Below are 72,089 nucleotides of genomic sequence, written 5' to 3'. Positions count from 1 at the left end.
GAAAGGAGATGAGGAAAAGTGTAGGGCAGAGAAACCCAAGGCAAAGAACAAAAAGGGCCACTGTACAGCAAAATTCTAAAAGGACAAAGGGTGTTAATAAAACAAGCCTGAAGGCTTTGTGTCTTAATGCAAGGAGTATCCGCAATAAGGTGGATGAATTAATTGTGCAAATAGATGTTAACAAATATGATGTGATTGGGATTACGGAGACGTGGCTCCAGGATGATCAGGGCTGGGAACTCAACATTCAGGGGTATTCAACATTCAGGAAGGATAGAATAAAAGGAAAAGGAGGTGGGGTAGCATTGCTGGTTAAAGAGGAGATTAATGCAATAGTTAGGAAAGACATTAGCTTGGATGATGTGGAATCTATATGGGTAGAGCTGCAGAACACCAAAGGGCAAAAAACGTTAGTAGGAGTTGTGTACAGACCTCCAAACAGTAATAGGGATGTTGGGGAGGGCATCAAACAGGAAATTAGGGGTGCATGCAATAAAGGTGTAGCAGTTATAATGGGTGACTTTAATATGCACATAGATTGGGCTAGCCAAACTGGAAGCAATACGGTGGAGGAGGATTTCCTGGAGTGCATAAGGGATGGTTTTCTAGACCAATATGTTGAGGAACCAACTAGGGGGGAGGCCATCTTGGACTGGGTGTTGTGTAATGAGAGAGGATTAATTAGCAATCTCATTGTGCGAGGCCCCTTGGGGAAGAGTGACCATAATATGGTGGAATTCTGCATTAGGATGGAGAATGAAACAGTAAATTCAGAGACCATGGTCCAGAACTTAAAGAAGGGTAACTTTGAAGGTATGAGGCGAGAATTGGCTAGGATAGATTGGCGAATGATACTTAGGGGGTTGACTGTGGATGGGCAATGGCAGACATTTAGAGACCGCATGGATGAAGTACAACAATTGTACATTCCTGTCTGGCGTAAAAATAAAAAGGGGAAGGTGGCTCAACCGTGGCTATCTAGGGAAATCAGGGATAGTATTAAAGCCAAGGAAGTGGCATACAAATTGGCCAGAAATAGCAGCGAACCTGGGGACTGGGAGAAATTTAGAACTCAGCAGAGGAGGACAAAGGGTTTGATTAGGACAGGGAAAATGGAGTACGAGAAGAAGCTTGCAGGGAACATTAAGGCGGATTGCAAAAGTTTCTATAGGTATGTAAAGAGAAAAAGGTTGGTGAAGACAAACGTAGGTCCCCTGCAGTCAGAATCAGGGGAAGTCATAACGGGGAACAAAGAAATGGCGGATCAATTGAACAAGTACTTTGGTTCGGTATTCACTAAGGAGGATACAAACAACCTTCCGGATATAAAAGGGGTCAGAGGGTCTAGTAAGGAAGAGGAACTGAGGGAAATCTTTATTAGTCGGGAAATTGTGTTGGGGAAATTGATGGGATTGAAGGCAGATAAATCCCCAGGGCCTGATGGCCTGCATCCTAGAGTACTTAAGGAGGTGGCCTTGGAAATAGCGGATGCATTGACAGTCATTTTCCAACATTCCATTGACTCTGGATCAGTTCCTATGGAGTGGAGGGTAGCCAATGTAACCCCACTTTTTAAAAAAGGAGGGAGAGAGAAAACAGGGAATTATAGACCGGTCAGCCTGACCTCAGTAGTGGGTAAAATGATGGAATCAATTATTAAGGATGTCATAGCAGTGCATCTGGAAAATGGTGACATGATAGGTCCAAGTCAGCATGGATTTGTGAAAGGGAAATCATGCTTGACAAATCTTCTGGAATTTTTTGAGGATGTTTCCAGTAAAGTGGACAAAGGAGAACCAGTTGATGTGGTATATTTGGACTTTCAGAAGGCTTTCGACAAGGTCCCACACAAGAGATTAATGTGCAAAGTTAAAGCACATGGGATTGGGGGTAGTGTGCTGACGTGGATTGAGAACTGGTTGTCAGACAGGAAGCAAAGAGTAGGAGTAAACGGGTACTTTTCAGAATGGCAGGCAGTGACTAGTGGAGTGCCGCAAGGTTCTGTGCTGGGGCCCCAGCTGTTTACATTGTACATTAATGATTTAGACGAGGGGATTAAATGCAGTATCTCCAAATTTGCGGATGATACTAAGTTGGGTGGCAGTGTGAGCTGCGAGGAGGATGCTATTAGGCTGCAGAGTGACTTGGATAGGTTAGGTGAGTGGGCAAATGCATGGCAGATGAAGTATAATGTGGATAAATGTGAGGTTATCCACTTTGGTGGTAAAAACAGAGAGACAGACTATTATCTGAATGGTGACAGATTAGGAAAAGGGAAGGTGCAACGAGACCTGGGTGTCATGGTACATCAGTCATTGAAGGTTGGCATGCAGGTACAGCAGGCGGTTAAGAAAGCAAATGGCATGTTGGCCTTCATAGCGAGGGGATTTGAATACAGGGGCAGGGAGGTGTTGCTACAGTTGTACAGGGCCTTGGTGAGGCCACACCTGGAGTATTGTGTACAGTTTTGGTCTCCTAACTTGAGGAAGGACATTCTTGCTATTGAGGGAGTGCAGCGAAGGTTCACCAGACTGATTCCCGGGATGGCGGGACTGACCTATCAAGAAAGATTGGATCAATTGGGCTTGTATTCACTGGAGTTCAGAAGAATGAGAGGGGACCTCATAGAAACGTTTAAAATTCTGACGGGTTTAGACAGGTTAGATGCAGAAAGAATGTTCCCAATGTTGGGGAAGTCCAGAACCAGGGGTCACAGTCTGAGGATAAGGGGTAAGCCATTTAGGACCGAGATGAGGAGAAACTTCTTCACCCAGAGAGTGGTGAACCTGTGGAATTCTCTACCACAGAAAGTAGTTGAGGCCAATTCACTAAATATATTCAAAAGGGAGTTAGATGAAGTCCTTACTACTCGGGGGATCAAGGGTTATGGCGAGAAAGCAGGAAGGGGGTACTGAAGTTTCATGTTCAGCCATGAACTCATTGAATGGCGGTGCAGGCTAGAAGGGCTGAATGGCCTGCTCCTGCACCTATTTTCTATGTTTCTATGTTTCTATGTTTCTATAAGACCATCAAGAAAGTAACGAATGACCAGGGTTTGCAACTGAAGAGAAGGATTACATAAGAAATATAAACATAAGAAATAAGAGCAGGAATAGGCCATTTGGCCCCTCGAGCCGCTTCTGCCATTTAATAAGATCGTGGCTGATCAGATCATGGACTCAGCACCACTTCCCCGCCCACTCTCCATAACTCTTTATTCCCTTATCGCTCAAAAATCTGTCGATCACCGCCTTGAATTTATTCAATGACCCAGCCTCCACAGCTCTCTGGAGCAGAGAATTCCATAGATTTACAACCATTTGAGAGAACAAATTCCTCCTCATTTCAGTTTTAAATGTGCAGCCCCTTATTTTGAGACTATCCTCTAGTTTTAGTTTCCTCTATGAGTGGAAATATCCTCCCTGCATCCACCTTGTCGAGCCCCCACTTTATGTTATCTGTTTCGATAAGATCACCTCTCATTCTTCTGAACTCCAATGTGTATAGGCTGACCTACTCAACCTATCTTCATAAGTGAACCCCCTCATCACTGGAACCTTCTCTGAACAGCCTCCAAAGCAAGTATATCCTTCCTTAAATATGGAGGGTTCTAGGTGTGACCTCACCAATACCCTGTACAGTTGTAGCAGGACTTCTCTGCTTTTATACTCTATCCCCCTTGCAATAAAGGCCAACATTCCATTTGCCTTCCCGATTACTTGCTGTACCTGAATACTAACTTTTTGTGTTTCATGCACAAGGACTCCCAGGTCCCTCTGAATTGCAGCACTTTGCAATTTTTCTCCATTTAAATTATAATTTCCTTTTTTATTTTTTCTGCCAAAGTGGATAACCTCACATTTTCCCACATTATACTCCATCTGCCAAATTTTTGCCCACTCACTTAGCCTGTCTATGTCCCTTTGCAGATTTTTTGTGTCCTCCTCACAATTTGCTTTCCCACCCATCTTTGTATTATTAGCAAACTTGGCTACATTACACTCGGTCCTTTCATCCAAGTCATTAATATAGATTGTGAATAATTGAGGACCCAGCACCGATCCCTGCAGCACCTCACTAGTTACTGTTTGCCTACCAGGAAATGACCCATTTATCCCAACTCTCTGATTTCTGTTAGTTAGCCAATCCTCTATCCATGTTAATATATTACCCCCAACCTCGTGAACGTTTATCTTGTGCAGTAACCTTTTATGTGGCACCTTATCAAATGCCTTCTGGAAATCCAAATACACCACATCCACTGGTTCCCCCTTATCCACCTTGCTCGGTACATCCTCAAAGAACCTTTCTGCTTCTGAGGCTCCCATGTGCTATAAAAATCCCACCCACTCCCTATAAGACAACATAAGTCTTTTTTCTGTATAAAAATTAATTTTACAATTAAACATATATATTTATTATTTTTATTTTAATTACTTCATGGGAAACTTGTCAATGACAGGTCTAATAGCTTTGATGGGACAGAGGGTGGCAGTATAATTTCAATATTGTCACTGAAGGGGTCTGTTGCCCCCAGGTGTTCGTTCTGTTTGGCCGTACTGGCCCCGAGCGAGCAAGGGAAGAGGGTGAAATGGCGATTTCAGTGCTGAGCCGAGTGAGAGGGCTTGCTGAGATTGGGAGGGCAGTACCCAGCCTGTGAGGCTACACCTTTGCCAGGACGCAGGGACAGCAGTAAAGCACGAGATTGCTTTCAGACTGATAAATCTGCAGGCCCGTCACCCACCCACCCACTGTCACTCGGGTGCGTCATCTGTGCTCGCCTGGGCGAAGGTGTGCCCAGAGATAACGGAAACTGCCTGGTCGGTCACCGGGAAGCCGGGTGGCGGACCCAGAGACCTAGCAAGGCGGACCTGCTCAAATCACAAGCACCAAAGCTGCCATCCGCAGGTGCACCAGTCACCTTGCCTTGGTGATTGATATTCAGTTCATCTGTCAGCATTTCTGGGCCACTGCAGTTGGGTGCTTTTGCTCTTGAGTTCCGAATCCGATTTGTCCCGCCACGTTCAGAACCCCTGCAGTAGGGCCTGGCTTTGTTACAGAGAATAATGACACAGCCCCCAAAACTGTAACCCCCTTGAATATAGACCTGTGACAGATAGTTACACTGAGTGTGCAGTAGGGCCTGGCTTGGTTATAGTCAAAGCTGCAGGTGCACCCAGCATTCCAACACTTGTGTAGCTGAAGATTTTGGCAAATATTGCGGTGATTTCCCCTCATGCGAATGGGCTCATTATTGTGAATCATGAATTGCTGTTCTCTTGCTCAAGCTGATTCTTCAATTGTATTGGAAGGGAAAATCAAAATCATCTTTTTCAGTACCTGCTAAAAGACTAAGGGGGTGAATTATTGAAACGTATAAGATTCTGAGGTGCCTTGACAGGGTAGATGCAGAGATGATGTTTCCCCTCGTGGGCCAATCTAGAACTTAGGGGAATATTTACAGAATAAGGGTTTGCCCATTTAAAACGGAATTGAGGAGGGATTTCTTCTCTCAGAGCGTGGTGAACTTTGGAATTTTCTACCCCAGAGAGTGGTGGATGCTGGATCATTGTATTCATTTAAGGTGGAGATAGACAGATTTTTGAATGTTAAGGGAGTCAAGAATTATGGGAAGCAGGTAGGGAAGTGGAGTTGAGGCCAAGATCAGATTAGCCATGATCTTATTGAATGGTGGAGCAGGCTCGAGGGGCCAAATGGCTTACTCCTGCTCCTATTTCTTATGTTCCTATCACTAGAAGATATTGGACAGGTACAAAATAATTAAAAAGACATGAAATGTTAGCCTTTAACTTATAAAGGGGTGGGAATTATGTTACAGCTCTGGTTAGACCCCATCTGGACACTGCATTCAGTTCTGGGCACTGCACTTCAAGAAGGATATCTTGGCTTGGAGGGGGTTACGCACACGTTTACTGAATTATATCGCGGTTAAATGGTTAAATTATGAGGACAGGCTGTATGGACTAGACGTATTCCCTTGAATATAGAAGGTTTAAGGTGATCTAATTGAAGTGTTTAAAATGATTAAAGGATTTGATAGGGTAGATAGAGAGAAACTATTTCCTCTGGTGGGAGAGTCCACAAGGGGGCATTGCCTTAAAATTAGAGCGAGGCTGTTCAGGGGTGAAGTCAGAAAGCACTTCTTCACTCAAAGGGTACTCGAAACCTGGAACTCTCTTCCCCCACAAAGCTGTTGAGACTCGGTCAATTGAAAACTTCACAAGTGAGATTGATAGATTTTTGTTAGGCAAGGGTATTAAGGGTTCCGGAACCAAGGTGGTTAGATGGAATTCAGATACAGATTTAACTGAATGGTGGAAGAGGCTCGAGGGGCAGAATCGCCTACTCCTGTTCCCATGTTAGATTTTATATTCTGATGAAATTAACCTGTCTTTGGGCTAGAATTTCCACACCATTTCAACCGGGATTTTCGGTGGTAATGCTCGTTTTCGCCGAGAAACCACCCGGCGAGAATTTCCACAAAGAGTTCCGCCGGCGGTCTCGAAATACTGTTGGGGAGCGGACCGCTAGCGTGCACCGCCGAAAAAAACCCCACCATTCACGTTTGGTCTCAGCGGTGACCCGTAGGTGAGTAGGAAAAAAATGCCCACGAGAAACCAGCCAGGGCAGTTGGTATGAAACCCGGCAAAAAAAGTTAAGTTAAAGTGTTTTTTAAATTGTTTTAAAATTCATTTTACAGCGATTAAGTGGAAAAGGGTCCTGGGAGTGTTTTCTGATTTTTGTTTTTTTGGAAAAAATATTTTTTGTGTTTTCCCCCCTCCCTAGGCCCAAACCGCAGCCTCGGACTATATTTGAGTAAGTAACGACCAATTTGATAAAGAAACGCCCAATTTGCCCAGGATTGTGTTTTCCACCCAGAATCTGCATGTAAGTCCCATTTTTCCCGCCAGGCAGAAATTTTTCCTCTTTTGTGCAATTTTTCATCAGCATTAATTTAATAATCGTAGCGTTTTTTTGGACGGCAATCCGGCGGTGGTGGATTTTATGGAAATTCTAGCCCAGAATATGTGTTTAGGTGCTGATTAATTAACTGCCCAGAGTTTTTAAATCTGTAGCACCATATCTATGCCTAAAATTGGTAAATCTAGACTATTATTTATTGCCAGGATTTTCTATTTTTTTTTTAAAAGCAAAATTCTTTTGGAATTGAAAACCCAAAAGCAGGGATTTTGGTCTACATTGCAAATAGAGCTTTATACAAAATAAGGAAAAAAGATTTCAATCTTTTAAATCAGAAAGCGATCAATCTATCTTTACAGATTCCAAAACAATAAATCACTGAACCACATTTTGTATTCATTTAATCGATATTTTTATTTGAATTTCTTTTGGGGGGTGGGGTTACAGAAGATTTAACAAGTAAAATGCGTTCATCTAACATACCTTTAATCACCATTCTTTTGCATTTAATGATCCAGTATTTTCTATTTTTTATTCCAATAAAAGTTCTTTTGAAACTTAAAACTCAAAAGCAAGGATCTTGGTCAACATTTCAAACAGAGCAGGTCATCTAAACACAAAAATAAATATGTTTTTAATCCTTTATTTCCAACCCTTCACCCCACCTTTGCTGCTTTGTTTTCGGACAGAGAACTGGCAAAATTGGATTGGCTAAAAAATTGCACTCTGTAAAACTCAGCATTTAAGTTCTATTGTAATTGTCATTGCAGAAAAATACCCCACAAGAAGCTATACCCGCTGATAAGCTACTCATACCCCTCGGGACATCGTCTGTGCAGGGGAGGCGGGAGCTCGGTGGCCATTGTGCGAGTCCATTAAGTGACAGCTGGAAAAAACACATAAATACTCACACCTTGCCTAAGCGGAAGGCTCTGGCTGACACCATTTTGTTCAGAGATTTCACTTTCAGGAGTTCACAGGTCATTTCTGCAACCTAGGAAGCTACTCTCACCACATTGCTAGTCACTCTCAGTACACTGGAGGATTGTGCCTCTGATCTCCACGTTACCTGGCATCTATTAGATCAGCATGGGTGCCACTATGCTGTCTCACCTTGATCCTCAGAATTGGACCACGGTGAGTCTCAGCACCAGCAACACCAGCCACACCAGCAGCTGCAGCAACTACACCAGCAGTCTCTCCTCACCGACCTGAGGCTCAGGCTATTACGTCAGTTCAACGCAGATATTTGTAGTTTGCTGGAACAAGACCTGTTGCCCAGAGAACCTAGTGGACATGCCTTACCAGTGACTGTCAAATTCACCATGGGCCTCAACTTCTTCACCTCATGCTCCTTCCAGGGATCTGCAGCAGACATTTGCAGCATCTCGCAGTCAGCCGTCCACAGATGCATCACTCAGGTGACCAATGCCATGCTTCAAAGGTCAGCCAGCGAGCAGCTTACACATGGCCAGACACAGGTTCTACAACTACAGATGCTGTGTGGGCCAGAGCATACCCGACTTTGTGGCGGAACTTCAGAGGTTGGCTAGTTTATGTGAGTTCTCCGATGAAACTGAGGAGAGAAATGCTGAGAGACTTTTTCATTGAAGGAATAGGCCACGCAGGCATATTCCGAAAGCTCATAGAGACCAAGAACCTGACCTTAGAGGCAGCAGCACTGGTTGCACAGACATTCTTGGCAGGGGAAGAAGAAACGAGGTTGATTTACAATGCAGGTACGACAACTAACGAAATATCGGAAAAAGGAGTTCACAGCATGAAACAAGCTATTACCCCCACACACAGACAAAAGTGGGAGAGCATGCCCTCGACAGCAGGCAATGGTGCCAGAAGCCATCAAGGGCCACAGGGACGGCCGTTCACACTTCATCAACCCACAATGCGAGCAATCAACTACAAACTGAGAGAAGCTCAAGAGAGATCAGCCAGACGCAGCTCATTCTTTGGAAACAATGGAAGCGGTCTGTGCTGGAGGTGTGGGGGTGGGCACTTGTCAAGGGGATGTCAATTTCAGCAGGCTGTTTGCAGGAACTGTGAATATACAGGGCATTTGGCCCGCATGTGCAAAAAAACGACAGCTCGGCTGGTATACGAATCGGATGGGTCGGAAAGCGGACCAGAAGACGGTGGGGACAGTACCCGGGACACCGATGTACAGCGGGTCAACACGATCAATGGCCGCTGCTCCTACAACAGGACACCTCCTATAATGATGAGGGTCCTATTCAACGGGATACCTGTCAACATGGAGCTGGATACGGGATCGAGTCAATCTCTCATGGGCGCTCAACAATTTGAACAATTGTGGCCGCATAAAAGAGACATACCAAAACTCACAAGGGTCGACACCAAGCTAAGGACCTATACCAAAGAAATCGTATCAGTCCTCGGCAGCGCCATGCTCTCCATCAAACACAAAGGGACAGTGAACCGACTTCCCCTGTGGATTGTCCCCGGAGACCCCCCAGCACTGCTGGGGAGAAGCTGGCTGGCAAAACTAAACTGGAAATGGGATGATGTCCATGCCATGTCGTTAGAGGAACGGACCTCCTGCTCAACAGTTATGAAGTGATTTGAACATCTCTTTCAGCCAGGTATGGGCACTTTCAAAGGGGCCAAAGTCAAAATCTACATCACACAGGATGCTAGACCGGTCCATCACAAGGCCAGAGCTGTACCCTATGTGATGAGGGAAAAGATTGAACACGAACTAGACAGGCTTCTGCGGGAAGGCATTATATCACCTGTGGAATTTAGCGACTGGGCAAGTCCCATCGTCCCAGTCATGAAGCCTGATGGATCCGTACCAATCTGTGGGGACTACAAATCTACCATAAACAGAGTCTCCCTACAGGACCAGTACCCGCTGCCCAGAGCGGAGGACTTATTTGCCACATTGGCTGGAGGTAAACTTTTCTCAAAATTAGACCTCACATCTGCGTATATGACGCAAGAATTGACCGAGGAATCCAAGCTACTCACCACCATCAACACACATCGAGGCCTTTTCATGTACAATCGATGCCCATTCAGCATCAGGTCGGCAGCTGCCATATTCCAGCGCAACATGGAGAGTCTGCTCAAGTCCATCCCGGGGACGGTTGTATTTCAAGATGACATACTTATCACGGGCAGGGACACCGACTCCCATCTCCGTACTTTGGAGGAAGTACTAAAGCGGTTGGATTGGGTAGGCCTACGAGTTAAGAAATACAAGTGCCTGTTTCTCGCACCCGAGGTTGAATTTTTGGGCAGAAGGATTGCCGCTGATGGAATCCGCCCAACAGAGTCCAAAACAGAAGCAATTCGCCTGGCACCCAGGCCCCGGAATGTCTCAGAAATGCGCGCCTTTTTCGAGCTACTCAATTACTTTGGGAACTTTATGCAGAACTTAAGCACGCTGCTGGAGCCTCTCCATGTGCTACTCAGGAAGGGGTGCGATTGGTTTTGGGGGGACGCCCAGGAACGCGCCTTCAATAAGGCATGCAACCTTCTGTGTTCCAACAGTGTTTTGACTTTCTTTGATCCAGGTAAAAAGCTAGGTCTCACATGCGATGTGTCAGCGTATGGGGTCGGGTGTGTTTTACAACATGTCAATAGTGCGGGCAAATTATAACCCATAGCTTATGCCTCCAGGTCACTTCGTGGGCGGAGTGCGGGTATGGAATGGTAGAGAAGGAGGCGCTTGCGTGCGTGTACGGTGTCAAAAAGATGCACCAATACCTTTTCAGGGCCAAGTTCGCGTTAGAAACCGACCATAAGCCCCTCACGTCCCTCCTATCCGAGAGCAAGGCAATAAGCGCCAACGCCTCGGCGCGAATTCAACGGTGGGCACTCATGCTGGCGTCCTACGACTATACCATAAGGCACAGACGAGGCACAGACAAATGTGCCGACGCGCTCAGCAGGCTACCCCTGGCGACCACGGAAGGGTCTGACGAACAGGCCTGTGAGATAGTCATGGCAATCAATGCCTTTGAGTCCACAGGTTCGCCCATGACGGCTCGCCAAATCAGAGCCTGGACGGCCAGCGACCCCACGTTATCATTAGTAAAAAGATGTGTCCTGACCGGTGACTGGGCAGAGGCTAGCGATGCCTGCCCCGAGGAATTCAAACCTTTTCACAGGCGCATGCATGAGCTATTACTACAAGCGGACTGCCTGATGTGGGGCAGCCGAGTAGTCATGCCTCTGGGAGGCAGAGAGGCATTTGTCCGGGAGCTCCACCGCGAGCACCCGGGGATCGTTCTCATGAAGGCCATAGCCAGATCCCACGTCTGGTGACCTGGTATTGACGCGGACTTGGAGCTCTGCGTCCGATGGTGCACCATTTGTGCCTAACTCAGCAATGCCCCAGGAAGGCTCCCCTGAGCTCTTGGCCTACCAAACCATGGTCGTGGGTGCACATAGTCTATGCAGGCCCATTCATGGGCAAAATGTTCCCCGTAGTTGTAGATGCATTTTCAAAATGGATGAATGCACCATTTTAAACTCGAGCACAATCTCCACCACTGAGAATAGCCTCGCAACCATGTTTGCAACGCACGGAATCCCTGACATATTGGTCAGTGACAATGGTCCGTGCTTCACCAGCGCAGAATTCCAAGATTTTATAATTGATCACGGCATAAATTACGTCAAGATGGCACCGTTCAAGCCGGCCTCCAACGGCCAGGCGTAGAGAGCAGTGCAAATCATTAAACAAGGCATGATTAAAATCCAAGGTCCCACACTGCAGGGTCGCCTGTCGCGACTGCTGCTGGCATACAGATCTCGTCCGCACTCATTGACTGGGATTCCCCCCACGCAACTGTTGATGAAAAGGACTTTAAAAACAAGGCTCTCATTAATCCACCCAGACATGCACAAAATCGTTGAGGCAAAGCGCCGTAAGCTGACTGAGTACCATGACAGAAATTCGAGGAGGAGATGGAATGAGATAGGGGACAAAGTGTTTGTACTAAACTATGGCAGGGGTCCCAAATGGCTTGCAGGGACAGTAACGGGCAAGGAAGGAAGCAGGCTACTGGTAGTACAAATGGACAATGGCCAAAACTGCCGGAGGCATGTTGACCAAGTCAAAAGCAGATTTACCAACAACACTGTAGAACCAGAGGCAGACTACAATGTGGAACTCACACCACACCTGGTGGACAGACAGAGGGAACAACCTGAGGAAAGGGCAATCCCAACAGACAGCCCAGGCGAGTCAACAACAATCACACCAATTGATACAGACAGCCCAGGCAAGATACCAGCAACCACACCCAAAGAAAAACAGACACCAAGGCAAACAACTGAACCACACCTCAGACGCTCCACGCGAGAGCGTCGACCATCTGAAAGACTGAACCTATAAAGACAATAAGACCTTGGGGGAGGGTGATGTCATGTATCTTACATTATTATATATAACTGTATCCTAACATGCTATACATGACTGTAATAAGATAAGACCTGTAACCACCAGCATACCTTACCACCAGGGGTGCACTTGCAAGAGACAGGTATATAAGGACAGGTCTCAGGCAAGTGCAGCATTCCAGAGCTGTGAAATAAACCTTGGCTTCACTACATGACTCGTGTGAATCTGTACTGAGGGGACAGGACTTTACAACAAGCAAGGCACAGAGAGAAGCTGTAGGCTTATCTAAGATGCAGTCAAGCCTGTGATAGTGAAGGAAGGTGGAGGTGAGCTGTTGGATTGAAGTAGGGAATTGGGAGGGCTGAGATCGGGAAAGATCAGCATGGATTTGGGAGATGGTGGCACAATCAAGGATTTTGGAGAGCAAAGGAGTTTGGAGATGGGTCTATGGTTTGCAAGGACAGAGGAGTTGGGAATGATTTTTTCGAGGAGAGATGTGATGACAGCAGATTTGAAGGGATGGGGGACAGTACCTAAGGAGATTTAACGATATCAGCTAATATGGGGGCCAGGAAGAAAGTTGTGTGGTCATCAACTCGGTGAAAATAGGGCTCGAGTGAGTAGGATTTGGGTCTCAAGGACAAGGTGAGCTTGGTGGGGGCATGAAGAGACATTGGAGTCAATAGAGAGAAAGTTGCATATTCAGGGTTAGGTCAGTGGGAACCCATAGGTGAAGTTTGTCCTGGTGAGCTAGGTGAAGGGACGGAAGCGGCAGACGCGGCTGAATGGATCGTCTCAATTTTCATGACCGAGAAGTCCATGATGTCCTCGCACTTGGTACTGGAGATGAGGGTGGAAGAGGCAGGGAGAGGGATTTAAGAAGACTATTTGTCATTGAAAATAGAAGCCATGGGTTATCATTGCAATCCAGGATGATCCTGGAAAAGTGAGCATTTTTGGCAGAGAAGAGAAGGGTGCGATAATGTTTTATGCATTGCAGTCAGATCTGACAATGAATAGCAAAACCATTTGTCCTCCATAAAAGTTCAAGTCTGCGTCCCTTGGACTTAATGGAGCAATGGTTAGGACCATACCAGGAAGAATAACCAGGGTGAAAGACAGTAATGCAGTAATGGTTTAAATGTGGACAAGAACATCAAAGGTGGAGGTGAGGGTGTGATTGAGCAGATAAGTAGTGTGGTGTATGTAGCACACAAATCACTGACTCCACACGGTCTGGTGTTGATCTAACTGCTGTGACCTTCGTCCTTTATTGTTCAGCTCCAGAGTGCCTCTCAGGTGTGGTGGTCAGCCTTTTATATTGCCTGTTGCAGGTACTTCCAGGTTTCCCACCACAGCGTCCTCTGTGGTGTACCATTGTGCTTACATTACATTTAAGGTACCAGGACAATACACACATCAATACATAACATCACACTTCCCCCCCACCAGGACGCAGGATGACGATACACACATCAATACATAACATCACATTTGTCCAACGGAAGGCAGGTAGGCATAGACAGTGCGTTAGTATGGTACATGTTATCTGGTACATAAACTAGTTATTGACTGGTAACGGATCCCTGATTTCCTTGTTAGCTCTTATCATTAATTGTGCTTCATATTCATTATTTTACACAAATACAGTGGCCATTCAGCATTAAAATATTAATTCTTATTATAAATCCGCCATCTCACATTAACATAACTCATTTTAGACTCGCTCTGCCTTACAGAAGTCCTTTGTGGTGACCACCACATGGTAAGGCCCCTTTAAGACTCCCGGGTGCATTTCCTTTTTAAGGCGCCATCTTTGATGCAGGAGGATTCCACGAGGCTTCGCCTTGGGCGCTGACATCTTTGATGCTCTGCTGCTCTGGACACGAGGCCACCGCCATCTTGCTTTCCGCCGCTCCAGAATTCCTCCGCCGCCGCAGCCTCCACCATCCCTCCGCTGCCACCTGACTTGCCGCCTCTCCTGCGGCTGTCGTGGTCGCTTCTCCGGCGGCCACCGTAGCCGCCTCCCCTGCGGCTGTCGTGGCCTCTTCAGCGGCCGCACTTGCGGCTGTCGTGGCCTCTTCAGCGGCCGCACTTGCCGCCTCCCCCCGTGACCTCCGTAGCGGCCTCCCCTGCGGCCGCCGACCTCCAGCTGCTGCCGCCGTCCGACTCTCCCTCTGCATTGGCCCCTCCGATCCGCCATCCTGGATCCCTCGCACCCCACCCGCAGCGCCCTGCCAGCTCACCCACCCACCCCCCACTAGGCCCCTCTCTGCAGCGCTGCTTGCCTGTGGGGGCTGAGGCTGCAGGATCTCTGTGTGAGGTCCGGGGCTGGGACTTGCCTGTGGGTCGATTGAGGCTGCAGCTCCAGCTCGGTTGGCGCTGCTCTCTGGGGGCCCGGGGCACGGCATCACCCCGGGGAGCAGCAGCCTGTGGAGTGGTGAAGTCTTCACAGCTCCCACGGACCGTCCCCATCCACCTCCGGCCGAGGAGTGTCGGCCCATCGCCTGCAACGACCCACAAAGGTAAACCGTGCGTCTCGTCCCCGTGGGATACCTGCACCATCGCTCTGCCAAGAACAGGTATTAGTTCCCTGGTGTAGGTACGCAGCTTCACCGTGACCGGGACCAGCTTGGGTCGTGCAGCTGGGTTAATCCACAGTTTATCAAAAGTTCTCCGACTCATCAACGATGAACCCGAGCCCGTGTCCACTTCCATACTCACAGGGACTCCGTTGATTTTTACTTCCCTTATCACTGGGGGCGAATCGTCGGTACACGTGTACAGTCCCAACACCTCATCATCTTCTGCCTGCTCTTCGCTGGATGGTGGATCATCCCCCATCTCCTCAGCTACACGGTGAGTCCGATTTCTTTTACACATACGCTGAAGGTGGCCTTTCGTGTGACAGGTATTGCACGTGTACTCCGCAAACCTGCACTGGTGAGCCCCATGGCTTCCTCCACAACGCCAGCATGGTGCTGCTTGATTTACCCGCCTCGGCAGACACTGAGTTCCAGGACCCTATGGTCCGTGCTCTCTACCCCGGGCAGAGCCACGTTCTGCAGTTTTGTCCGTGGTGGGCACTATCCTGTGGACAGTGCCTGCCGGGTTCGAGACTGTGTTGATTATTTGCTTCGTGCTGCAAGTCGAGGTCATATGTGCCCGGCTGATGGTGATGGCCTTTGTCAGAGTGACTGTGGGTTCCGTGGCTAACAGCTTGTGAAGGAGGCACTCGTGGCCAATCCCCATAACGAAAACGTCCCGTAACGCCTCGTCAAGTTGTGCCCCAAAATCACACGGCGCCGCGAGTCTCCTGAGGTCCGCAGCATATTTGGTGACATCCTGGCCCTCAGGTCTGCAGTGATGGTAAAATTTGTATCTGGCTGTGAGGATGCTCTCCTTCGGTTTCAACTGGTCACGAATGAGTTCAGTCAGCTCCTCGTATGACTTGTCCCTGGCGCTCCCGGGTGCCAGCAAATCCCTGACGAGACAGTAAACCTCATCTCCACAACTGGAGAGCAATATCGCCTTACGCTTATCTCTCATTGCGTCCGTGTCCTCCGTCAGGTCGTTTGCTGTGAAGTAGTACTCGAGCCTTTCCGTAAAGGCCTCCCAATCATTGCCCACGGTAAAAATCCTTTAGCGAGCCCAGAGTAGCCATGGTTGCGTGGAGTTCGTTCGCTTCCTTGTTCGCCAATGTGGTGTATGTAGCACACAAATCACTGACTCCACACAGTCTGGTGTAAGTCTAACTGCTGTGACCTTCGTCCTTTATTGTTCAGCTCCAGAGTGCCGCTCAGGTGTGGTGGTCAGCCTTTTATATTGCCTGTTGCAGGTACTTTCAGGTTTCCCACCACAGTGCCCTCTGTGGTATACCATTGTGCTTACATTACATTTAAGATACCAGGACGATACACACATCAATACATAACACGTAGCTGTAGAAATGTTGTGATGAATGGAGGGACAGCTGAGAATTTGAGGGGAGTTTGGAGGGGAAAGGGGGAAGTGGGTGATGTGCAATACAAGGATGTGATCAGAGATGGCCTGATCTGTGATTGAAACGGTGGGAGCAGCGAGAACAGCTGAGGTGCCGCAAGATCGAGGGGGTGGCCGTGAGTATGGGTAAGGGAGTTTATATGGAGGGAGAGATTAAGGGAGGATAGGAGTGGAGTGAACTCAGAGCTGGGCGAGAATGCTGAGTTGAGATGTACTTGAAATCACTGTAGATGAGAAATCACTCAATGCAGTGGTTAAGGGAGGAGGGCAGTGAAGATATCGCGGTGGGAAAGTTGGCTTGGTATTTGGCTGGACGTGGAGAACAAGGATTTTAAATGGGATACGAAAGAGGTCGAACAGGGTGAGATGTTCAAAGGAGGAGAAGGTGCCAGAGGAGTACGGAGACGAACCACGGTGTGATTTGGTGATAAATGCCACACCGCGTCAGCAATTGTTTGGGTGAGGCCAGTGATAAAAGGTATAGCCAGGCAGGGAAGATTCATTTAGGGGGAAGGCGCCTTCAATCATCAGCCTGGTTTCCGTCAAGGCCATGATGTCGCAGCAATCATCCACAGGGTTAGCATTGGGCGGGGTGAGTGGGACGGGATGGAAATTGGAAAGGTTAGTGCCCAGCTCTCGCACTGAGCAGTAAGGCTGGCGAAAGAATAGGATGAGATAGTTTGAGTTGCTGCACATAAGGAGAGGATATTGAGTGTCTTGTTGGGCTCTTCAGAGAATGCCAAGCAAGGCACAGAGGGAAGCTATAGTCTTATCTAAGATCAAGCTTCTGATGGTGGCATGAGTGTAGGAAGGTGGAGGTGAGCTGTCGGATTGGAGTAGGGAATTGGGAGGGCCGAGTACCCGAGAGGGGAGAAATGATAGGAGACACGTCGACAGCAAGTAATTAGGAAGGCAAATGGAATGTTGGCGTTTATTGCAAGGCGGATGGAGAATAAAAGTAGGGAGATCTTGCTACAACTGTACAGGGCGTTGGTGGGACCACACCTGGAGTGCTGCATACAGTTTTAAAGAGGGATGTACTTGCATTGGAGGCAGTTCAGAGAAGATTTACTAGGTTGATTCCTGAGATGAAGCGGTTGTCTTATAAAGAAAGGTTGAGCAGGTTGGGTCCATACTCATTGGTGTTTATAAAAATGGAGGTGATTATATTAAAATGTGTAAGATTATAAGGGGGCTTAATAGGGTAGATGCAGAGAGGATGTTTCCCCTCATGGGGGAATCTAGAACTAGGAGGCAAAGTTTCAGAATAAGGGCTCGCCATTTAAAACAGAGATGAGGAGGAATTTTTTCTCAGAGGGTCGTGAATCTGTGGAATTTTGTATCCCAGAGAGCTGTGGAGGCTGGGTCACTGAATATATTTAAGATAGAGAGAGACAGATTTTTGAATGATAAGGGAGTCAAGGATTATGGGCAGCGGACAGGGAAGTGGAGTTGAGGCCAAGATCAGATCAGCCATGATCTTATTGAATGGCAGAGCAGGCTCTAGAGGCCAAATTGTCTACTCCTGCTCCTATTTCTTGAGTTCTTATGTTATGCTCTTATAACAAAAGAAAGGGGTGGGTCTAGAAACATAGAAAATAGGTGCAGGAGTTGGCCATTCGGCCCTTCGAGCCTGCACCACCATTCAATATGATCATGGCTGATCATGCAACTTTAGTACCCCATTCCTGCTTTCTCTCCATACTCCTTGATCTCATTAGCTGTAAGGGCCACATCTAATTCCCTTTTGAATATAGGAGGTATAAATAGCAAAGAAAAAATTGTGGTAGTAAAAAGGGCAAGTAGATGTGATGGGTTCAGATCCGGAGCGGCAGACAAAATGCTCACGCGAATGGACACAGGGGAACTCAAGTACCATAGGCCTGGTTACATAGCAAATACCCCACTCCATTTTAACTGCCTGCCTGCTGGTTTCCGCCAAGTATGGGGAGTTAAAATCGGGACCACAAAGTCAGTTACAAAGGGGTAACAGAGCTGGCAACTGAATTGCTGCAAATGCTGTTTTATTTCTGGAAAAGCAATCCATGTTCAATAATCTAAATGCAAATTTAAATACAGAAGGAATTACAATGATCTAAATCTCATAATAGTGTTTGTATAAAAAAATCGACAAATTCCTTCATCAACTTTACCTCCAGTGGAGAGTTGACCGAGCACAGTACGCGGTGTGTTGTCATTTCCTGATTATTGGTTTCTTGAATGTGAAAGTAGAAACTGAACCTGGTAAACAAAATTAACTGTTACTGTTTTATAATCTGCCTTCTCACCATATGAGAATTTTAAAATTGAGGCGTTGCCAGGCTGGGAGCCAATGTATGTCAGTGAGCAAAGGGGTGATGTGTGAATGTGACTTGGTGTGAGTTAGGATACGGGCAGCAGTTTTGGATGAATTCAAGTTTATGGAGGGTGGCAGATGGGCAGCCGGCCAGCAGAGCGCTGGAATAGTCAAGGCCAGAGCTAACAAAGGCATGGATGAGAGTTTCAGCAGCAGCTGAGCTGAGGCAGGAGTGCAGTTGTGTGACGTTACCGAGGTGGACAATGTGAACAATTAGAAACTGTGAAGGGGTTGAGGGAGGTGGTAGTGAGGTAGAGCTGGCTGTTGTCAGCATAGATATGGAACCTGAATATGTGTTGTGGGATGATGTCGCCGAGGGACAACATGACGAAGAGAAAAGAAGGGGGCCAGGGATAGATCCATGGGGGTCTCCAGAGGTAATGCTGCGGGAAGAGAATCCATTGCAGGTGATTGTCTGACTATGACTGGATAGATAAGAATGGAACCAGGCGAGTGCAGTCCCTCCCAGCTGGAGGAGGGAGGAGAGGCGTTGCAAGTGGTGTTGTGGTCAACCGTGTCAAAGGCTGCAGATAGGTCGAGAACTATGAAGAGGGATAGTTTACCACAGTCACAGTCACACAGGATGTCATTTGTGACTTTGATAAGGGCTGTTTCAGTACTGTAGCAGCGGAGGAAAACTGATATCAGGGTTTCAAAAATGGAACTGCGGGAAAGATCGGCATGGATTTGGGAGGCAATGGCACATTCAAGGACTTTGGAGTGAAAAGGAGTTTGGAGATTGGTCTGTGATTTTCAGGGAAAGAGGTGTAAGGGATGATTGTTTTGAGGAGAGAGGTGATGACAGCAGATGTGAAAGGGAGGGGGACAGTACCTGAGAAGATTTAACAATATCAGCTAATATGGGGGCCAGGAAAGGAAGTTGGGTGGTTGTCAATTTGGTGAAAATAGAGTTCGAGTGAGCAGGAGGTGGATCCATTGAACAAGGTGAGCATGGAGCAGGCATGAGGCGTGATTGGAGAGAAACTAGAGAAAGCTGCAAGTTCAAGGCTTTGGCAAAAGGAAACCAGAGGTGAAGTTTGTCCTGGTGGGCTAGATCAAAGGACGTAAGTAGCAGACGCAGCTGAACAGATGGTCTCAATGTTCGTGACCAAGTAGTCCATGACTTCCTCGCAGTTGTTATTGGAGATGAGGGTGGAAGAGACAGGGAGAGGGATTGAAGGAGATTGTCAAGGAGAATAGAAGCCAGGGTTTATCATTGGGTTCCAGGATGATTTTGGAAAATTGAACATTTTTTGACCAAGGAGAGAGTGTCTGATAATGCTTGATATGGTCCAGTCAGATCTGGCGATGAATAGTGAAACGATTTGTCTGCCATAAAATGTCAAAAGTCTGTGTCCCTTGGACTTAAAGGACCAGCGATGAATGCTATATCAGGGAGAATAACAAGGGAGAAATAGAGAATTGTTTATATTGGGGACAAGAGCATCAAATATAAAGCTAAGGGTGTGATTTAGCAGATCAGTAGCTGTACAACTGTCGTGGTGAATGGAGGACCAAAGGCTAGACAACTGAGAATTTGAAATTGCAAGTGACTTGGGGAGAGTTTTTTTCCAGGGGTGGACACAGAAGTATGTGGAGTCGGGAGGGGAAAGGTGGAAGTGCGTGATGAGCAATACATGGAAGTGATCAGAGATGGCCTTATCTGCGACTGACATGGTGGGAGCAGTGAGGCCAAGTGAGCTGGCAAGGTTGGGACAGGGGCTGTGAATATGGGTAGGGGAGTTTATATGGAGGGAGAGATTAAGGGAGGATAGGAGGGCAGTGAACTCATGGGTGAGGGAGAAAGCTGAGTTGAGACTATAGTGGAGTATTTGAAATAAGCACTCAACTCCAGGTGTGGGATCGAAGATTCAAGCAGTCTTTATTCGCACCGGTGGGGAGGTGACCTGCTATAGGTCTAGCCAGGTCACCGTCCAACGATATGTAGTTTCAGACAACCTTTTATACACTTAATCATAAATATTCAGCCTCGTGCACAATCCTTTGGCACAGTTTGATTAGCCTAAAGCCCGCGTGCACAGTGCCTGATTGGTTACTTGCCTTCCACGTCACATAATCACTCGCCTATGTTTTATGCCTAGCTCGCGTAACATAAGGTATACCTCCATTACCGAAGAAGTATAAGACTGATGTGACCACAATATGCTACTATGACCTTTGCTCAGGCCAGATAGTATCCTGTTAACATTTTACTTCTGCCCCATTGTTCTGTTGTCTTGCCCTCCTCGGCCCCTGTGGTTCAGTCTCCAAGTCACACAGCTTACATCCGTTGGTCATTGCAAAGTCAACATGTTATTCCTAATGTTATCTCAACTGCCCATTAAGCTACCTAACAAGTTGACCATTGCAAAAGCCTATTAGCTTATTTAAGTCCCGAGACCCATTCTTAACCCTTTCATTATAACAGAGCGCAAAAGCCCCACTTCAGTTCCCCTTTTTGGTACTTGGCTACCCAGCCGAAGATTACCAACTACTTTGTCCTGCATCCCCTGCTCCATTCTGTAGTGATCAGCCATGTGGTTTGTCATCCCCAGCCAGTTCAGTAAGCTGCTGCAGACAGAATGCACGTCCCCTTTCAGAAATATAGACTGCCTTTAAGTAGCTTTATGTGGTACTAGCTTCGCACGAGCTTGGGTCCCCTGCTGAGCATTCAGCCACTCAGCAGCTCATTCGGCACTGGGCTGAATGCCATAATCATGGAAATGAGCAGGCAGTATGAAGTTCTTTTCTGCCTGCATTCCCCTCAACTGGCGTGGGTTGATCGCATATCGCGATTTCTGTACCTGTTATCGGGGGCTAACAAATTTCTAGACCTTTATATTTTGTTTTTCCGCAAATTAATAACATTTCTCGCAGTGATCTCCCGATTGGTAGAATTAGAAATGGTGACTATAGAATTAACAATGAAATGGCAGTCAACTCACACATCCACCACTGAGTGAGCAACAAGGGTCTGGATTTACTTCTGCTATACCATCCAAAATCGGGTTGGGAGGAAAATCGGGTAGGGAAGGCGAACTTCAGAACCTCACTCCTCAGAGCGCCACCAGAAAGGTCCCCCCCCCCATCCCTTCATTTGATATGTAGGTGAGCTGAGGTGCTTTTTCCATTACATGCCTTTGATCTGCACGTACAGCCTACTCCGGTGTTGCCGCCAGTTGAACAAGACACGTGGATAACCTCCTAGGACCTGCCGAAGGGACCCCGCACCGGCCTGTTTCTATCCTGTGCCGAAAGGACCCCTGCATCGGTCCGCTTCTACCCCAGGCCGGAGGGACCCCTGCACCGGTCCGCTTCTATCCCAGGCCGGAGGGACCCCTGCACCGGTCCGCTTCTATCCCAGGCCGGAGCGACCCCTGCACCGGCCTGTGGCTCCTGCTCGGGGCTTGCAGCCTTCACGGGACATCCTCCAAGACTTTTTAAAACCTGCCGAAGGGACTCTGGAGTCGGCGTCGAACCGATCGAAGAGAGTCCGGTACCTGCGTTGCACCGGCCGAAGTGACCAAGCTGTCGTAATTTCTTCGGGGGCCAGAATTCCTACTACTGACTGACATCTTAAATTTTTAATCAACTTTTAATCAATTTTTAAACTTTTAATCAACTTTTAAACTTATAAACAATTTGGGAAAACTTTTATAATCTACTACTGAGTTACATTTTAGACTTTTTAATCAACTTTTAATCAACTCTTAATCTATTTTTTAAACTTTTAATCAACCGGAGTAACTTTTTAAACAATTTGGAAATACTTTAAAACTTTTCAACTTTTAATCAACTTGGAAACCTTTGGAGAAACTTTTAAATAACTTTGGAAAACTTGGAAGAAACTTTTTAAAACATCCCTCGGAACCCCAGCGGACAGTTGACCTTCCTAAGGCCTGCCCCCCCAAACAAGCCTCGGGTCACCTACCATCAATGACGCTACTCAGCGCCAAGCTTGCGGCCAACACCTCACCGTAGGCAATTAGGCTCATACAGCAGTTCCTGGTCTCCAGTTGTCTTGGACCCCCTTGCCACTGGACCAAGACCTTGCTCAGCTAAGCCTGTATGGTTGCCGGTGTGCAGCTGCCACACCACATTAAAACAACTCACGCACAGGCATCTTCCACTTCGTTAATATGAAGTTCGGGACCTGGAATGTCAGGATCCTCATGGACAACTCCAACAGCAACAGGCTGGAATGCCGCACCGCCATTAGTTGCCCGGGAACTTAGAAGTTTTAACTTCGACATCGCCGCCCTAAGCGAGACCCGCGGGCAGGGGAAGGCCAGCTCAAGGAACATGGTGGAGGTTACACATTTTTCTGGAAAGGAAAACCAGAGGAAGAACGCCGCCTTCATGGAGTCAGCTTCGCCATCAAAAATGAGCTGGTTGACCACCTCAAAGACTCCCCCTGCGAGGTTAACGAACACCTCATGACTCTTAGTCTTACCCTATCCCGGAACCAATGTGCCACAGTGCATACGCCCAAACACGGATGAGGTTAAAGAGGGTTTTTATTCCAAGCTCAAGACATCCATGTCCCGCGTCCCCATGGGCGACAAATTGATTCTCCTAGGTGACTTTAATGCCAGAGTCAGCAGACGCAGCCTTCTGGGGAGGTGCGATTGGCAGAGAGGGGTTAGGGAAAGCCAACTCCAGCGGTACCCTACTCCTGAAAAAATGTCTGCAACATGAACTCCTCATCACCAACAGCCTGTTCTGCTAGAGGGATAAATACAAGGCATCGTGGCAACACCCTTGCTCCAAACCCGGGCACCTGCTCGACTATGTCATCGTCTGAGCCAGGGATCACCATGACAGCAGCTGACGACTGCTGGACGGACCACCGTCTGATCCAATCCATCATCGACATTAACATAGCCCCAAAGCAGAAGGGCAGCAGAAGCAGTGCCGCAAAAATGTTAATGCCGGGGCACTTAAAGACCCAGCTAAAAGTGCCCTATACAGCCAGCGCCTCACAAGTAATCTGGCGTGCCTTGAAGACCCTGAGATGCTGAATGCCCACAGCGCTTGGTGTACCCTCCAGGCCTCTATAACCAGTGCCTGTGAAGAGATAATTGGTCACTTAACCAGAGAACACCAGAACTGGTTTGATGAAAATGATCAGGAGATCCAAGGACTAATAGATCGCAAGCGCAGAGCATTTCTGAGCCTCAAGCAACAACCCAACTCGGGGGCAGCAAAGCAGCGTTATAGAGGGCTCAAGGCAGAGGTCCAACAAAAAACCCCAGAGCTAAAGAACAGGTGGTGGATGGAGAAAACACAAGAGATACAACAACTGGCCGACAGCCACGATATGCAAGAACTTCAACAATTGTACATCCCTGTTTGGCGTAAAAATAAAATGGGGAAGGTGGCTCAACCGTGGCCAACAAGGGAAGTAGCAGAACGCCCTTATGGACAGTGGGCAACAGTGCCCAACAGTGGGCACCTCTCCCTCTCTTCTGTCCACAGTCACTAAGTTTATACAAACGCCAGCTGATTCACAAGCGGTAAGTAAAATTGTGCTGCTAATCTTTGGAGTGTTTCTGTCCCAGTTAATGGCGGATCTTCCTCTTTCTGGTGTTGCTGTGCGATGCCACCATTCCCTGGCTATCAGCGGTGGCTCCTTGAAGTGTAACGGAGATCCTGCTGGGAGCCTGCCCTGCAGGTCTAATGAGCTCTAACCTGGGAAAATGGGTCCGTTCACGTGGGTCAGAGTGTTCAGTAGAAGTCCCGCTTGACCCACCTCTGACATGAACCCTTCCTGGAGGAAAACCCAGCTCAGGAAGACATAATGATACAACAAAGATATTATGAAAAAAACTGCTGGGATGGTTGAAGTAGTGTTGCCAACTCTGTTTGGGCGTATTCCTGGAGGTTTTGTCACATGAACTCTCACCTCCAATAGCCCCACCCCCGAGCTCCCGCAATTGATCACCAGATACGCACATCATCGCGTCGCCCCGCCTTCCCGCACCAATTGGAAAGCAAACAGACTCTTCAGTACCTGATTGGATGATTCTTAACTGTTAGTCAAACAGCCTTTTTCCCCACCTCCAATACTTATATTACTAATAAACAAAAGGATTCAAAGAAAATTTTAAGAACACTCAATTTATTTCATGTCCCCGTGAATGTTCTCCTCAGTTGCTCACAGGAGTGTGTTGGAGATTAATCATCAATATATGGAGACTCCAAGACAATTCTGGAGGGTTAGAATATGAAGATATGAACATACGAACAATGACGGACTGGTCCATCAAGCCAACATATACATTCCACCTCACCCAAAACCATGTGATCTCCTGGGAGAGGCAAAAAAACATTAAAAACCCAGGTCAATTTGGGAAACAAAATCTGGGAATTTCCTCTCTGACTCATCTAGGCAATCAAAACTAGTCCAGGAGATCACTCTGGCCATTAAATTCCCTGCAGTATCTATCTTCTGTAAGAGTTCAACTCCGCCGCAGCCAGAAACAAATCCAGCTTTCACTTGAAGGAATTCAGTGAGTCTGCATGCATCACGTGAAACGGCAGCTTGTTCCAGAGATCTACTATTCTCTGGGAAAAGAACCATCTCCTGACATCTAACCTAGATCTAGCCCTATACAACTTAAATTTGTGCCCCCTGGTCCTGCCTAACCTATTTAATGGAAATAAACTGTCCACTGGAATGCTCTCTATTCCCTTCATTATCTTATTAACCTCAATCATACCCCCTCTAAATCTATGCTGCTCCAAGATATAGAGTCCCAACTCTTTTAGCCTATCTTAATAACTAAGATGCATTAGACTTGGAATTAGTCCAATGGCCCTCTTCTGCACCTTTCCAGTGCCTTATCAATATCACCCACCAATTGAGGACCAAAACTGGACACAGTATTCCAAGCGCAACCTGATGAAGGTCTTGTACAAGGACAAAACAGTACGTCTCGTCTTACACTCAATCGTCATATGGATACACCCCAACATCCTATTTGCTCCAGTTATCACTGCACGGCATTGCTCGTGTACCTTTAAGGATGTATGCACGAGAATGCCCAAATCTCTTTCTATCTCCACCATCTTTAATATCTTTCCCTGGAGAGTGTATGAATGTTGAGCATTTGCCCTGCCCACATGCATAACACTGCACTTATCTAAGGCAACATTTTCCAGTCTTGAGCCCAATCTTCCAACACATTAAGATCTGCCTGAATCAGACGAGCCTCTTCTACAGTTCTAGCAGTCACACAGATCTTGGTATCATCTGCAAGTATGTAAATTGTGTCGCCAACCGCTGAATCCAGATCATTCATAAAAATAGTAAAAAGCAACGGTCCCAACACCGATCCTTGCGGGACACCATTGGTGACCGGCCTCCAAACAAATCCAAATCCATCTATAACTATTATTTGCCTGCGTCCTGCCAGTCAGTTCTGAATTCAACTCAATATATTTCCACTAATACCAGAGGCTCCGAACTTATAGAGAAGCCTCTTATGCGGTACCTTGTCAAAAGCTTTTTGGAAATCTAAGTAGACAATGTCTACTGGGCTTCCCTCCTCCACCAACTTCGTAACTTTTTCAAAAATTACAATTAGATTTGTGAGACATGACCTCTTTTTTATGAAGCCATGTTGGGTGTTCCTAATATGTCCCTCTCTATCCAAGTATTGATATATTGCATCACTTATGATTCTTTCACGCATCTTGCCTATACTAATGTTAAACTACCTGGACCACACTTCCTCCCACCCTGCATCCTGTAAGGACTCCATTTCATTCTCCCAGTTTCTCCGTCTCCATCGCATCTGCTCTGACGACGCCACCTTTCACACTAGTGCCTCTGACATGTCTTCCTTTTTCCTCAACAGAGGATTTCCCCCCACACCGTGGTTAACATGGCCCTCGACCGTGTCTGTTCCATTTCGCACACCTCTGATCTCACCCATTCCCCTCCCTCTCAGAACCATGACAGGGTTCCCTTGTCCTCATCTTTCACCTCACCAGCCTTCATGTTCAACAGATCATCCTCTGGCATTTCTGCCACCTCCAGTGTGATCCCACCACCAATCACATCTTCCCCTCCACTCCCGTCTCAGCATTCCGAAGTGACCGCTCCGCCCGCGGCCACTCTGGTCCATTCTGCAGTCAACCGCAGCACCCCCTCCCCTTCCCACGGTACCTTTCCGTGCAAGCAGAGGAGATGCAACGCCTGACCTTTTACCTCTTCCCTTCCCACTATCCAGGGTCCCAAATACTCCTTCCAGATGAAACAGCGATTTACTTATACTTCTTTCAATGTAGTATACTGTATTTGCTGCTCACAATGTGGTCTGCTCTACATTGGGGAGACCAAGCGTCGATTGGGTGAACACTTTGCGGAACACCTCCGTTCAGTCCGCAAGGGTGACCCTGAGCTTCTAAGCGCCTGTCACTTTAATTCCCCACTCCATTCCCACTCTGACCTCTCCGTGCTCGGTCTCCTACAATGTTCCAGTGAAGCTCAATGCAAGTTTGAGGAACAGCACCTCATCTTTCATAGAGTGCATAAGGGTTCCTTGACCAGTATGTAATGGAACCAGCCAATGGGCAGGCTCTCTTGGATCTGGTCCTGTGTAATGAGACAGGATTAATAAACAATCTCCTAGTAAAGGAACCACTTGGAATGAGTGATCATAGCATGGTTGAATTTCAAATTCTGATGGAGAGTGAGAAAGTTGGATCTCAAACCAGCGTACTAAGCTTAAATATAGGAGACGATGAAGTTATGAGGGCAGAGTTGGCTAAAGTGGACTGGGAAAATAGATTAAAGTGTAGGACGGTTGATCAACAATGGATTACATTTAAGGAGATATTTCACAACTATTAAGAAAAATATATTCCAGTGAGGAGAAAAGGGTGTAAAAGAAAAGATAGCCATCCATGACTAACTAATTAAATAAAGGACGGTATCCAATTAAAAACAAGGGCATGCATTTGTGTTCTGTGTTGCTGGAAATGTTGACCATTTTATTGATGTCAATGTTATAAATGTGTTGTGGGATGAGGTGGGGGTGGAGTGTAGTTTTGACAGTTATACTTAAGATTTCACACAAATGGTCAGATTAAATGTTTTTTATTCAACATAACCTTGTTGCGCATTGTCTCAGATAGCTGCATTGTTACACACTGGTGATTCCTTAACATGAAAGGGTATAATTACATTTAACTTGAATCAACTTAAACTTTAACTGGCACCTAGGTGATGTCCACCATTGATGTCTGAGCTGCACACACAGTAGTGTGTCAGCTTTGTAAATAATTGCAACATTCTGTCAGGCAAAGCACTCATTTATAAGCTGCTGACATAAGAATCTTGCAGCTATTTTAGCCACCATAGGCCCTTTCCTGCGCTCTGGAGGGGGGCGTGAGCACAGTTGCATCGTCAGCCTGATTGTCTGGCCCGAGGTCAGCGTCCACCTCCTCTCCTGAGGTGGACCGTCAGTCCCTTTTGGCAATTCTTGTCCCCTCCTGATAGCCAAGTTGTGCAGCATGGAGCACACGATCATGAATTGAGCTGCCTGCTCAGGGTGGTATTGTAGCTCACCTCCTGAGTGGTCCAGGCATCTAAAGCGCTGCTTGAGCACACCAATGGTTTTCTCGACAATATTGCATGTGGCTCTGTGGCTCTAATTGTACCGCTTCTCGGCTTCTGTGTGGGTGTCATGCAGGGGGATCAACAGCCAGGTGGCGAGGCCATATCCTTTGTCACCAAGCATGCAGCATTGACCTTGTGGCTGACTGGTAAACATGTCAGATACAGCGCTCTCATTCAGGATGTGAGCATCATGGATGCTGCCTGGAAATTTGGCATTCACTGCCATAATTATCTGGTTGTGGTCGACAACGAATTGCACCTTCAGGGAGTGAAATCCTTTTTGGTTCTGAAAAACCTCTATATCCTGAAAAGGTGCCCGCATGGCGATGTGTGTACAGTCTATTGCTCCCTACACCTTGGGGAATTTAGTAATTCGGTAGAATCCTAGAGCCCTCTCAGTCTGAGCCTCCGTGGTCATAGGGAAGCTGATAATGTCCATCCTGCATGCCTACAGCATTTCAGTGACCTGTCTAATGCAGCAATGTGTGGCTTGCTAAGATACAGCGCAAATGTCGACAGCGGAGGCCTGAAAGGAACCCGACGCGTAGAACGACAGTACCACGGTCACCTTGACCTTGAAGGACAGTGCGGTCCTGATGGTGCTGGAAGGCTGCAGATCTCCCCTGATGAGCAGACATATTTCACTGATAACCTCTTTGTGGAAGCGCAGTCTCCGAAGGCAGGTGTTCTCGGATAAGTTGAGGTAAGACCTCTTCTCCCTGTAAGTGTGGTGAGTGTATGATCTTGTCTTCCTCATCAGTCTGGCACGTCTTACATTGGGCATATAATGCTATCGAATATACCTTCTGCCATTTCTAGCCTGCAGCATCTGCGGTGTCATCAAGACAAGCTGAGAAATGGCTGACCCCATTCCAGTAACTATTAGTATAATACCGATTGTTCACAAGCAATAAGACACCTAAAGTAGATTCCAATCATCCACAGTATGATAAGATGTTTGTTTAGATGTTCATATAAATTAAAAGAACTCCAGAGTACATCCAAACTCCCCAGAAGTTGAAGCAGCCTTTTAAATGGAGCGACCTGTGATTTACAAAATGGGGTCCTTACCGCTGTGATTACTTCATGTCAGTTCAATTTTTTCACAGCAATTTTTTCAGCGAGCGAGATTTTGGCCAATATGTGTGCAAGGTGCTGAAAGTCACGCTCGCCGATATTGTGGGCATTATACCTCATTTCAGCATTAAAATGGACGTTAAGTGGGTGGTATGCATGCAAAAATAACGGAAAGTCTAGCCCTCAATCTTTAATTATATTCAAGATAGATGTAGCTAAATTTTTGGGAACAAAGCAAATTAAGGGATATGGGGATAGTGCGGGAAGGTGGAGTTGAGGTAGTAGATCAGCCATGATTTTGTTGAATGGCGGAGCAGGCTCGAAGGGCCAAATGGTCTACTCCTGCTCCTATTTCTTTTGTTCTTATGTCTTCAGGGCTCTCCAATTTAGTCCCTCAGCTGTCTGTGTAACATCTCCAATGTCTTAAAAAATTAGTTTCCAACATTGCACAGAGCTGAAACAATACCTTCACAGAAGGGCTGAACCCTTCAGGGGCTGCTTTACCAATAAGTCTAAATATGATGTGAGGCGTCTGCAGCCTCTCCCAATGTTAGGTTCTCCCATTGTCCCATTCCTCTGGACCTTCCCAACCATTCCTTCCTAACCTTTCTCTAATAGCACTATGGCTACAGCTAGCAGTGCAAGGGCCATGTTTCACTCCACAATCAACAGCTGTGTTAAAGGCTGGTCTGAATGTTCCTTACAGAGCTGGTACAGTTCACCATCACAAAGTATGGACTATGAGTGACACTTACTGTCAGCATTAGCACAGATCAATAACACAAATATCATTTTAGTTACAGTTTCTTTTTATTGGTTATTTTAACACAGTCTCTGATATTACAGCAAATTAATAATTCTGGTTGGAAAATCTATATCTGCAACTATTAAGCTTTATTGATTTTAGCCATTTAAATCTATTATTATATCCTTTAGCCATAAGTCACCCGATGGAAATTAACTGCTTCCATTGAAGGGGCTAGAAATCAGGGAGCTGCGGGCGGCTCGTTACAGGGAGAGAGAGAAAATAATCCTTCTTCACGCGTGATACCGGCCATCCTGTGTAAAGCAGAGAAATCGGTGGGGACTGTACTCACAAATATCGATGCATTTACAAACAAAAGGCCGCTTCGACTGAAAGTATTAACAGTGTATATTAAATAATATAAGTTGGATGAGTATCCTGCCAAACTTGTTCATAGATGAGAGAGCATCACAGCATCTTTCAAACACTGGGATAGAGCCTCTGCTAATTTGCCCTCGTTTTATCAGTACAATCCAGGTGAAATCTGCCGAACCAGCACAAAAGATCACGGGAACTCGAGCAAGATTTACATCAAGCGTAAATCAAGTATTCCGTGATCTTTAACGCTGGTTTAAAAATCTACAAAACTGGCCCCGCCCACAGATCGAAATAACGAGGATGGCGAGTTTCTGCCAATTGCGCCCGTTTGAGGAGGGTTTTCAAATTGAGCTCATTTTCTTAGGCCCCTGGGCACTAGTAGGCATGATTTAAAAGTTTTACAAATTATTATATTTAATTTACTTACAAACTGACTAGTGTACAACAATGAAACTAATAAATGGTTCAGTATATCTACCTTTAAGTCATTTTCAGTCATTTAAAATCAGGTTTCCCGCAGGTGAAAGGCTGGTTCATTAAAGATTTTATGTCTGTGAGTATGCAAATGCATTCTAGCGGAAACTTGAACTGTAACCTATCTAGCGTAATTTACAACTAAGTTCCCAATTGCGCCAAAGCAGAAACTCCACCCAATGTGTTTAGTTTTAGCTGGGTTAGTCATCATTGACTGATAGAAAGGCGTAATTTACAAAGAGCACTTAGATATTCTTCATTGCCACAATCAAACTCCAAGGCCTTTTCAAAGCATTCAATAGCTTTGCACTTCTTCCCATCCTGCTGGTGCAGTAACCCAAGAACACCAAAGGCCTTGCTGTTTCTGGGATTCCTGTCAATTTGTTTTGTTGCAATCTTTCTCAAGTTTTCATGACACAATTGCCAAGCTTTTGTGTCACGTTGAAATTTAAGTCCTTCCAGAAAATAGTTGATGGCATTTGATTCCGATCTTTTCTGGTGCAGTTCAAATAACCCAATCTGCAAATATACTGACTGCTTATCAGGATGATTATCTTCTAATTGCAGGAAATCGCTGTAGATCTTCTCTGCTTTGAGATATTCCCCATTTAATGAACAGATTTTTGCAAAATCTAATCGTGCAAAAATAAATGATGGCTTCTGCTCAAATGCCTTTTCAAAATGGTACTTGCATTGATTGATCAATTCAGCTTTCTGTTGAAAAGCAGGATTGCGAGGGTCTTTGCTGCCTGGATGTTTGATCAACTGATATACTTTGTTTCTGTAACACAGACCTACTTGGTGGTGTAAGAAGGAAGAGTGTGGGATAATTTTTAATGCTTTCTTCAACAGCTCCATAGCTTTTTCCACATCTCCTTCTTTTCTCAGAAATCTTGCTGCATAACGAGTTACATATGGAAGATCAGGGGACTTCTGCAATGCTTGTTCAACTAATTGCAGTGCTTTCTCCTTTTGTTTGGACTCTTGCAGTTTTAGAGCCAACAGCACCATGGCGACAGAGTCATCTGGATCAAGTTCCAGCACACGTCGCAACTGCTTCACTGATTGACTGGGTTCACCATTCTCTGAGATACCAGGACCTCCTTCCAGACGAAACAGAACAGTCGCATAGCCAACATTCCATTCAGTATCATCAGGATCTTCCTCCAGAGCTTTCTCAAAACATTCCTTTGCCTCTTCATAGTATTGAGCAGCAGAACTCAACAGTGACCAACCCTTCTCCCCGTATACTTCAGGTATCAGCGCTGTATACCGAGAGCCATCAGTCAATTGTTTACAGATCCTCTCCAGCTTGTCGAGGTAGGACTGGGCCTCTGTCAGTTGGCCCATGTGATAATATACCCAGGCATAGTTTCCATAGGTGATGATGCTTCTTCTTTTAAATTCATGTTCATGATTTTCCCTCAGAATTTTTTCAGCTTCATTTAAGTTTTGAATTGCCTCTTCACAGTTGCCTTGCAGACAGTTTACAAAAGCGAGGTGGTTGTAAGACATGGCCTGATATTTCACACCAGCCTGTATTAAATTGTGTAATCTATACTTCATGTCCTCCAAGTCAATACTGTCTTTCTGTGGGGCCCACGTGAATTGACATTGAAGCTCGCCGAGTTTCGCTTTCAAACAATCGTTCAGTGTGTTGCTGTAAGAGAACAAAATAATCAAAGCCCATCTTATAGAAACATAGAAATTAGGTGCAGGAGTAGGCCATTCGGCCCTTCGAGCCTGCACTGCCATTCAATGAGTTCATGGCTAAACATGCAACTTCAGTACCCCATCCCTGCTTTCTTGCCATACCCCTTGATCCCCCTAGTAGTAAGGACTACATCTAACTCCTTTTTGAATATATTTAGTGAATTGGCCTCAACAACTTTCTATGGTAGAGAATTCCACAGGTTCACCACTCTCTGGGTGAAGAAGTTTCTCCTCATCTCGGTCCTAAATGGCTTACCGCTTATCCTTAGACTGTGTCCCTGTTCTGGACTTCCCCAACATTGGGAACATTCTTCCTGCATCTAACCTGTCGAAATCCGTCAGAATTTTAAACGTTTCTATGAGATCCCCTCTCATTTTTCTGAACTCCAGTGAATACAAGCCCAGTTGATGCAGTCTTTCTTGATATGTCAGTCCCGCCTTCCCGGGAATCAGTCTGGTGAACCTTCGCTGCACTCCCTCAATAGCAAGAATGTCCTTCCTCAAGTTAGGAGACCAAAACTGTACACAACACTCCAGGTCTGGCCTCACCAAGGCCCTGTACAACTGTAGTAACACCTCTCTGCCCCTGTACTCAAATCCCCTCGCTATGAAGGCCAACATGCCATTTGCTTTCTTAACCGCCTGATGTACCTGCATGCCAACCTTCAATGACTGATGTACCATGACACCCAGGTCTCATTGCACCTCCCCTTTTCCTAATCTGTCACCATTCAGATAATAGTCTGTCTCTCTGTTTTTACCACCAAAGTGGACAACCTCACATTTATCCACATTATACTTCATCTGCCATGCATTTGCCCACTCACCTAACCTATCCAAGTCACTCTGCAGCCTCATAGCATTCGCCTCGCGCTCACACTGCCATCCAACTTAGTGTCATCCACAAATTTGGAGATACTACATTTAATCCCCTCGTCTAAATCATTAATGTACAATGTAAACAGCTGGGGCACCAGCACAGAACCTTGCGGTACCCCATTAGTCACTGCCTGCCATTCTGAAAAGTACCCATTTACTCCTACTCTTTGCTTCCTGTCTGACAACCAGTTCTCAATCCACGTCCACACTACCCCCAATCCCATGTGCTTTAACTTTGCACATTAATCTCTTGTGTGGGACCTTGTCGAAAGCCTTCTGGAAGTCCAAATACACCACATCAAGTGGTTCTCCTTTGTCCACTCTACTGGAAACAACCTCAAAAAATTCCAGAAGATTTGTCAAGCATGATTTCCCTTTCACAAATCCATGCTGACTTGGACCTATCATGTCACCTCTTTCCAAATGCGCTGCTATGACATCCTTAATAATTGATTCCATCATTTTACCCACTACTGAGGTCAGGCTGACCGGTCTATAATTCCCTGTTTTCTCTCTCCCTCCTTTTTTAAAAAGTGGGGTTACATTGGCTACCCTCCACTCCATAGGAACTGATCCAGAATCTGTGGAATGTTGGAAAATGACTGTCAATGCATCCGCTATGTGTATCTAACTTACATTTATAGCTCATATATAATCAATGTAGCAATGCTGGTAAAGTCACAATAGCAGAACAGATGTGCAGGTCAGTGCACGTGGGCACAGAACACCTCCCTGCAGCCTGACTGCCTGGTTTCGCTCAGTTTGGGGGAAACCTCTAGAAATCCCGTAAGGGTCCTGGAGGCAACATAAAATGAACAATTGGCTCATGAGTGTCAGCAGAAATCCACGATTATCCCTTAATATGAACATAGGTCGGAACATAGGAACATGTTCCACCATTCACTTTATCATGGCTGATCTGTATCACAACTCCATCTACCCACCCTGGTTCTGTAACTCTTAATACCCTTGCCTAACAAAATTCTATCATCACAGTTTTGACATATTTAATTGGCCTAACCGCAACAACTTATTGGGGGAGAGAGTTCCAGATTTCCACTACCCTTTGTGTGAAGAAGTGTTGTCTGACATCACCCCTGACTGGCTGAGTTCTAACTTCAAGCTGATGCCCCCTTGTTCTGGTCTCCCCCATCAGAGGAAATTGTTTTACTCTACCTACCCAATCAAATGCTTCAATCATCTTAAACACCTTAATTAGGTCACCCCTTAATCTTCTATATCTGGGGGAATACAAGCCGAGTCTATGTGAGCTGTCCTCATGATATAACCATTTTAGCCCTGGTAAAATTCTAATGAATCTGCACTGCACCCTCCGCAGGAGCAATATATCCTTTCTGAGGTGAGGTGCCCAGAACTCAATGCATTACTCCAGATGTAGTTTAACCAGAGCTTTATACAACATTAATATAACGCCTATCCTTTGTATTCCAGCCCCATTGAGATCAAGACAAACAATCCATTCACCCCTTTCATTATTTACTGTACCTGTTCACTAGATTTAATGATTTCTGTACATGGTCCCCTAAATCTCTTTGCTCCTCCGCAGTTCCAGGCTTGTCACATTTGGAAAATATTCCGATATTTCTTGGCTCCAAAGTGGATGAGCACACATTTCCCCACACTGAACTCCATCTGCTAGTTTTTCGTAATCATTTCATTTATCAATGTGCCTTTGCAACTGTCTAATCCCATCTGTATTATTTACTGTGCCACATAACTTAGTGTAAGATTCAGCGAAAATATCGACAGCAAAAACTTAAAGTTCTGGACATTGCTTGGACACATTTTCTGTTACTGCAGAGAGCAGACAACATTAACTTGGGGCAGGTCCAAACCCTTCCCCTGAGTGCTCATAGACCCAGGGACAGATCCCAAACCCTTCCCGAGTGCTCTCAGATTCAGCGACAGATCCCAAACCCTTTCCCCGAGTGCTCACAGACCCAGGGACAGATCCCAAACCCTTCCCCCGAGCACTCACATGAAAGTTGACTGATTCTGTTTTCATAAACCAGCGGCACACTGACAATGATACATGTTTATTGTTATAAAACAGCACATCCTTTGAGTAACCATTAGCAACACACTTCGAGATTGCTGATTGTGTCTTTTATAAAATGCACAATCTATTTGTACAGTAGCAATGCATGCAACTAATAACCCTACACTGCCACCCTCTGGAACCTATTGCATGCACCAGTCCCAGCTCTCACAGAGAGGGAGGGAATACAGGGAGTGGAGAGAGACAGAGAGAGAGTAATTCCACCGTCACCAGTCTCCTGCTGTGAGAAATGTTCTATTTTCATTGCAGCAGTCACAGGGAGGCAGGTTTAGGAAGGAGTTTGCCCTGAGGCAGCTGCCTTGCTGTAAACATGTTTCAGCTATAAACAGATAGGTCCAGCTCCACTCATTTCAGTGGGTTTGAAATCAATGGCTTTGATATTAACCCCTCACACCTGGGAGAGGGTCACGGAGAAGTCAAACAGTCAAATACGTGAAACGTAGCCCTAACCCAACATGCATGGGATCTCGCAGTCGGCTGCAAGTAAATGCATCAGGCAGGTGATTGATGGGTTGTTTGTCAGTGCTGGAGGCATATAAACTTCCCCTGTGATGACAATAGCCAGAATCAGCGGGCACTCGGATTCACATCTTTGGCTGGCTTCCCACAGGGGCAGGCTGGCATCGACTGCACACACGTGGCAATCCGAGCACCCCACAGATTAACCAGGAGTATTTGTCAACCGCAAGGGATTCCATTACATCAATGTTTAGCAGGTATGTAACCACAAAAAAAGGTTCATGCAGGTCTGCGCCAGATTCCCTGGGAGGTGCTATCATGCTGCGGCAGCCCAGAATCCTCAACATGTTCAGACCTGGAACCAGCCTTAAGGGCGAGGTGACAAAGGATATCCCCCTCAAACCTGCCTGATGATATCTCTGAGGAGCGTTACATCAGGAGCCATTTGTCAACCTGATGTGTTATTGAGCAAGCCATTGCTATGCTCAAGTTGCGCTTCAGGTATCTGGACAGGTCTGGAGGCGCCCTTCAGTACTCACCAATGAGGGTCTCCAGCATAATCGTGGTGAGCTGCATTCTGCACAACACAGCACAGCAGCGAGAACTAAAGGTGAAGAGGAACAAGCCGCTCAGCACACCTCATCAGATGAGGATTCCAATGACATCCAGGGACGCCTGATTAAACCTGGGTGCAGTCTTTGTCCTCCTTCCTTCCATAACTCTGCCTGCACTCCTTCCAGCCCAATGTAGCTAACTGCAAACCTCCTCCTCCACTGCCTCTGTGAACTGGCCCTGTCAGTGGTCGAGGTGAAATCGCATCATGCAGGTCAGTGTCACGCCCGCTCACGTGCATTAGGGACACGAAAGCCGGAAGTAAAATGATAAAGAGGAATCCCCATTGAATAGGATATTTGCACACGTTCCACGATGTTGTGCTTTGGTCGCCCGCCATCGCCCCTCCCTCACCCGCACTCTGATCCCGTCTCTGCGTTAATATCGTGGTCAATGTCACTGTTATTTCCTTAAAATGTCAGTACATCTAATAATGTTGTGTAAAGCAAAGTGATTACTGACCTCATGATGGTGATCTGGATTTCACTTGTACTTCAGTCAGCAGATCAGCCGAAACACTGTGCAATGTTTGTCTTCCTGAATATTTTTATAGCCACTGGGATCACCTGATTTTGAGGAATTGGTTCCTGAAAGTGAAACTGGAAAGTGAAACTGACCAAGTCTGAGATTAGCCATCCAGTGGTTAGTTCCTCCCTTCCCCTCCCCCGCTCCGTGACCTCACCGGCTGTTGCTCAGTGGAACCTCTGGCTCGGTGATGTCACTTGATCACCGCAGCCGAGAGCAGCGACCACGTGGAGGTTTGGGGAGAGGGAGACTGAGGAATGGGGGCTCAGGGGGAGGGAGACTGGTGAATGGGGGCTCCGGGAGAGGGAGACTGAGGAATGGGGGCTCGGGGAGAGGGAGAGTGGGAAATGGGGGCTCAGGGAGAGGGAGAGTGGGGAATGGGGGCTCGGGCAGACGGAGACTGAGGAATGGGGGCTCGGGGAGACGGAGACTGAGGAATGGGGGAGAGGGAGACTGGGGAATGGGGGCTCGGGGAGACGGAGACTGAGGAATGGGGGCGTGAGAGAGTGGGAGACTGGGAATGGGGGAGAGGGAGACTGTGGAATGGGGGCTCGGGGAGACGGAGACTGAGGAATGGGGGCTCGGGGAGAGGGAGAGTGGGGAATGGGGGCTCGGGGAGAGGGAGAGTGGGGAATGGGGGTTTGGAGAGAGGGAGACTAGGAATGGGGGAGAGGGAAACTGGGGAATGGGGGCTCGGGGAGAGGGAGACTGGGAATGGAGGAGAGGGAGACTGGGGAATGGGGGTTTGGGGAGAGGGAGAGTGGGGAATGGGGGCTCGGGGGGAGAGAGACTGGGAAATGGGGGAGAGGGAAACTGGGGAATGGGGGAGAGGGAGACTGGGGAATGGGGGAGAGGGGAGAGGGGAGAGGGGGAATGGGGGCTCAGAAAGAAAGGGAGTCCAGGTGAGGCCTCACCAAGGCCCTGTATAGCTGCAGTAAGACCTCCCTGCTCCTATACTCAAATCCCCTAGCTATGACGGCCAACATACCATTTGCCTTCTTCACCGCCTGCTGTACCTGCATGCCAACTTTCAATGGCTGATGTACCATGAAACCCAGGTCTCGTTGCACCTCCACTTTTCCTAATCTGCCGCCATTCAGATAAAATTCTGCCTTCGTGTTTTTCCCCCAAAGTGGATAACCTCACATTTATCCACATTATACTGCATCTGCCATGCATTTGCCCACTCACCTAACCTGTCCAAGTCAGCCTGCAGACTCTTAGCATCCTCCTCACAGCTCATACCACCACCCAGCTTAGTGTCATCTGCAAACTTAGAGATATTACACTCAATTCCTTCATCTAAATCATTGATGTGTATTGTAAAGAGCTGGGGTTCCAGCACTGAGCCCTGCGGCACCCCACAACAAGATTGCTAATTGGTCCTTTCTCATTACACATCACCCAGTCTAGGATGGCCAGCCCTCTAGTTGGCTCCTCGACATATTGGTCTTGAAAACCATCCCTCATACACTCCAGGAAATCCTCCTCCACCGTATTGCAACAGTTAGATTAGCCCAATCTATATGTAGATTAAAGTCACCCATGTAAACTGCTGTACCTTTATTGCACGCATGTCTAATTTCTTGTTTGATGCTGTCCCCAACCACACTACTACTGTTTGGTGGTCTGTACACAACTCCCACTAGCGTTTTCTGCCCTTTGGTATTCAGCAGCTCCACCCATACAGATTCCACATCATCCAAGCTAATGTCCTTCCTTTCTATTGTGTTAATTTGCTCTTTAATCAGCAACGCTACCCCACTTACTTTTCCTTTCTGTCTATCCTTCTTGAATGTTGAATACCCCTGGATGTTGAGTTCCCAGCCTTGGTTACCCTGGAGCCATGTCTCCATGATGCCAATTATATCATATTCATTAATTGCTGCCTGAGCAGTTAATTCATCCATTTTATTACGAATACTCCTCGCATTGAGGCACAGAGCCTTCAGACTTGTCTTTTTAACACACTTTGCCCCTTTAGAATTTTGCTGTAATGTGGCCCTTTTTGATTTTTGCCTTGGGTTTCTCTGCACTTCACTTTTACTTTTCTTCTTTCTATCTTTTGCTTCTGCCCCTATTCTACTTCCCTCTGTCTCCCTGCATAGGTTCCCATCCCTCATTTATTGAGACCGAGCACATGGAGCGGTTTAGAAATGTTGGTACTGAGCTGAGTTTAGGACAATGTGACCTGTGAGAAGTGCCCCAAACACTCAGCTCACTGCCCTTTGCGCAATCTCTCGGTTTGGTTCCGGTTGGTCTGTGCCGACCGGGTTTGACATGTGAAGACCAAGTACAGATCAGCTCAGACTGAGGTTCGCAGTTCAGAATTGTCACCTTCACACAGAACCGGAGTCCAAACCAGATTCCAAGGAGATAGAGAGAGAGATCGGGCCTGTTATAAGTGGCATCAACTGGAGAGACTGACCTCACCTGGTGCAGTGCAGGGGGGTTCTGGCGATGGTTTCAGGGTGAGTATCAGTGAGTTAAAGTATTACTGCTAGTTACACGTAGGATATTGAGACATGATACCTATTACTATTAGATGCATATAAACTATCAATGAGTTTATGGGCTAGAACCTCCACTTTTGTGCTTATCGCCCAAAAATGGGCATTATTTCCGGCGTGGGCGTTAAAAAAGGGTTTTCAGATCAACGGCTCATCGCCCTTTCTCAAAACACCTAGTTTACAGTTTTGAAAATGGGCACTACCGCGAGCGATATCAAATGGGCAGTAGCGTTAAAGTTTTTTGACCTACTGCCGTAAAGTGTGGCCGCCCTTAACAACAGCATGGCAACGCACGATTCCCGCGATTCAGGAGGTCAAGGGTCATGATGACATGTGCAGAAGAGGAGACAGAGTGAGAGGGAGCTCAGAGGCACTGTAAGTGTGTATGGCTGTAGTGTTGGACAGTCTAATGGGACTCAAGGTAGACAAGTCCCCTGGTCCTGATGAAATGCATCCCAGGGTATGAAAAGAGATGGCGGAAGTTATAGCAGATGCATTCGTTATAATCTACCAAATAATGGTAGAGAAGCTACAGGCTCCATCATTATCACTATTATCACTATCACTGTTGTTATAAATGCCCTTTATACTAAAGAAAATATAAAATATAAATTATAAATATACATATAAATATAAATATAAATGTGAGTGGATCTATCAGTAAACGACCCTTAAATAACTCACAAATGATAAGCCCCTTGTGTAAGCTGCCTCCTCACTTCCTCCAATGTTCAAAATGGCGTCCGTAGTGTTGAGTTCTGTGAGGAAGGCCAGTTAATAGCAGCTTTTCTCCAGTGATATTTTCAGTGAGCGATAAGCCGGGCGATGTGTGGGCGATGTGCTGAAAGTTGCGCTGGGCGATGCGGGCGATCACCTCAACGATGTGACAGGAAAGTTGGGCCAGCAATTTTCCGGCGCTGTTCTGGCCCAACTTTCCACTTTTTAATCAAAATGGGCGATAGCCTGCCATTTTGGGCGATATATGGGCACTAGCCCAGCGATCTGAAGTGGAAGGTCGAGCCCATAAGTCCATGCTTCTGGCAAACTGATATTATCAAACAAAATGCACACACAAGACAGTTAAAAAAAATTCAGCTACATCTTTTACTCAGAGTAATTTTATACATACCTTTGCCATTTGAGATGCAGTATTATTTTTTGCTCCAAGATAAACCATGGCCAACGCACTGGAGATGCTGAATGGAGAAAAAAAGATGTTGCCAGCTTGATTTTTTTCAACCAGCTTTCTGAATAGGTCAAGGGTGAAATGGCAATTTGCTTTGCTCAGGTCCTCCATTGGTTAAAACTGCAGGAAAAATGAATATAAAACAAATATCCAAAATGATTTTGGTACAATAAGGTTCTCAAGAAAGTTAATGAATTACCAGGGTTTGCAACTGAACAGAGAAATTGGCTTATGAAGAATCGCAAACTGAGTGTTGGTCTGCAGTGAAACATTTACAATCTTCTCTGTAGAATTGGTCTCAAGTTATTTAATCTCTACATGTCTAAGATTCAAATATTATTGTTTCTCATTAACCAACGTGCTGAAACAACCTCGGTTGATTGATGAACATCAGTGAAACAAAGACTTCGGTCTCAAGGCATCTCTAGCAAAACCAAGATATGTACAATATTTGGAAAAATTATAAAACAAAGGGAAATGGTAAGGCCTCAGCACAGCTCCCTGGAGAAAGTTGTCTGATATATATTGCATCACGAAAACTGTCTATTTCCATCTCTGTAACACCGCCTGACTGCCCCTCTGCCTAAGCCCACCTGCTGCTGAAACCTTCATTCATTCCTTTGTTACTTCTACACTTGACTATTCGAACACACTCCTGGCCGGCCTCCCTCGTTCTACCCTTCGTAAACTTGGAGTCTCCAAAACTCTGCTGCTCACGTCTTAACTCACACCAAGTTCTGTTCACCCATCACATTGGCTCCCAGTTAAGCAACACCTTGATTTTAAAATTCTCATCCTTCTTTTCAAATCCCCCCATGACCTCACCCCTCCCTATTTCTAAATTTCTTCAGCCTTACTGCCCTCCAATATATCTGCGCTCCTCCAATTCTGCCCTATTGAGCAGCCCGATTTTAATTGCTCCTCCATTGGCAGCCGTGCCTTCAGCTGCTAAGGCCCTAAGCTCCGGAATTCCTTCCTTCAACTTCTCTTTCCTCCTTTAAGACGCTTCTTAAAACCTGCCTCTTTAACCAATCTTTTGGTCATCTGCCATATTTTATTGTGGCTCGGTGTCAAATGTATCTGTTTTGTCTTGTAACACTGCTGTGAAGCACCTTTCGATGTTTTACTATGTTAAAGGCTCTATATAAATAAAAGTTATTAATAATAATTGGCAGCCTTTTGCTACTCATTGCTCTTCCACGCTGCAACACTCACACATATGGATCGATATAGCCGAGATAGCAATTGACAAAGCTCATCCAGTCAGGAAGATTAGTGCAGCCCCTGGAACAGAAGCCCTAGGAGCCATTCAGCCCCTCAAGCCTGATTAATTATTTGATTAGATCATGGCTGAATTTGTGACACCGAGTTTGTTGGGTTTAACTTCTGCAGGTAGCTTATGACTCTAGGTCATCGAACAGATTGCTGAACTTACACAACCATACAGGCCTCATCCTTAACAGATTCTGTTTCATTGTCTAAAAACATCTTGACAGTCAGCCACCTTCCATTATCCATGTCTCTATCCTCATTTAATCTGAAATACTGTCTTGCACAGCTGGTAAATTAAGCCATTTAAAATGTTTAAGGGCTAGACTTTCCCAGAGAGCCCCTCAACACCCGACTGCCCAGCCAGAAAAACCACTAATGTTTGGTAAGTAATGCTGGTGAAAATTTTCACTTTTAAGTTAAAACTAATTGAAACTAATCACCCGGCGAGAAAATGGGTCTTGCACCATTATTCTCATTGGTTTTCTCGGCGGTTAAGGGGAAACTAAGTAAAACGGGCGTTTGTCTGGTGTGCTCCAGATATGTCATCTTGAGGCTAGGGGCTAGATTTTCCATTATTTTTGCATGCATACCGCCCACTTAACATCAATTTTAACGGTGGAATGAGGTGCAATACCCATATATCGCCCACTTAGCCACAAAATGGAAACTGATGCCCATTTCTCGGTCACTTATCGCCGAGTGTTACTTTCCGCATGTGCGTACCGCTGAAAAAAATACTACGGGGCGCAATCATCAGAATGGGCGATCCCAACGCACAGAATATCACCCAGCATTACTTTCGGCACGTAATTAACACCGAGATTTAATAATACTGACCGCCCACTGTTTTTTGTCATAAAGACCACATTTGCCAAAACTAACGCCCAGTATATCGCCCATCCCTACTGTCTGCATCTCGTACACATTTCACCGATAATATCGCTCACCGAAAAAAATGCTGCTCAAAAGTTGAACTAACCGGAACTACTCACAGCGGTATGGACGCCATGTTCTAAATCGCAGGTCGCATCATTTAAAAGGCTGCTCTGCTTCAACCTTGGGGAAGTTCAGATGTACTCTGGAGGTGTTTGGAGGTGTTGTGAACATCTGAACAAACATCTTTTCATACTGTGGATGATTGGAATTTACTAGGTGTCTTAGTAGGGGCATTATTCTTTGTGAACAATCGGTGGAAAACACATAGCTGTTGGAATGGTGCCTGCCATTTCTCACTCTCTCTTGATGACGACTCACATGCTGCAGACGCGAGATGGCAGAAGGTACACTCGGCAGCATCATGTGGCCAATGCAAGACGTGACAGACTGATGAGGAGGATCAGACGTTACACCCCCCGCAAGTACAGGGTGAAGCAGTCTTACCTCAACTTGTGCAACACTACCTGCCTTAGGAGACTGCGCTTCCACAAAGTGGTTATCAGTGAGGTATGCCAGCTCATAAGGGAGATGGTGGCATCATAGCTGCAAGACTCTGATGTCAGGAGCTCATAAATGAGCGCTTTGCTTGAAATAACGTTGGTGGTATTTACAAAGCTGAAACACTGCTGGGTGTGCAGGTCATACATCCATGGTGTGCATTACCTTGGTGACAGTTAAAGTTTAAGTTGATTGAAGTTAAGTGTAATTATACCCTTTCATATTAAGGAATCACCAGTGTGTCTACAGTGCAGCTAGCTGAGCCAATGCGCAACAAGGTTATGTTAAATAAAAAACATTTACTCTGACCATTTGTCTGAAATGATAAGTATATCTGTAAAAACCAGCCCACCCCACCCCCGCCCCAGCCCACAACAAATTTGTCACATTTACATCATTACAATGGTCCCCATTTCCCACAATATAGAACACAAATGCAAACCAACAAGGTAGTCCCCTCGCCCCTTGCACCGATCCTCCCCCCAAAATAGCAGCAGCAACCTAAAAATATGCCCCAGACAACACCTGCGGCCATGCACCTCACTTTCCTTCCCCCCCACCCCGCCCCTGCTGCTTCTCTCCCCACCTCTATCCCTTCCCCTCCTGCCTCCAAGCTGCCTGGCCGAGGAGCTCCTCAGATGCTGCTTCATTGGGGCGAGGGGGATGACGGCCGAACCGCTGCTTCGACAGATACATGAGAGGATGGTCCCAAGGTGGGAATGTGCTCCTAGCTAGAAGCAAGATGTTGCTCCTGGCTCTCATGGCAATGGGGGTGCAGCATCTTGGGGTGCAGTGCCGCGCTCTAGGATCACTGGGAGCCCTCTGCCACCAGCGTTCCTGGTTAACAGCTCCAGGGCCTCCTCCATCCCTTCCATGTTATGTATTATTTGTTGGACAAAAACTCAGTGCCAGCTATGTTCTTGGTACTTAGTTGGCTTTTTGCTGCTGGTGAATCTCCCTTGTGCCTCCCACAACAGCTAAACAAGCACACACCACACCCACTCACCGTTTCAGTCCCTCTCTGCTCCCTCTCTCTCTGTCTCCTCTTCTGCGTATGCAAGGATGACCCCTGACCTCCTGAATCACGGGAAATGAGCGTTGCCATGCCGTTGCTAAGGACGGTGACACTTTACAGCAGAAGGTCAGAGAAATTTAACGCTAACGCCCATTTCAAATCGCTCGCGATAACGTCCAATTTTTAAAATGGAGACTAAGGGCTTTGAAAATGGGCGACAAGCGGCGACCTGAAAACCCATTTTTACGACCCATGCCAGAAATAACACTCATTTTTGGTCGATCTGCACAAAAGTGTAAAATCTAGCCCTCGGGGTTCTAAAGGCTACGTGCAGAAGTGTGCATCACTTTCTTAGACTAACTGTCTTCACCCATGTTGCATCATTTTATCCTGCATTTTATCCTACCCATAATGCTTGCAGCAGCCATTTTGCCTTGCGTTCATAGAACAAACTACAAAGGCAAATATATATTCCTCAACATACACTGATAGTTTAAATGAGCTTTCCATCACTACTTTCAAATATTTGTCCTTGTGCACAAACTATTATAGGGATAGATGTATTGACAGATCACAAGATAATTCCGGATGAGAAGACCATTTGACCCACATTAGTTCATCCATCCACAGGTGCTCTACAATCCTCCCATTTCATTATAGAATTCTTTCTTAAATGCAACCTGGGTTTTCACCTGTACGACTCCATCTGGAAATCTAAACCAAGTGTTGCTCACTATGTTAAAAAGAACGTCCTGATATCAGTCCTAAAGTTATCTTTTACGAATTGGAACCTTTGTCTCCTTGTTTTACTCCCACATTTACCTTTTCCACAACATTTACTATTTCTTTTGACTCTGTAATATTACCTCTCAGACTCCTCCTTTCCAGACTGGTCTTTTTTCATATCTCAGACCACAGCAACCAAGGATCAGTCTCATTGATCTTCTCTCTGCTGCCTCCAGCACTAGAAGCTCTCAATTGTATCTTGGTGACCAGAATTGAACATAATACTTGAAATGTGATCTAACCAGAGCAGTTATGGTTTGATCATTGACTTCCTCTGATTTATATTCAACTGTTTTGGTGATGTAGTTCTACATTCTAGTAGCTCTGTTGATTACTTATATATGTTTAGTATTGAGTCTACCAAGATATCTCGGTCTCTTTTTACATCAGTCTTAGCTATTTCAGTGCCATTCATGAGGTACCAGTGTTGCATAGAATTTTACAGCACAGAAACAGGACATTCAGACCAACTGGTCTATGCTCCACATGAGTCTCATCCTACCCTACTTCATCTCACCCCGTCAATATATCCTTCTATTTGTTTATATATGCTAGTGCTGTTGGGGAGGAGTTAAACTAATGTGGCAGGGGGATGGGAACCAATGCAGGGAGACAGAGGGAAACAAAAAGGAGACAAAAGCAAAAGACAGAAAGGAGATGAGTAAAAGTGGAGGGCAGAGAAACCCAAGGCAAAAAACAAAAAGGGCCACTGAATGTAAAGGGGCTGCAGGAGGGGTCAAAACTAAAAATCATGGATTAAAAACTAGTATTAAAACACTCTACCTAAACGCACGCAGCATTCGAAATAAAGTAAATGAGTTGACGGCACAAATCATTACAAATGGGTATGATTTGGTGGCCATTACAGAAACGTGGTTGCAGGGTGGCCAAGACTGGGACAGGGGTATCTGACGATTCGGAAAGATAGACAAGAAGGGAAAGGAGGTGGGGTAGCTCTGTTAATAAAGGATGATATCAGGGCAGTTGTGAGAGACGATATTGGCTCTAATGGACACAATGTTGAATCATTGTGGGTGGAGATTAGAGATAGTAAGGGGGAAAAGTCACTGGTGGGCTTGGTTTATAGGCCCCCAAATAATAACTTCACGGTGGGGCGGGCAATAATCAAGGAAATAATGGAGGCATGTGAAAAAGAAACGGCAGTAATTATGGGGGATTTTAACCTACATATCGATTGGTCAAATCAAATCGCACGGGGTAGCCTGGAGGAGGAATTCATAGAATGCATACGGGATTGTTTCTTAGAACAGTATGTTACAGAACCTACAAGGGAGCAAGCTATCTTAGATCTGGTCCTGTTTAATGAGACAGGAATAATAAACGATCTCCTAGTAAAAGATCCTCTCGGAATGAGTGATCACAGTGTGGTTGAATTAGTAACACAGATTGAGGGTGAGGAAGTAGTGTCTCAAACGAGCATACTATGCTTAAACAAAGGGGACTACAGTGGGATGAGGGCAGAGTTGGCTAAAGTAGACTGGAAACACAGACTAAACGGTGGCACAATTGAGGAACAGTGGAGGACTTTTAAGGAGCTCTTTCATAGTGCTCAACAAAAATATATTCCAATGAAAAAGAAGGGCGGTAAGAGAAGGGATAACCAGCCGTGGATAACCAGGGAAATTAAGGAGAGCATCAAATTAAAAACCAATGCGTATAAGGTGGCCAAGGTTAGTGGGAAAATAGAAGATTGGGAAAACTTTAAACGACAACAAAGAATGACTAAGAAAGCAATAAAGAAAGGAAAGATAGATTACGAAGGTAAACTTGCGCAAAACATAAAAACGGATAGTAAAAGCTTTTACAGATATATAAAACGGAAAAGAGTGACTAAAGTAAATGTTGGTCCCTTAGAAGATGAGAAGGGGGATTTAATAATGGGAAATGTGGAAATGGCTGAGACCCCAAACAATTATTTTGCTTCGGTCTTCACAGTGGAAGACACAGAAACCATGCCAGAAATTGCTGGTCACAGGAATGTGGGAAGGGAGGACCTGGAGACAATCACTATCACTAGGGGGGGTAGTGCTGGACAGGCTAATGGGACTCAAGGTAGACAAGTCCCCTGGTCCTGATGAAATGCAGCCCAGGGTATGAAAAGAGATGGCGGAAGTTATAGCAGATGCATTCGTTATAATCTACCAAAATTCTCTGGACTCTGGGGAGGTACCAGCGGATTGGAAAGCAGCTAATGTAACGCATCTGTTTAAAAAAGGGGGCAGACAAAAGGCAGGTAACTATAGGCCGGTTAGTTTAACATCTGTAGTGGGGAAAATGCTTGAAACTATCATTAAGGAAGAAATAGCGGGACATCTAGATAGGAATAGTGCAATCAAGCAGACGCAGCATGGATTCATGAAGGGGAAATCATGTTTAACTAATTTACTGGAATTCTTTGAGGATATAACGAGCATGGTGGATAGAGGTGTACCGATGGATGTGGTGTATTTAGATTTTCAAAAGGCATTCGATAAGGTGCCACACAAAAGGTTACTGCAGAAGATAAAGGTACGCGGGGTCAGTGGAAATGTATTAGCATGGATAGAGAATTGGCTGGCGAACAGAAAGCAGAGAGTCGGGATAAATGGGTCCTTTTCGGGTTGGAAATCGGTGGTTAGTGGTGTGCCACAGGGATCGGTGCTGGGACCACAATTGTTTACAATATACATAGATGACCTGGAAGAGGGGACAGAGTGTAGTGTAACAAAATTTGCAGATGACACAAAGATTAGTGGGAAAGCGGGTTGTGTAGAGGACACAGAGAGGCTGCAAAGAGATTTAGATAGGTTAAGCGAATGGGCTAAGGTTTGGCAGATGGAATACAATGTCGGAAAGTGTGAGGTCATCCACCTTGGGAAAAAAAACAAAAAAAGGGAATACTATTTGAATGGGCAGAAATTACAACATGCTGCGGTGCAGAGGGACCTGGGGGTCCTTGTGCGTGAATCCCAAAAAGTTAGTTTGCAGGTGCAGCAGGTAATCAGGAAGGCGAATGGAATGTTGGCCTTCATTGCGAGAGGGATGGAATACAAAAGCAGGGAGGTCCTTCTGCAACTGTATAGGGTATTGGTGAGGCCGCATCTGGAGTACTGCGTGCAGTTTTGGTCGCCTTACTTAAGGAAGGATATACTGGCTTTGGAGGGGGTACAGAGACGATTCACTAGGTTGATTCCGGAGATGAGGGGGTTACCTTCTGATGATAGATTGAGTAGACTGGGTCTTTACTCGTTGGAGTTCAGAAGGATGAGGGGTGATCTTATAGAAACATTTAAAATAATGAAAGGGATAGACAAGATGGAGGCAGAGAGGTTGTTTCCACTGGTCGGGGAGACTAGAACTAGGGGGCACAGCCTCAAAATACGGGGGAGCCAATTTAAAACCGAGTTGAGAAGGAATTTCTTCTCCCAGAGGGTTGTGAATCTGTGGAATTCTCTGCCCAAGGAAGCAGTTGAGACTAGCTCATTGAATGTATTCAAGTCACAGATAGATAGATTTTTAACTAATAAGGGAATTAAGGGTTATGGGGAGCGGGCGGGTAAGTGGAGCTGAGTCCACGGCCAGATCAGCCATGATCTTTTTGAATGGCGGAGCAGGCTCGAGGGGCTCGATGGCCTACTCCTGTTCCTAATTCTTATGTTCTTATTTATCTTACATTTAATTATCAAGCTTCCCCTTGAATGCTATTCACCTCAACCACTCCCTGTGGTAGCATGTTCCACATTCTCACCACACTCTGAATAAACAAGTTACGCCTGAATTCCTTATTAGTGACTATTTTATAATTATGTCTGTTAGTTTTATACTCCCCGCAAGTGGAAACATCTTCAGTACATTTACCATATAAAACTGCTTCATAATTTGAAAGACTTCTGTCAGGTCACCCCTCAGTTTCCTATTTTCTAGACAAAGGAGCCCCAGTCTTTCCAGATAGTTGTGCACACTCAGTTCTGGTATCATTCTTGTGAATCTTTTTCCCACCGTCTCCACTGTTTTTCTATACTGAAAAAAATATATGTGGATACGAGAACTGTGCAAAACACATCAAGTTTGGTTTAACCCAGGTTCTATATACATTTAACATGACTTCTCTGCTTTTGAATTATATTCCAGCTGTTTCGACTCATCAACCTGTTTATTATCCATTTCTAGGATTTATAATGAATTCCCACAGCATTGAGTTTGATTTACAAACTTTACATGAGGGACTTTATGAGGTGCCTTTTGGAAGTCTAAGTACAGCATAGCATAATACTTTACAAAGTGCAATTGAGATGGTTCATCCTCAAAGAGGACAAATAGGTTCTTTGAGGTGGGATCGTCCCCTTCTGAATCCGGAGCCTACTGTTCTCTCGGATAATGTGAGACAGATGCTCCAGATATTGATTCCTGCTGATTTGATTCCAGTATTTTACACTGAATAAAAATTGTAGTTGCCTGTGTCCGTTTTATCCCCTTTTCTGAACATGGGCACCACACTGACCTGCTTTCAATCTACTGGTGTCTCTCCCCAGTGTCCAGCAAATCACTTATAATGGTGGCCGGTGCCTCATATCTCCTCCTCAGGCTCTTTCAGCACTTTGGGCATATACCATAGACCCCAGTGAGTTATTCATTGGGAGCCTTTTCAGCTTGTCTAGGACTTCATCTCATTCATATCAAAGAGTCGTTAGTGTTACTTTGCTTCACTCTGGAGTGCGCATGTTTCTCAGACCCTCCCATGGGAATACTTGCAGGAAGTAATCACACAATATTGACAATCCTCCGTTATGGTTCTGCTTACATGTTTTATACCTCTTCCCTGACTGTCCTCTTACTGTTTGTTTGTTAATCAATGTTGGGACGGGTTTGTTCAGCCTGAGCTTTAGGATCAGTGTGTCTTGATCCTGCACTTTCAGCATTACACCTTTAAAGGTATTCCAGTTGTCCTCCACTGAAATGTTGTTGAACATTCTCCACCATTCCATAGGCAGTAATTTTCCCCTTATTTCATTGAATTGATCCTTCGTAAAGTTATACACCAAGCTGCTGGTCTTGAATATATCTCACTCCTAGTTCATGTCAAACTTTACCCACTATAGGTGATGGCCCCCAGGTGTGCTATAACTGATCTGGATCCTGTGCGAATACCAATTCAAGGCTCGCACATTTACCAACTCTGAATGGAAAGAACTCAGGTATTTCTATTTGGTTGATTGACGTCTTCCATTAAATTAACCTTCCTGTTCTTGCATATCTTCCCTATTTCTTAATCGAGCAATCTGACCTTTTTACGTTCGTCTGGGTTTCTGTATTATACCCTCGTGTTGGCTCGGATACAACGCTTGAGAGCTCCACCCAGAGTGGATCATTCTGTAGTTTTCCCCCAGCCACAGGATTGACTTTAGTTACTGTCCAGGTATCTCTGACATATTGGTCTATCCCATAGCGGAAATGAACAGCCCGATCACAACTCCGAAAGCGGAACCATGTGTATTTCACTCTCCCCGGTAGCGCTTGTTCACAGTACAGTACAAGAGAGAAAGGACAGATTGCACATGGGGGGAGTGGACGGTGTTTATCCGCTGCACTAAAAGGGAATTGATCATGAAGTTAGCGAAGGTTTGCAGCGCTGACACGGAAATGTCGTGTCACTAAAACCCCTGGCAGAGATATAAAGACACTTACCTTATGCGCTGCTATCGTTCAGCATCCAACACTTCCTCTCACTGTCTTCACTTTGCTCTGTGCGTCACCTGTGTGGCGCCTTTTAACCCGGAGCAGCCGCCCCTCCACCCCCGGATTGACAGGACTGCTCTGTTATCCATCACAGCGGAGCCGGTCCTCTTACTGGGAACACAAGGCGTTTCCTCTTTTTTTAAAGTTGATGCGGAATTAAAACTTGCAGAGCTTGTGAGAAGTGTACATGCAAAATTAGAAAACTACCAAAAGCTGGCACAGCCCCAAACCTGTAACCCCCTGAATCCAGCCTGTGACAGGTGGTTACACTCAGTGTGTAGTAGGGTAGGAGTAGACCACGAGAACAAAAGTAATTTGCCTTGCTCTGGTCCTCCATTATTTAAAACTTCAAGAAAAATGAATACAAAACATAGATGTTCAGAAGGATTTTAGTATAATAAGACCATCAAGAAAGTAACGAATGACCAGGGTTTGCAACTGAAGAGAAGGATTACATAAGAAATATAAACATAAGAAATAAGAGCAGGAATAGGCCATTTGGCCCCTCGAGCCGCTTCTGCCATTTAATAAGATCGTGGCTGATCAGATCATGGACTCAGCACCACTTCCCCGCCCACTCTCCATAACTCTTTATTCCCTTATCGCTCAAAAATCTGTCGATCACCGCCTTGAATTTATTCAATGACCCAGCCTCCACAGCTCTCTGGAGCAGAGAATTCCATAGATTTACAACCATTTGAGAGAACAAATTCCTCCTCATTTCAGTTTTAAATGTGCAGCCCCTTATTTTGAGACTATCCTCTAGTTTTAGTTTCCTCTATGAGTGGAAATATCCTCCCTGCATCCACCTTGTCGAGCCCCCACTTTATGTTATCTGTTTCGATAAGATCACCTCTCATTCTTCTGAACTCCAATGTGTATAGGCTGACCTACTCAACCTATCTTCATAAGTGAACCCCCTCATCACTGGAATCAACTTAGTGAACCTTCTCTGAACAGCCTCCAAAGCAAGTATATCCTTCCTTAAATATGGAGGGTTCTAGGTGTGACCTCACCAATACCCTGTCCAGTTGTAGCAGGACTTCTCTGCTTTTATACTCTATCCCCCTTGCAATAAAGGCCAACATTCCATTTGTCTTCCCGATTACTTGCTGTACCTGAATACTAACTTTTTGTGTTTCATGCACAAGGACTCCCAGGTCCCTCTGAATTGCAGCACTTTGCAATTTTTCTCCATTTAAATTATAATTTCCTTTTTTATTTTTTCTGCCAAAGTGGATAACCTCACATTTTCCCACATTATACTCCATCTGCCAAATTTTTGCCCACTCACTTAGCCTGTCTATGTCCCTTTGCAGATTTTTTGTGTCCTCCTCACAATTTGCTTTCCCACCCATCTTTGTATTATTAGCAAACTTGGCTACATTACACTCGGTCCTTTCATCCAAGTCATTAATATAGATTGTGAATAATTGAGGACCCAGCACCGATCCCTGCAGCACCTCACTAGTTACTGTTTGCCTACCAGGAAATGACCCATTTATCCCAACTCTCTGATTTCTGTTAGTTAGCCAATCCTCTATCCATGTTAATATATTACCCCCAACCTCGTGAACGTTTATCTTGTGCAGTAACCTTTTATGTGGCACCTTATCAAATGCCTTCTGGAAATCCAAATACACCACATCCACTGGTTCCCCCTTATCCACCTTGCTCGGTACATCCTCAAAGAACCTTTCTGCTTCTGAGGCTCCCATGTGCTATAAAAATCCCACCCACTCCCTATAAGACAACATAAGTATTTTTTCTGTATAAAAATTAATTTTACAATTAAACATATATATTTATTATTTTTATTTTAATTACTTCATGGGAAACTTGTCAATGACAGGTCTAATAGCTTTGATGGGACAGAGGGTGGCAGTATAATTTCAATATTGTCACTGAAGGGGTCTGTTGCCCCCAGGTGTTCGTTCTGTTTGGCCGTACTGGCCCCGAGCGAGCAAGGGAAGAGGGTGAAATGGCGATTTCAGTGCTGAGCCGAGTGAGAGGGCTTGCTGAGATTGGGAGGGCAGTACCCAGCCTGTGAGGCTACACCTTTGCCAGGACGCAGGGACAGCAGTAAAGCACGAGATTGCTTTCAGACTGATAAATCTGCAGGCCCGTCACCCACCCACTGTCACTCGGGTGCGTCATCTGTGCTCGCCTGGGCGAAGGTGTGCCCAGAGATAACGGAAACTGCCTGGTCGGTCACCGGGAAGCCGGGTGGCGGACCCAGAGACCTAGCGAGGCGGACCTGCTCAAATCACAAGCACCAAAGCTGCCATCCGCAGGTGCACCAGTCACCTTGCCTTGGTGATTGATATTCAGTTCATCTGTCAGCATTTCTGGGCCACTGCAGTTGGGTGCTTTTGCTCTTGAGTTCCGAATCCGATTTGTCCCGCCACGTTCAGAACCCCTGCAGTAGGGCCTGGCTTTGTTACAGAGAATAATGACACAGCCCCCAAAACTGTAACCCCCTTGAATATAGACCTGTGACAGATAGTTACACTGAGTGTGCAGTAGGGCCTGGCTTGGTTATAGTCAAAGCTGCAGGTGCACCCAGCATTCCAACACTTGTGTAGCTGAAGATTTTGGCAAATATTGCGGTGATTTCCCCTCATGCGAATGGGCTCATTATTGTGAATCATGAATTGCTGTTCTCTTGCTCAAGCTGATTCTTCAATTGTATTGGAAGGGAAAATCAAAATCATCTTTTTCAGTACCTGCTAAAAGACTAAGGGGGTGAATTATTGAAACGTATAAGATTCTGAGGTGCCTTGACAGGGTAGATGCAGAGAGGATGTTTCCCCTCGTGGGCCAATCTAGAACTTAGGGGAATATTTACAGAATAAGGGTTTGCCCATTTAAAACGGAATTGAGGAGGGATTTCTTCTCTCAGAGCGTGGTGAACTTTGGAATTTTCTACCCCAGAGAGTGGTGGATGCTGGATCATTGTATTCATTTAAGGTGGAGATAGACAGATTTTTGAATGTTAAGGGAGTCAAGAATTATGGGAAGCAGGTAGGGAAGTGGAGTTGAGGCCAAGATCAGATTAGCCATGATCTTATTGAATGGTGGAGCAGGCTCGAGGGGCCAAATGGCTTACTCCTGCTCCTATTTCTTATGTTCCTATCACTAGAAGATATTGGACAGGTACAAAATAATTAAAAAGACATGAAATGTTAGCCTTTAACTTATAAAGGGGTGGGAATTATGTTACAGCTCTGGTTAGACCCCATCTGGACACTGCATTCAGTTCTGGGCACTGCACTTCAAGAAGGATATCTTGGCTTGGAGGGGGTTACGCACACGTTTACTGAATTATATCGCGGTTAAATGGTTAAATTATGAGGACAGGCTGTATGGACTAGACGTATTCCCTTGAATATAGAAGGTTTAGGGTGATCTAATTGAAGTGTTTAAAATGATTAAAGGATTTGATAGGGTAGATAGAGAGAAACTATTTCCTCTGGTGGGAGAGTCCACATGGGGGCATTGCCTTAAAATTAGAGCTAGGCTGTTCAGGGGTGAAGTCAGAAAGCACTTCTTCACTCAAAGGGTACTCGAAACCTGGAACTCTCTTCCCCCACAAAGCTGTTGAGACTCGGTCAATTGAAAACTTCACAAGTGAGATTGATAGATTTTTGTTAGGCAAGGGTATTAAGGGTTCCGGAACCAAGGTGGTTAGATGGAATTCAGATACAGATTTAACTGAATGGTGGAAGAGGCTCGAGGGGCAGAATCGCCTACTCCTGTTCCCATGTTAGATTTTATATTCTGATGAAATTAACCTGTCTTTGGGCTAGAATTTCCACACCATTTCCACCGGGATTTTCGGTGGTAATGCTCGTTTTCGCCGAGAAACCACCCGGCGAGAATTTCCACAAAGAGTTCCGCCGGCGGTCTCGAAATACTGTTGGGGAGCGGACCGCTAGCGTGCACCGCCGAAAAAAACCCCACCATTCACGTTTGGTCTCAGCGGTGACCCGTAGGTGAGTAGGAAAAAAATGCCCACGAGAAACCAGCCAGGGTAGTTGGTATGAAACCCGGCAAAAAAAGTTAAGTTAAAGTGTTTTTTAAATTGTTTTAAAATTCATTTTACAGCGATTAAGTGGAAAAGGGTCCTGGGAATGTTTTCTGATTTTTGGTTTTTTGGAAAAAATATTTTTTGTGTTTTCCCCCCTCCCTAGGCCCAAACCGCAGCCTCGGACTATATTTGAGTAAGTAACGACCAATTTGATAAAGAACCGCCCAATTTGCCCAGGATTGTGTTTTCCACCCAGAATCTGCATGTAAGTCCCATTTTTCCCGCCAGGCAGAATTTTTTCCTCTTTTGTGCAATTTTTCATCAGCATTAATTTAATAATCGTAGCGTTTTTTTGGACGGCAATCCGGCGGTGGTGGATTTTATGGAAATTCTAGCCCATAATATGTGTTTAGGTGCTGATTAATTAACTGCCCAGAGTTTTTAAATCTGTAGCACCATACCTATGCCTAAAATTGGTAAATCTGGACTATTATTTATTGCCAGGATTTTCTATTTATTTTTTAAAAGCAAAATTCTTTTGGAATTAAAAACCCAAAAGCAGGGATTTTGGTCTACATTGCAAATAGAGCTTTATACAAAATAAGGAAAAAAGATTTCAATCTTTTAAATCAGAAAGCGATCAATCTATCTTTACAGATTCCAAAACAATAAATCACTGAACCACATTTTGTATTCATTTAATCGATATTTTTATTTGAATTTCTTTTGGGGGGGTGGTTACAGAAGATTTAACAAGTAAAATGCGTTCATCTAACATACCTTTAATCACCATTCTTTTGCATTTAATGATCCAGTATTTTCTATTTTTTATTCCAATAAAAGTTCTTTTGAAACTTAAAACTCAAAAGCAAGGATCTTGGTCAACGTTTCAAACAGAGCAGGTCATCTAAACACAAAAATAAATATGTTTTTAATCCTTTATTTCCAACCCTTCACCCCACCTTTGCTGCTTTGTTTTCGGACAGAGAACTGGCAAAATTGGATTGGCTAAAAAATTGCACTCTGTAAAACTCAGCATTTAAGTTCTATTGTAATTGTCATTGCAGAAAAATACCCCACAAGAAGCTATACCCGCTGATAAGCTACTCATACCCCTCGGGACATCGTCTGTGCAGGGGAGGCGGGAGCTCGGTGGCCATTGTGCGAGTCCATTAAGTGACAGCTGGAAAAAACACATAAATACTCACACCTTGCCTAAGCGGAAGGCTCTGGCTGACACCATTTTGTTCAGAGATTTCACTTTCAGGAGTTCACAGGTCATTTCTGCAACCTAGGAAGCTACTCTCACCACATTGCTAGTCACTCTCAGTACACTGGAGGATTGTGCCTCTGATCTCCACGTTACCTGGCATCTATTAGATCAGCATGGGTGCCACTATGCTGTCTCACCTTGATCCTCAGAATTGGACCACGGTGAGTCTCAGCACCAGCAACACCAGCCACACCAGCAGCTGCAGCAACTACACCAGCAGTCTCTCCTCACCGACCTGAGGCTCAGGCTATTATGCCAGTTCAACGCAGATATTTGTAGCTTGCTGGAACAAGACCTGTTGCCCAGAGAACCTAGTGGACATGCCTTACCAGTGACTGTCAAATTCACCATGGGCCTCAACTTCTTCACCTCAGGCTCCTTCCAGGGATCTGCAGCAGACATTTGCAGCATCTCGCAGTCGGCCGTCCACAGATGCATCACTCAGGTGACCAATGCCATGCTTCAAAGGTCAGCCAGCGAGCAGCTTACACATGGCCAGACACAGGTTCTACAACTACAGATGCTGTGTGGGCCAGAGCATACCCGACTTTGTGGCGCAACTTCAGAGGTTGGCTAGTTTATGTGAGTTCTCCGATGAAACTGAGGAGAGAAATGCTGAGAGACTTTTTCATTGAAGGAATAGGCCACGCAGGCATATTCCGAAAGCTCATAGAGACCAAGAACCTGACCTTAGAGGCAGCAGCACTGGTTGCACAGACATTCTTGGCAGGGGAAGAAGAAACGAGGTTGATTTACAATGCAGGTATGACAACTAACGAAATATCGGAAAAAGGAGTTCACAGCATGAAACAAGCTGCTACCCCCTCACACAGACAAAAGCGGGAGAGCAGGCCCTCGACGGCAGGCAATGGCGACAGAAGCCATCAAGGGCCACAGGGACGGCCGTTCACACTTCATCAACCCACAATGCGAGCAATCAACTACAAACTGAGAGAAGCTCAAGAGCGATCAGCCAGACGCAGCTCATTCTTTGGAAACAATGGAAGCGGTCTGTGCTGGAGGTGTGGGCGTGGGCACTTGTCAAGGGGATGTCAATTTCAGCAGGCTGTTTGCAGGAACTGTGAATATACAGGCATTTGGCCCGCATGTGCAAAAAAACGACAGCTCGGCTGGTATACGAATCGGATGGGTCGGAAAGCGGACCAGAAGACGGTGGGGACAGTACCCGGGACACCGATGTACAGCGGGTCAACACGATCAATGGCCGCTGCTCCTACAACAGGACACCTCCTATAATGATGAGGGTCCTATTCAACGGGATACCTGTCAACATGGAGCTGGATACGGGATCGAGTCAATCTCTCATGGGCGCTCAACAATTTGAACAATTGTGGCCGCATAAAAGAGACATACCAAAACTCACAAGGATCGACACCAAGCTAAGGACCTATACTAAAGAAATCGTATCAGTCCTCGGCAGCGCCATGCTCTCCGTCAAACACAAAGGGACAGTGAACCGACTTCCCCTGTGGATTGTCCCCGGAGACCCCCCAGCACTGCTGGGGAGAAGCTGGCTGGCAAAACTAAACTGGAAATGGGATGATGTCCATGCCATGTCGTTAGAGGAACGGACCTCCTGCTCAACAGTTATGAAGTGATTTGAACATCTCTTTCAGCCAGGTATGGGCACTTTCAAAGGGGCCAAAGTCAAAATCTACAACACACAGGATGCTAGACCGGTCCATCACAAAGCCAAAGCTGTACCCTATGTGATGAGGGAAAAGATTGAACACGAACTAGACAGGCTTCTGCGGGAAGGCATTATATCACCTGTGGAATTTAGCGACTGGGCAAGTCCCATCGTCCCAGTCATGAAGCCTGATGGATCCGTACCAATCTGTGGGGACTACAAATCTACCATAAACAGAGTCTCCCTACAGGACCAGTACCCGCTGCCCAGAGCGGAGGACTTATTTGCTACATTGTCTGGAGGTAAACTTTTCTCAAAATTAGACCTCACATCTGCGTATATGACGCAAGAATTGACCGAGGAATCCAAGCTACTCACCACCATCAACACACATCGAGGCCTTTTCATGTACAATCGATGCCCATTCAGCATCAGGTCGCCAGCTGCCATATTCCAGCGCAACATGGAGAGTCTGCTCAAGTCCATCCCGGGGACGGTTGTATTTCAAGATGACATACTTATCACGGGCAGGGACACCGACTCCCATCTCCGTACTTTGGAGGAAATACTAAAGCGGTTGGATTGGGTAGGCCTACGAGTTAAGAAATCCAAGTGCCTGTTTCTCGCACCCGAGGTTGAATTTTTGGGCAGAAGGATTGCCGCTGATGGAATCCGCCCAACAGAGTCCAAAACAGAAGCAATTCGCCTGGCACCCAGGCCCCGGAATGTCTCAGAAATGCGCGCCTTTTTCGAGCTACTCAATTACTTTGGGAACTTTATGCAGAACTTAAGCACGCTGCTGGAGCCTCTCCATGTGCTACTCAGGAAGGGGAGCGATTGGTTTTGGGGGGACGCCCTGGAACGCGCCTTCAATAAGGCATGCAACCTTCTGTGTTCCAACAGTGTTTTGACTTTCTTTGATCCAGGTAAAAAGCTAGTTCTCACATGCGATGTGTCAGCGTATGGGGTCGGGTGCATTTTACAACATGTCAATAGTGCGGGTAAATTACAACCCATAGCTTATACCTCCAGGTCACTTCGTGGGCGGAGTGCGGGTATGGAATGGTAGAGAAGGAGGCGCTCGCGTGCGTGTACGGTGTCAAAAAGATGCACCAATACCTTTTCAGGGCCAAGTTCGCGTTAGAAACCGACCATAAGCCCCTCACGTCCCTCCTATCCGAGAGCAAGGCAATAAACGCCAACGCCTCGGCGCGAATTCAACGGCGGGCACTCATGCTGGCGTCCTACGACTATACCATAAGGCACAGACGAGGCACAGACAAATGTGCCAACGCGCTTAGCAGGCTACCCCTGGCGACCACGGAAGGGTCTGACAAACAGGACTGTGAGATAGTCATGGCAATCAATGCCTTTGAGTCCACAGGTTCGCCCATGACGGCTCGCCAAATCAGAGCCTGGCAGCCAGCGACCCCACGTTATCATTAGTAAAAAGATGTGTCCTGACCGGTGACTGGGCAGAGGCTCACGATGCCTGCCCCGAGGAATTCAAACCTTTTCACAGGCGCATGCATGAGCTATTACTACAAGCGGACTGCCTGATGTGGGGCAGCCGAGTAGTCATGCCTCTGGGAGGCAGAGAGGCATTTGTCCGGGAGCTCCACCGCGAGCACCCGGGGATCGTTCTCATGAAGACCATAGCCAGATCCCACGTCTGGTGACCTGGTATTGACGCGGACTTGGAGCTCTGCGTCCGATGGTGCACCATTTGTGCCTAACTCAGCAATGCCCCAGGAAGGCTCCCCTGAGCCCTTGGCCTACCAAACCATGGTCGTGGGTGCACATAGTCTATGCAGGCCCATTCATGGGCAAAATGTTCCCCGTAGTTGTAGATGCATTTTCAAAATGGATGAATGCACCATTTTAAACTCGAGCACAATCTCCACCACTGAGAATAGCCTCGCAACCATGTTTGCAACGCACGGAATCCCTGACATATTGGTCAGTGACAATGGTCCGTGCTTCACCAGCGCAGAATTCCAAGATTTTATAATTGATCACGGCATAAATTACGTCAAGATGGCACCGTTCAAGCCGGCCTCCAACGGCCAGGCGTAGAGAGCAGTGCAAATCATTAAACAAGGCATGATTAAAATCCAAGGTCCCACACTGCAGGGTCGCCTGTCGCGACTGCTGCTGGCATACAGATCTCGTCCGCACTCATTGACTGGGATTCCCCCCATGCAACTGTTGATGAAAAGGACTTTAAAAACAAGGCTCTCATTAATCCACCCAGACATGCACAAAATCGTTGAGGCAAAGCGCCGTAAGCTGACTGAGTACCATGACAGAAATTCGAGGAGGAGATGGAATGAGATAGGGGACAAAGTGTTTGTACTAAACTATGGCAGGGGTCCCAAATGGCTTGCAGGGACATTAACGGGCAAGAAAGACTGGATCAACTGGGCTTGTATTCACTGGAGTTCAGAAGAATGAGAGGGGACCTCATAGAAACATATAAAATTCTGACGGGATTAGACAGGTTAGATGCAGGAAGAATGTTCCCAATGTTGGGGAAGTCCAGAACCAGGGGTCACAGTCTAAGGATAAGGGGTAAGCCATTTAGGACCGAGATGCGGAGGAACTTCTTCACCCAGAGAGTGGTGAACCTGTGGAATTCTCTACCACAGAAAGTTGTTGAGGCCAATTCACTAAATATATTCAAAAAGGAGTTAGATGAGGTCCTTACTGCTAGGGGGATCAAGGGGTATGGCGAGAAAGCAGGAATGGGGTACTGAAGTTGAATGTTCAGCCATGAACTCATTGAATGGCGGTGCAGGCTAGAAGGGCCGAATGGCCTACTCCTGCACCTATTTTCTATGTTTCTATGTTTCTATGGAAGGAAGCAGGCTACTGGTAGTACAAATGGACAATGGCCAAACCTGCCGGAGGCATGTTGACCAAGTCAAAAGCAGATTTACCAACAACACTGTAGAACCAGAGGCAGACTACAATGTGGAACTCACACCACACCTGGTGGACAGACAGAGGGAACAACCTGAGGAAAGGGCAATCCCAACAGACAGCCCAGGCGAGTCAACAACAATCACACCAATTGAAACAGACAGCCCAGGCAAGATACCAGCAACCACACCCAAAGAAAAACAGACACCAAGGCAAACAACTGAACCACACCTCAGACGCTCCACGCGAGAGCGTAGACCACCTGAAAGACTGAACCTATAAAGACAATAAGACCTTGGGGGAGGGTGATGTCATGTATCTTACATTATTATATATAACTGTATCCTAACATGCTATACATGACTGTAATAAGATAAGACCTGTAACCACCAGCATACCTTACCACCAGGGGTGCACTTGCAAGAGACAGGTATATAAGGACAGGTCTCAGGCAAGTGCAGCATTCCAGAACTGTGAAATAAACCTTGGCTTCACTACATGACTCGTGTGAATCTGTACTGAGGGGACAGGACTTTACAACAAGCAAGGCACAGAGAGAAGCTGTAGGCTTATCTAAGATGCAGTCAAGCCTGTGATAGTGAAGGAAGGTGGAGATGAGCTGTTGGACTGAAGTAGGGAATTGGGAGGGCTGAGATCGGGAAAGATCAGCATGGATTTAGGAGGTGGTGGCACAATCAAGGATTTTGGAGAGCAAAGGAGTTTGGAGATGGGTCTATGGTTTGCAAGGACAGAGGAGTTGGGGATGATTTTTTCGAGGAGAGGTGTGATGACAGCAGATTTGAAGGGGTGGGGGACAGTACCTAAGGAGATTTAACGATATCAGCTAATATGGGGGCCAGGAAGAAAGTTGTGTGGTCATCAACTTGGTGAAAATAGGGCTCGAGTGAGTAGGATTTGGGTCTCAAGGACAAGGTGAGCTTGGTGGGGGCATGAAGAGACATTGGAGTCAATAGAGAGAAAGTTGCATATTCAGGGTTAGGTCAGTGGGAACCCATAGGTGAAGTTTGTCCTGGTGAGCTAGGTGAAGGGACGGAAGCGGCAGACGCGGCTGAATGGATCGTCTCAATTTTCATGACCGAGAAGTCCATGATGTCCTCGCACTTGGTACTGGAGATGAGGGTGGAAGAGGCAGGGAGAGGGATTTAAGGAGACTATTTGTCATGGAAAATAGAAGCCAGGGGTTATCATTGCAATCCAAGATGATCCTGGAAAAGTGAGCATTTTTGGCAGAGAAGAGAAGGGTGCGATAATGCTTTATGCATTGCAGTCAGATCTGACAATGAATAGCAAAACCATTTGTCCTCCATAAAAGTTCAAGTCTGCATCCCTTGGACTTAATGGAGCAATGGTTAGGACCATACCAGGAAGAATAACCAGGGTGAAAGACAGTAATGCAGTAATGATTTAAATGGGGACAAGAACATCAAAGGTGGAGGTGAGGGTGTGATTGAGCAGATAAGTAGTGTGGTGTATGTAGCACACAAATCACTGACTCCACACGGTCTGGTGTTGATCTAACTGCTGTGACCTTCGTCCTTTATTGTTCAGCTCCAGAGTGTCTCACCGGTGTGGTGGTCAGCCTTTTATATTGCCTGTTGCAGGTACTTCCAGGTTTCAAACCACAGCGTCCTCTGTGGTGTACCATTGTGCTTACATTACATTTAAGGTACCAGGACAATACACACATCAATACATAACATCACACTTCCCCCCCACCAGGACGCAGGATGACGATACACACATCAATACATAACATCACATTTGTCCAACGGAAGGCAGGTAGGCATAGGCAGTGCGTTAGTATGGTACATGTTATCTGGTACATAAACTAGTTATTGACTGGTAACGGATCCCTGATTTCCTTGTTAGCTCTTATCATTAATTGTGCTTCATATTCATTATTTTACACAAATACAGTGGCCATTCAGCATTAAAATATTAATTATTATAAATCCGCCATCTCACATTAACATAACTCATTTTAGACTCGCTCTGCCTTACAGGAGTCCTTTGTGGGGACCACCACATGGTAAGGCCCCTTTAAGACTCCCGAGTGCATTTCCTTTTTAAGGCGCCATCTTTGATGCAGGAGGATTCCACGAGGCTTCGCCTTGGGCGCTGACATTTTTGATGCTCTGCTGCTCTGGACATGAGGCCACCGCCATCTTGCTTTCCGCCGCTCCAGAATTCCTCCGCCGCCGCAGCCTCCACCATCCCTCCGCTGCCACCTGACTTGCCGCCTCTCCTGCGGCTGTCGTGGTCGCTTCTCCGGCGGCCACCGTAGCCGCCTCCCCTGCGGCTGTCGTGGCCTCTTCAGCGGCCGCACTTGCCGCCTCCCCCCGTGGCCTCCATAGCGGCCTCTCCTGCGTCCGCCGTGGCCGCCGACCTCCAGCTGCTGCCGCCGCCCGACTCTCCCTCTGCATTGGCCCCTCCGATCCGCCGGCCATCCTGGATCCCTCGCACCCCACCCGCAGCGCCCCGCCGGCTCACCCCCCCACCCCCCACTAGGCCCCTCTCTGCAGCGCTGCTTGCCTGTGGGGGCTGAGGCTGCAGGATCTCTGTGGCTTGAGGTCCGGGGCTGGGACTTGCCTGTGGGGGCTGAGGCTGCAGGATCTCTGTGTGAGGTCCGGGGCTGGGACTTGCCTGTGGGTCGATTGAGGCTGCAGCTCCAGCTCGGTTGGCACTGCTCTCTGGGGACCCGGGGCACGGCAGCACCCCGGGGAGCAGCAGCCTGTGGAGTGGTGAAGTCTTCCCAGCTCCCACGGACCGTTCCCATCCACCTCCGGCCGAGGAGTGTCGGCCCATCGCCTGCAACGACCCACAAAGGTAAACCGTGCGTCTCGTCCCCGTGGGATACCTGCACCATCGCTCTGCCAAGAACAGGTATTAGTTCCCTGGTGTAGGTACGCAGCTTCACCGTGACCGGGACCAGCTTGGGTCGTGCAGCTGGGTTAATCCACAGTTTATCAAAAGTTCTCCGACTCATCAACGATGGACCCGAGCCCGTGTCCACTTCCATACTCACAGGGACTCCGTTGATTTTTACTTCCCTTATCACTGGGGGCGAATCGTCGGTTCACGTGTACAGTCCCAACACCTCATCATCTTCTGTCTGCTCTTCGCTGGATGGTGGATCATCCCCCATCTCCTCAGCTACATGGTGAGTCCGATTTCTTTTACACATACGCTGAAGGTGGCCTTTCGTGTGACAGGTATTGCACGTGTACTCCGCAAACCTGCACCGGTGAGCCCCATGGCTTCCTCCACAATGCCAGCATGGTGCTGCTTGATTTACCCCCCTCGGCGGACACTGAGTTCCAGGACCTTATGGTCCGTGCTCTCTACCCCGGGCAGAGCCACGTTCTGCAGTTTTGTCCGTGGTGGGCACTATCCTGTGAACAGTGCCTGCCGGGTTTGAGACTGTGTGGATTATTTGCTTGGTGCTGCAAGTTGAGGTCATATGTGCCCGGCTGATGGTGATGGCCTTTGTCAGAGTGACTGTGGGTTCCGTGGCTAACAGCTTGTGAAGGAGGCCCTCGTGGCCAATCCCCATAGCGAAAACGTCCCGCAAAGCCTCGTCAAGGTGTGCGCCAAAATCACACGGCGCCGCGAGTCTCCTGAGGTCTGCAGCATATTTGGTGACATCCTGGCCCTCAGGTCTGCAGTGATGGTAAAATTTGTTTCTGGCTGTGAGGATGCTCTCCTTCGGTTTCAACTGGTCACGAATGAGTTCAGTCAGCTCCTCGTATGACTTGTCCCTGGCGCTCCCGGGTGCCAGCAAATCCCTGACGAGACAGTAAACCTCATCTCCACAACTGGAGAGCAATATCGCCTTACGCTTATCTCTCATTGCGTCCGTGTCCTCCGTCAGGTCGTTTGCTGTGAAGTAGTACTCGAGCCTTTCCGTAAAGGCCTCCCAATCATTGCCCACGGTAAAATCCTTTAGCGAGCCCAGAGTAGCCATGGTTGCGTGGAGTTCGTTCGCCAATGTGGTGTATGTAGCACACAAATCACTGACGCCACACAGTCTGGTGTAAATCTAACTGCTGTGACCTTCGTCCTTTATTGTTCAGCTCCAGAGTGCCGCTCAGGTGTGGTGGTCAGCCTTTTATATTGCCTGTTGCAGGTACTTTCAGGTTTCCCACCACAGTGCCCTCTGTGGTATACCATTGTGCTTACATTACATTTAAGATACCAGGACGATACACACATCAATACATAACACGTAGCTGTAGAAATGTTGTGATGAATGGAGGGACAGCTGAGAATTTGAGGGGAGTTTGGAGGGGAAAGGGGGAAGTGGGTGGTGTGCAATACAAGGATGTGATCAGAGATGGCCTGATCTGTGATTGAAACGGTGGGAGCAGCGAGAACAGCTGAGGTGCCGCAAGATCGAGGGGGTGGCCGTGAGTATGGGTAAGGGAGTTTATATGGAGGGAGAGATTAAGGGAGGATAGGAGTGGAGTGAACTCAGAGCTGGGCGAGAATGCTGAGTTGAGATGTACTTGAAATCACTGTAGATGAGAAATCACTCAATGCAGTGGTTAAGGGAGGAGGGCAGTGAAGATATCGCGGTGGGAAAGTTGGCTTGGTATTTGGCTGGACGTGGAGAACAAGGATTTTAAATGGGATACGAAAGAGGTCGAACAGGGTGAGATGTTCAAAGGAGGAGAAGGTGCCAGAGGAGTACAGAGACGAACCACGGTATGATTTGGTGATAAATGCCACACCGCGTCAGCAATTGTTTGGGTGAGGCCAGTGATAAAAGGTATAGCCAGGCAGGGAAGATTCATTTAGGGGGAAGGCGCCTTCAATCATCAGCCTGGTTTCCGTCAAGGCCATGATGTCGTAGCAATCATCCACAGGGTTAGCATTGGGCGGGGTGAGTGGGACGGGATGGAAATTGGAAAGGTTAGTGCCCAGCTCTCGCACTGAGCAGTAAGGCTGGCGAAAGAATAGGATGAGATAGTTTGAGTTGCTGCACATAAGGAGAGGATATTGAGTGTCTTGTTGGGCTCTTCAGAGAATGCCAAGCAAGGCACAGAGGGAAGCTATAGTCTTATCTAAGATCAAGCTTCTGATGGTGGCATGAGTGTAGGAAGGTGGAGGTGAGCTGTCGGATTGGAGTAGGGAATTGGGAGGGCCGAGTACCCGAGAGGGGAGAAATGATAGGAGACACGTCGACAGCAAGTAATTAGGAAGGCAAATGGAATGTTGGCGTTTATTGCAAGGCGGATGGAGAATAAAAGTAGGGAGATCTTGCTACAACTGTACAGGGCGTTGGTGGGACCACACCTGGAGTGCTGCATACAGTTTTAAAGAGGGATGTACTTGCATTGGAGGCAGTTCAGAGAAGATTTACTAGGTTGATTCCTGAGATGAAGCGGTTGTCTTATAAAGAAAGGTTGAGCAGGTTGGGTCCATACTCATTGGTGTTTATAAAAATGGAGGTGATTATATTAAAATGTGTAAGATTATAAGGGGGCTTAATAGGGTAGATGCAGAGAGGATGTTTCCCCTCATGGGGGAATCTAGAACTAGGAGGCAAAGTTTCAGAATAAGGGCTCGCCATTTAAAACAGAGATGAGGAGGAATTTTTTCTCAGAGGGTCGTGAATCTGTGGAATTTTGTATCCCAGAGAGCTGTGGAGGCTGGGTCACTGAATATATTTAAGATAGAGAGAGACAGATTTTTGAATGATAAGGGAGTCAAGGATTATGGGCAGCGGACAGGGAAGTGGAGTTGAGGCCAAGATCAGATCAGCCATGATCTTATTGAATGGCAGAGCAGGCTCTAGAGGCCAAATTGTCTACTCCTGCTCCTATTTCTTGAGTTCTTATGTTATGCTCTTATAACAAAAGAAAGGGGTGGGTCTAGAAACATAGAAAATAGGTGCAGGAGTTGGCCATTCGGCCCTTCGAGCCTGCACCACCATTCAATATGATCATGGCTGATCATGCAACTTTAGTACCCCATTCCTGCTTTCTCTCCATACTCCTTGATCTCATTAGCTGTAAGGGCCACATCTAATTCCCTTTTGAATATAGGAGGTATAAATAGCAAAGAAAAAATTGTGGTAGTAAAAAGGGCAAGTAGATGTGATGGGTTCAGATCCGGAGCGGCAGACAAAATGCTCACGCGAATGGACACAGGGGAACTCAAGTACCATAGGCCTGGTTACATAGCAAATACCCCACTCCATTTTAACTGCCTGCCTGCTGGTTTCCGCCAAGTATGGGGAGTTAAAATCGGGACCACAAAGTCAGTTACAAAGGGGTAACAGAGCTGGCAACTGAATTGCTGCAAATGCTGTTTTATTTCTGGAAAAGCAATCCATGTTCAATAATCTAAATGCAAATTTAAATACAGAAGGAATTACAATGATCTAAATCTCATAATAGTGTTTGTATAAAAAAATCGACAAATTCCTTCATCAACTTTACCTCCAGTGGAGAGTTGACCGAGCACAGTACGCGGTGTGTTGTCATTTCCTGATTATTGGTTTCTTGAATGTGAAAGTAGAAACTGAACCTGGTAAACAAAATTAACTGTTACTGTTTTATAATCTGCCTTCTCACCATATGAGAATTTTAAAATTGAGGCGTTGCCAGGCTGGGAGCCAATGTATGTCAGTGAGCAAAGGGGTGATGTGTGAATGTGACTTGGTGTGAGTTAGGATACGGGCAGCAGTTTTGGATGAATTCAAGTTTATGGAGGGTGGCAGATGGGCAGCCGGCCAGCAGAGCGCTGGAATAGTCAAGGCCAGAGCTAACAAAGGCATGGATGAGGGTTTCAGCAGCAGCTGAGCTGAGGCAGGAGTGCAGTTGTGTGACGTTACCGAGGTGGACAATGTGAACAATTAGAAACTGTGAAGGGGTTGAGGGAGGTGGTAGTGAGGTAGAGCTGGCTGTTGTCAGCATAGATATGGAACCTGAATATGTGTTGTGGGATGATGTCGCCGAGGGACAGCATGACGAAGAGAAAAGAAGGGGGCCAGGGATAGATCCATGGGGGTCTCCAGAGGTAATGCTGCGGGAAAAGAATCCATTGCAGGTGATTGTCTGACTATGACTGGATAGATAAGAATGGAACCAGGCGAGTGCAGTCCCTCCCAGCTGGAGGAGGGAGGAGAGGCGTTGCAAGTGGTGTTGTGGTCAACTGTGTCAAAGGCTGCAGATAGGTCGAGAACTATGAAGAGGGATAGTTTGTCACAGTCACAGTCACACAGGATATCATTTGTGACTTTGATAAGGGCTGTTTCAGTACTGTAGCAGCGGAGGAAAACTGATATCAGGGTTTCAAAAATGGAACTGCGGGAAAGATCGGCATGGATGTGGGAGGCAATGGCACATTCAAGGACTTTGGAGTGAAAAGGAGTTTGGTGATTGGTCTGTGATTTTCAGGGAAAGAGGTGTAAGGGATGATTGTTTTGAGGAGAGAGGTGATGACAGCAGATGTGAAAGGGAGGGGGACAGTACCTGAGAAGATTTAACAATATCAGCTAATATGGGGGCCAGGAAAGGAAGTTGGGTGGTTATCAATTTGGTGAAAATAGAGTTCGAGTGAGCAGGAGGTGGATCCATTGAACAAGGTGAGCATGGAGTAGGCATGAGGCGTGATTGGAGAGAAACTAGGGAAAGCTGCAAGTTCAGGGCTTTGGCAAAAGGAAACCAGAGGTGAAGTTTGTCCTGGTGGGCTAGATCAAAGGACGTAAGTAGCAGACGCAGCTGAACAGATGGTCTCAATGTTCGTGACCAAGTAGTCCATGACTTCCTCGCAGTTGTTATTGGAGATGAGGGTGGAAGAGACAGGGAGAGGGATTGAAGGAGATTGTCAAGGAGAATAGAAGCCAGGGTTTATCATTGGGTTCCAGGATGATCTTGGAAAATTGAACATTTTTTGACCGAGGAGAGAGTGTCTGATAATGCTTGATATGGTCCAGTCAGATCTGGCGATGAATAGTGAAACGATTTGTCTGCCATAAAATGTCAAAAGTCTGTGTCCCTTGGACTTAAAGGACCAGCGATGAATGCTATATCAGGGAGAATAACAAGGGAGAAATAGAGAATTGTTTATATTGGGGACAAGAGCATCAAATATAAAGCTAAGGGTGTGATTTAGCAGATCAGTAGCTGCACACCTGTCGTGGTGAATGGAGGACCAAAGGCTAGACAACTGAGAATTTGAAATTGCAAGTGACTTGGGGAGAGTTTTTTTCCAGGGGTGGACACAGAAGTATGTGGAGTCGGGAGGGGAAAGGTGGAAGTGTGTGATGAGCAATACATGGAAGTGATCAGAGATGGCCTTATCTGCGACTGACATGGTGGGAGCAGCGAGGCCAAGTGAGCTGGCAAGGTTGGGACAGGGGCTGTGAATATGGGTAGGGGAGTTTATATGGAGGGAGAGATTAAGGGAGGATAGGAGGGCAGTGAACTCATGGGTGAGGGAGAAAGCTGAGTTGAGACTATAGTGGAGTATTTGAAATAAGCACTCAACTCCAGGTGTGGGATCGAAGATTCAAGCAGTCTTTATTCGCACCGGTGGGGAGGTGACCTGCTATAGGTCTAGCCAGGTCACCGTCCAACGATATGTAGTTTCAGACAACCTTTTATACACTTAATCATAAATATTCAGCCTCGTGCACAATCCTTTGGCACAGTTTGATTAGCCTAAAGCCCGCGTGCACAGTGCCTGATTGGTTACTTGCCTTCCACGTCACATAATCACTCGCCTATGTTTTATGCCTAGCTCGCGTAACATAAGGTATACCTCCATTACCGAAGAAGTATAAGACTGATGTGACCACAATCTGCTACTATGACCTTTGCTCAGGCCAGATAGTATCCTGTTAACATTTTACTTCTGCCCCATTGTTCTGTTGTCTTGCCCTCCTCGGCCCCTGTGGTTCAGTCTCCAAGTCACACAGCTTACATCCGTTGGTCATTGCAAAGTCAACATGTTATTCCTAATGTTATCTCAACTGCCCATTAAGCTACCTAACAAGTTGACCATTGCAAAAGCCTATTAGCTTATTTAAGTCCCGAGACCCATTCTTAACCCTTTCATTATAACAGAGCGCAAAAGCCCCACTTCAGTTCCCCTTTTTGGTACTTGGCTACCCAGCCGAAGATTACCAACTACTTTGTCCTGCATCCCCTGCTCCATTCTGTAGTGATCAGCCATGTGGTTTGTCATCCCCAGCCAGTTCAGTAAGCTGCTGCAGACAGAATGCACGTCCCCTTTCAGAAATATAGACTGCCTTTAAGTAGCTTTATGTGGTACTAGCTTCGCACGAACTTGAGACCCCTGCTGAGCATTCAGCCACTCAGCAGCTCATTCGGCACTGGGCTGAATGCCATAATCATGGAAATGAGCAGGCAGTATGAAGTTCTTTTCTGCCTGCATTCCCCTCAACTGGCGTGGGTTGATCGCATATCGCGATTTCCGTACCTGTTATCGGGGACTAACAAATTTCTAGACCTTTATATTTTGTTTTTCCGCAAATTAATAACATTTCTCGCAGTGATCTCCCGATTGGTAGAATTAGAAATGGTGACTATAGAATTAACAATGAAATGGCAGTCAACTCACACATCCACCACTGAGTGAGCAACAAGGGTCTGGATTTACTTCTGCTATACCATCCAAAATCGGGTTGGGAGAAAAATCGGGTAGGGAAGGCAAACTTCAGAACCTCACTCCTCAGAGCGCCACCAGAAAGTTCCCCCCCCCATCCCTTCATTTGATATGTAGGTGAGCTGAGGTGCTTTTTCCATTACATGCCTTTGATCTGCACGTACAGCCTACTCCGGTGTTGCCGCCAGTTGAACAAGACATGTGGATAACCTCCTAGGACCCCGCCGAAGGGACCCCGCACCGGCCTGTTTCTATCCTGTGCCGAAAGGACCCCTGCACCGGTCCGCTTCTATCCCAGGCCGGAGGGACCCCTGCACCGGTCCGCTTCTATCCCAGGCCGGAGGGACCCCTGCACCGGCCTGTGGCTCCTGCTCGGGGCTTGCAGCCTTCACGGGACATCATCCAAGACTTTTTAAAACCTGCCGAAGGGACTCTGGAGTCGGCGTCGAACCGATCGAAGAGAGTCCGGTACCTGCGTTGAACCGGCCGAAGTGACCAAGCTGTCGTAATTTCTTCGAGGGGCCAGAATTCCTACTACTGACTGACATCTTAAATTTTTAATCAACTTTTAATCAATTTTTTAACTTTTAATCAACTTTTAAACTTATAAACAATTTGGGAAAACTTTTATAATCTACTACTGAGTTACATTTTAGACTTTTTAATCAACTTTTAATCAACTCTTAATCTATTTTTTAAACTTTTAATCAACCGGAGTAACTTTTTAAACAATTTGGAAATACTTTAAAACTTTTCAACTTTTAATCAACTTGGAAACCTTTGGAGAAACTTTTAAATAACTTTGGAAAACTTGGAAGAAACTTTTTAAAACATCCCTCGGAACCCCAGCGGACAGCTGACCTTCCTAAGGCCTGCCCCCCCAAACAAGCCTCGGGTCACCTACCATCAATGACGCTACTCAGCGCCAAGCTTGCGGCCAACACCTCACCGTAGGCAATTAGGCTCATACAGCAGTTCCTGGTCTCCAGTTGTCTTGGACCCCCTTGCCACTGGACCAAGACCTTGCTCAGCTAAGCCTGTATGGTTGCCGGTGTGCAGCTGCCACACCACATTAAAACAACTCACGCACAGGCATCTTCCACTTCGTTAATATGAAGTTCGGGACCTGGAATGTCAGGATCCTCATGGACAACTCCAACAGCAACAGGCTGGAATGCCGCACCGCCATTAGTTGCCCGGGAACTTAGAAGTTTTAACTTCGACATCGCCGCCCTAAGCGAGACCCGCGGGCAGGGGAAGGCCAGCTCAAGGAACATGGTGGAGGTTACACATTTTTCTGGAAAGGAAAACCAGAGGAAGAACGCCGCCTTCATGGAGTCAGCTTCGCCATCAAAAAT

The 72,089-nt window shown here is 46.4% G+C and overlaps 1 protein-coding gene across 3 annotated transcripts; it reads right to left on the bottom strand.

The window, feature by feature from the left end:
* Window positions 1-30,479: 30,479 nt before the first annotated feature.
* On the bottom strand, window positions 30,480-51,190 carry LOC139264258 (interferon-induced protein with tetratricopeptide repeats 5-like). Of its 3 annotated transcripts, none has more exons than XM_070880428.1 (4): window positions 51,148-51,190; window positions 40,899-41,075; window positions 37,197-37,333; window positions 30,480-32,651 (listed from the first exon to the last, which is right to left on the bottom strand). In XM_070880428.1, exons 3-4 carry the CDS (start codon window positions 37,199-37,201, stop codon window positions 31,199-31,201), a joined length of 1,458 nt encoding a protein of 485 aa, XP_070736529.1. In that variant the 5' UTR covers window positions 37,202-37,333; window positions 40,899-41,075; window positions 51,148-51,190; the 3' UTR covers window positions 30,480-31,198. The 3 variants fall into 3 exon arrangements, with proteins under 3 accessions (XP_070736529.1, XP_070736528.1, XP_070736530.1); XM_070880427.1 differs by having other exon boundaries at window positions 37,197-37,321; XM_070880429.1 differs by lacking the exon at window positions 51,148-51,190 and adding an exon at window positions 50,747-50,811 and having other exon boundaries at window positions 37,197-37,321.
* Between the last annotated feature and the right edge of the window lie 20,899 nt (window positions 51,191-72,089).

This window comes from Pristiophorus japonicus, chromosome 5, assembly GCF_044704955.1.
Source record: "Pristiophorus japonicus isolate sPriJap1 chromosome 5, sPriJap1.hap1, whole genome shotgun sequence".
Classification (NCBI taxonomy): Eukaryota; Metazoa; Chordata; class Chondrichthyes; family Pristiophoridae; genus Pristiophorus; species Pristiophorus japonicus.
The sequence above is the reverse complement of the archived record's forward strand: the minus strand, read 5'-3'. Positions and strand labels throughout refer to the sequence as shown.